The sequence below is a fragment of the Pantherophis guttatus genome, chromosome 5 (assembly GCF_059756535.1).
Source record: "Pantherophis guttatus breed Tessera chromosome 5, ASM5975653v1, whole genome shotgun sequence".
Classification (NCBI taxonomy): Eukaryota; Metazoa; Chordata; class Lepidosauria; order Squamata; family Colubridae; genus Pantherophis; species Pantherophis guttatus.
In genome coordinates this window covers 95672578-95725021 of record NC_142067.1, presented here as the reverse complement: position 1 = coordinate 95725021, position 52444 = coordinate 95672578, and the positions used below count along the sequence as shown (strand labels likewise).

Here is a 52444-nt window from a genome sequence, read left to right as displayed (position 1 = left end):
TCACTTGCAGTAAATATGATCTGGAAAGAAACGGGAAGATGTAGAAAAAAAGAAAAGATGTGAGTACGGATTTACGTTTTTGAGGGTTCCAGACAGAGGTGGGTTTCAGCAGGTGGGTTTTTACCAGTTCTGGAGAACCGATAGTGGAAATTTTGATTAGTTTGGAGAACCAGTAGTAAAAATTGAGACTGGCCCCACCCCCATCTATTCTCTGCCTCCCAAGTCCCAGCTGATCGGGAAGAAAAGGGGATTTTGTAGTAACCTTCCCCTGGAGTGGGGTGGGAATGGAGATTTTACAGTATCCTTCCCCTGCCACGCCCACCAAGCCACACCCACCAAGCCATGCCACGCTCACCAAGCCACACCCACAGAACTGGTAGTAAACATTTTTGAAACCCACCACTAGTTCCAGATCACACAGAGAATCATACTCGCACTCCAGAGAACAATATGTTCTAGGAACCAAGCATGATTATGGCAATCAAGCTCGTCTGCTGTACATGTTGCTGATGAGCAAGAGAAAAAATGGGCTCACAGATCCATTCCTTTTCCAACTACATGCACTCAGCCTGGATTAGTTAACAGCCCAGAGTCTCTTGACAGCATGATGTATGGCATATAAATTTTATAAATAAATAAAAAGTACAGCAACACAGTGGCAACTAGTAATATTATTTTCTTCTTGAGTGCTTGGTTCGTTTGGGTAATTTGTGGTAAAACCACTGGAAGCAGCCATGTTTGCGTTAAAAAAACACAACCTTTAAATGGTTGAGGACTTTGGCAGCTTTTATTTTCTTTTTTTTTTACATTTTTTTAATTGCTTTTTAATTGATAACCAAAAAAGAAAAGAAAAGAAGCAGAACACAAAAATAATAATGATGGAATTATATACTTTGCCAAATAAAGAAAGGGAAAAAGAACATTTCTTTGTGAAATAAATACAACAAAAAATTCTATCATATATTTCATTATAACTATAAACAGTTACAATTCTATATATAATTATCAAATGAAAATATTAAACTATGTATAGATTTTAATACATTTACATAACTACTAATCTACTGTATTTTGTAGAGTTCATATTTCATTACATTTATCCTTACAAGTCTGTATCTCTAGGCAATCTTCTCATAAATGGAAAATACTATCAGGCCTTCAATCGACCCGTGCGCTCCCACAGAGAGGGCCTCCTCAGAGTGCCATCAGCCAAACAATGTAGGCTGGTGGCCCCCAGGGGGAGGGCCTTCTCTGTGGGGGCTCCCACCCTCTGGAATCAGTTGCCCCCGGAGATAAGGAGAACCCATGACCTCAATGCCTTCCGTCGTTCCCTGAAAACCCATCTTTTCCAGCAAGCCGGGTTGGCTTAAGAAGAAATTTTTAAATTCTTTTAATTAGTCTGTGATTTTTTAACTTTCGGGCCAAAATTTATATATATTTTTAAATGTTTTAATATTTGTATTCTATGTTTTTTATCTTGGCTGTACACCGCCCTGAGTCCTCAGGGAGAAGGGCTGTATATAAATTGGAAATTAAATTAAATTAAATTAAATTAAATTAAATTAAATCCACTGAATAAATGGGCCATACAATAATCTTTCCAGTACTCCAGTATTAAGTTTTTGAGCATTATAAGGATACAGAGAATCCATTTACTTAGTACTGACAAATTCCATGTAGCACGTATGTGATTCAAGACAATATTATCCTCTGAAAATTATGAAATATTTCTTTAAACACTTGTCAAAGTTTTGGTACCAAAGTATCTATAAATTTAACATTATCTTTTGCACTACTCAAGGACGAACCCATCTTACTCTGGTGTTTTATCACTTAACCATTTTAAAATTTATTTTTTTAATCATCTCAGTGAAGTGAATAAAGTTTTTTTAATGCAATATCTAAATATGGTAAATTTTATTTTTAAAAGCCTCTATATCAGGGGTCTTCAACCTTGGTAACTTTAAGACTTGTGGACTTCAACTTCTGGGAGTTGAAGTCCACAAATCTTAAAGTTACCAAGGTTGAAGACCCCTGTTCTATATGGTCCTTCAGGTTGTCCTCTTTTAATGACTATTCATTTTACAATGGGTGCTTTGCAGCCTATAAAGCAACCCCAGCCATCATAAATGGTCATACTATCCCACTATGGTCATGTGAATATATATTGAGTGGGATAGTTATTACCTCATGCAGCATTCCACAACTGTGATTGACTGCGATTTGCAATGTTTTTGCCAGTTTCTGGCTGACAAAAGAAAAAGCCAATTCAAATGAATGGGTTTGCTTAATGACTTGGGCATTTGTTTAAAACTGCAGTGTTGACTTAACAATTGTGGTGTTTGCTTAACTGCCATGAAAAAGATTCTAGTCACTGCAGATGCCTTGACTTACAACATAAAGACTTATGTAATTCAGGGCTCAATTATAGTTTTGATTTTAGGTTTAATTATATACATTCCTGAATTTCTTTTTTAAATTGACACTTTATATCCATTGAAATTTTCAAAGATGTAAAATAGAATGTTTTTGTAAGCTTTAATACCTGATACATTATTTGTAAATATTAGATATCTTACCTTTGAATTTAAAAATGAATGCTGATAATGAAATAACGTTTTAATATTTTCAGTTTCTTCTGGTGAACTCATTGTGTTTTTAGGAAGTTCTACAGTAACTCTTTTCATATTAAATTAAATATCTCCAGTTCTTCAGATATTTATGGGTTGCTTCCAGGATCAGAAAGTCAAAGTCGCAGAAATAACTAAAGTCCTAAAGCAATTGTTTCAAATAGCATAAGAAAAGAAAAGAAAAGAGGGTAGTGAAATTTCATTAAATACAGGGTAATGAGAATTACCACTATTCACAGAAGCACAAGTACAGGAAATATATTTGGAATATTCTCATTGATTCTAAAAATTTTCTTTAAAATCAAATTTCTTTAAGGAGAAAATGAATCATGAATTTTTTGAAAATTAGAAGAATTTTTGTCATAGAAATTTAGAAAAAGATCACTTTCTTCCTTTAGAGAGAGATTAGAATATTATTTCATTTAAAATATTTAGACTTGTTTTTATTGTGAGAGAACATGTCATTTAACTATTTAAAATGCAGTATTATTTTCAAATGAAATCAAATATCTCCAGTTGCAAGCGCAGCTGTTGTCTTTTCCTTCTCCAAGAACAGCAATAATTAATGTAGCAAAAAAAATCAAATAAAATTATTAATCAGAAAGAAGTCAGTGTGAACACTTAATTATTGTATTCTTCAGAGTCTTTTGAGATCCTACTTAAAAAAGTAAAGACATGAGTCGACTTTGACTTCTTCAGGGTCCATGAACATCTCCTGGACACAGTATTGTGCTATTACTACCAAAAAAATAATATTTTACAAGCATTTAGACAACATTGTGTTTCTCCTATGATTTCCTAATCTGCTTCAGCTTTGTCCCTACTAGAAAGAAAAATAAGTTAAGAAAGAAAAGAGAGATTAGAGTAGCTGGTCAACCCCTATTTTTTTATACTGCCCAGACTGTTTCTTCCAAATAAAAATGAACAATTCATTCCATCCAGGTTTATCTGGCTCCATTTAAATTATATCACATACTGGTAAATTATACTCACCTCAGGGGATTGTTGTTGTGCAGAACATAGGAGAATGGTATATCATGTATGCTCATGATCTTGACTTCCTTGTAATATAGGCAGGATAAAAATCTAATGAATAAATAAAATCAGAGATATCAGAGAAGCAATTTAATGCACTAAAGAAAGATCTGGCAACATAATCTTTCCATAACAGTGTGAGTTTCCTTTTTAAAGTTCTGACAACCATGCTTATTTCTTCATATTGTTAGTTTTCTACTTCATCTCCCCTCAAGACAGCATAGACAGCACTTTCTCTCCCTGGATCTCCCCTCAATAACTCTATGAATCTGAGTCTCCTCAGTCATATTATTATGTGTTCATCTCCGAACACTTTGTTAGCCTTCGTCAGATCCTTTTCATTTCTTCTCATCCGCAAAGATATGCTGCCATATTTTATTTTATATTGGTTTATTTTTGATGGCCTCCATTCCTTTTTACCTGCCCTTTAGGATCACGAATCCCAAAGGATTCTTCTCTGGAGACAATGCTTTTATACCTTCTGCAATCTTGATAAGCCACAAGTAAAGTATGCAAACGCCATGTCTTCAGAAGAGGCTGGAGTGCATTTTTAAAACATTTTTGTGGCAAGGGGCTCTCCCACAATGTAGTTAACTACGTTGCCAATACACATAACTGGACCTTCATGTCAAGTAACCTTTTGCAAAATACTTTATCTTCTTATCTGAAGCCTTCTGAACTTATCAACTGCATTATGACCTTCAACCTTCTAAGTGGAAAAAAAGCTAGAAATTTATTACTTATCAACACCATCAGTTGGCACCAAGACTGTGCAAATAAAGCTGTCAATCTACTAACCCAGTGCCTTAAGGCCTTGCATCTGGATGGGAAGAAAAGACCAATTCAATGCAAGCAAAACTGAGTGGCTATTTGCCCCCTCCCCAATTTACTATATTTCCAGCATTGGCTACAATATTCAAGCCCCTCAATTCCACAGTTTCCTATTCAGGACTGATACGCAATATGGGAGTACTCATGCATTTGCTGCTACTGCTCAATTAGGAGATAGCAGCTGTTGCAGGAGAACCTTTTCCGAGGTTTATCTTATGTACCAGTTACATCCTTAATGGAAGACCCTTCAGGTGGTCACTCATACCTTGATCTCCTCACAAGGATGTTTACCAAGTATATTTGATAAAATCAGTGGGTAGGTCCCAGTCCTGGGAATTGAGGGACTTGAATATGGGGATGGAGTTACTCTTTGGGAAATGGAGGCTACCCAAAGTATTATGTGCTGACTGCAGATTAACAGTGGACTTTCCTTGACCTATAGTTTTAGAGTATTTTAATCTGCCTTCTCTAGAAATAGAATCTGAGGTGGTTCAGAAGTTCATGGCTTCCATGATAGCCATGAGCCTCCTCTATATCATCCATAACCTGACTTCTATATCTTCCTAAACCTGCAGTGGTCACACTGCAGGTTTAGTATTCCTGTCAGAGCAGTGATGATGTGATCTGAAATTGGAAGAGCTCGTCTAGCTTCCTTTGTCATGGTTTGATCATGCTCTGATTTCTTTTGTATTCTCTAATGCCACAACCCGCTACAGGGAGACTGGACCCATTACATTGATCCGTGCCCAGAGACTGATGGCTTCAGAACAGTTTCAGAAGGAGCTGTGGCTTATCCCTGTTGATCTTCTGCATGGTTGATCCATAGGAGTGGAGACATCTAGATCAAGGCTGTCAAGCTCCCAGCCCATGGGCTGGATGCATCATGCGCTGGCCATGCCCATGCCGAGTTTAGCAAAGGGGGAAAGTCCTGATATTTATTTATTAGTCGCATATGTCACGTGATGCCGCCGTGAAATGTGAATTTAACACCCCTGATCTAGATTGTTGCTGGTGGTCAATAAGGGATGAACTCTACTGGACAGGGTGAGCTGCTATTCAGGCCTACTGTCAGGGTTCCAAGTCAGCCTCCAAGGCTGACACCTACATTGTGGCTGTAAGAGTGGCAAACCCTTACTACATCTGTGGAATGGATATCTCATTATTCTAATAAGTTATCACCGATATGCAAGCTGTACTGGCTGCCAGATAGCTTCCAGGTGTAATTCAATGAAGTTTCTGTGCTATCAATTTCCTGTGTAATCAGGAATATTAATGGCTTGTATGGCAAGTAGATACCTTGGTCCTTGAAGACATTAGTTTTTTTCCTATGATTATTGAATTCTATTTATTGTTGTTGTTGTTGTTGTTATCATCATCATCATCATCATCATTTTATCTCAAAGTTTGCACATTTACATGAAACTCTTAGTAGCTTTTAGTGGATTAAAACATTAAAATAGATAGAATAGTAGCATGAAACATGGCTGCACTAAGAAGGAAATCAGGATTAACTATCAAATTCAGCAGTATCAGTTCCACCATGTATATATGGTCCTTTTGGGACTGATTTTTCCAGACAAAGATAATCAAATTCTGACTATTATAGAAGGCCACTTCCTAAGGATTCTAGCAAGGTCTTTCTAACATTGTACTTTACTAAAAATATGAGATACACAGCACATGTAACCGAGCACACAGAGACCAAAAATTATACACACATACATTCTGAGTGTTCCAAAGGTGCTTTTTCAGCAGGCAACTGGACTTTGTTTTTTCTTTTGAAGACTTTTCACTTCTCATTCAAGAAGCTTCTTCAGTTCTAACAGGGTAGTGGGGAATGGAAGGATTTATATTCCTTGCAGATAGCTGATAATTTGCATCCTTTTAGAGCTTCGTTGAAGCACTTGGAGGTTTATGTGTCCTCAGGGTCACCTAAGTAGTGCTCTTGGTTCTGATAGTCTGCAATTTTTCCTCTGGAAATCCATTCCTACTCCCACACCATTCAAAGAGATGAACACAATACATTCTGAGTAATTTGTTATTCCTGTAGAAGCTCACGGTTAAGTTCACCTACAGGTAAGCAGACCCTCAAAATTTTAATATATTTTCATTTTTATACTTGGATTATCTGTGAATGGCATGTTTTTTGCAGTATTTGATTTAAATATTTTAAAATGAAAGATAAAAGTTTCCCTGTCCAATCGTGTCCAACTCTAGGGGGCGGTATTTATCTCCATTTCTTAGTAGAGGAAGCCACCATTTTCTGAAGACATTTCCATAGTCATATGATCAGCATAATTATATACCAAAGGGCACAGAATGCTGTTACCTTTCCACCAAAGTGGTACTATTTATCTACTCACATTTGTTTGCTTTCAAATTACTAGGTGGGCAGCACCTGGGGCAAGTAACAGGAGCTCATCCTGTCATGCCGCACTCAGGTCTCGAATCCGGACTGTCAATTTCCCGTTTGATAAGCTTAGCATCTTTAACTCCTGACCCATCGTGGCCTAGAGAAATATTTTAGGGTCTTTTTCCCATGGATGGATTTATCCATGAATATAAATGAGATATTTAGATACTTCTTAAAAAGCTGAGACGAAACTATTGAATATACTCATAGACACAGTAACACAAAGAAATAAATGCAGAAATCACATGGATCTGTAGGTCATTTTATTGTGGACTTAATGAATATTTATATTACAAGTCTGTTGTCTGTCCATTCACACAACTACTTGAAAATATAAGGGGGGGGGAAGCTAAATAGGAGCCTTGGTAGTACAGTGGTTTAAAGCACCCTGTTATTAAGACCAGCTGCCTGCAATTACTGCAGGTTCGAATCTCATCAGGCTCAAGGTTCCATCCTTTCTAAGGTAGGTAAATTGAGGACCCAGTTGTGGGGGCAATAAGCTGAGTTTGTATAAATATACAAAAGGATGAAGGCTATTGCTTAGCACATTGTAAGCCGCCCTGAGTCTCCGGAGAAGGGCGGCATATAAATCAAATTAAAAAAATAAAATAAATAAAATAAAATTCCAAGAACTCCTGAGGATCAAGAGAAGTGAAAGCAATTGTAGAAAGTAATTGTGCTCCAATGGCATTAAAAAAAATCATCCATTCATAGCACATGTAAGCATAGCAGGGTAGACATAATAGTACCTCATATTAGCATGCAGTGGATGATTCCATTAAACTACCCGTCACACCAAGATCAATTAAACCCTGTAGCTGTATTGGGGTGAAGATGGAAATTATAACTAAAAGAAATCCCTAAATATCATTCTGTTGTTCTAGCCTTTGATTTGTGATAGCCACAGCCTTGGAACGAACCTTGGGGAATTGTGACTATCTTGTATTGAATTTGCAAGCAAAATCTGGGGCATTATAGAGAGCTGTGGAGATGGTCTTGAAAAGAATACAGGCAGTCCTCGATTTACAACCACAATTGAGCCCAAGATTTCTGTTGCTAAGCAAAACAGTTGTTAAGTGAGTTTTGTCTCATTCTACAATCTTTCTTCCCATAGTTGTAGGTGAATCACTGCAGTTGTTAAGTAACATGGTTGTTCAGTGAATCTAGCTTCCCTACAGACTTTGCTTCTCAGAAGGTTGCAAAAGGTTATCACATGACCACAGGACACTGCAACAGTCATAAATGAAGAGAAGGGAAGGGAAGGGAAGGGAAGGGAAGGGAAGGGAAGAGAAGAGAAGAGAAGAGAAGAGAAGAGAAGAGAAGAGAAGAGAAGAGAAGAGAAGAGAAGAGAAGAGAAGAGAAGAGAAGAGAAGAGAAGAGAAGAGAAGATTTGGAAGGGATCTTGGAGGTCTTCTAGTCCAACCCCCTGCTCAGGCAGGAAATCCTATACCATTTCAGTCAAATGGTTGTCCAAACTTTTCTTTAAAACTTCCAGTATTAGAGCATTCCACAAGTTGTTCCACTGATTAATTGTTCTAACTGTTCTTAGTTCTAAATTGCTTCTCTCCTTGATTAGTTTCCAGCCATTGCTTCTTGTCCTGCCCTGAGGCGCTTTGGAGAATAGCTTGACTCCCTCTTCTTTGTGGCAGCCGCTGAGATATTGGAACACTGCTATCATGTCTCCTCTAGTCCTTCTTTTCATTAACTAGAGATACCCAATTCCAGCAACCGTTCTTTATATGTTTTAACCTCCAATTCCTTAATCATCTTTGTTGCTGTTCTCTGCACTTTTTCTAGAGTCTCAACATCTTTTTTACAACCAAAAAAGTGGCAACCAAAACTGGATGCAATATTCCAAGTGTGGTCATATGAATCAGTTGTCAAACAATTCATGTGAATTTTGATTACATGACTGGGAATGCTGTCGTAAGTGCAAAAAACTGTCGTAAGTCATTTTTTTCAGTGGTGTTGTAACTTCAAACGGTGACAAAATGAATGGTTGCAAGTTGAGGCCTACCTGTATTCATCTGTTACAAAAACATCAAGAACAGAAGCATCCCTTCAGCCTTGGGAAATGAGACTTGGTCTGATTTCTCCTTGATGAAATGGGGCATTAGAGCAGGGGTCTCCAACCCTGGCAACTTTAAGCCTGGCGGACTTCAAAGCTGGCTGGGGAATTCTGAGAGTTGAAGTCCGTCAGGCTTAAAGTTGCCAAGGTTGGAGACCCCTGCATTAGAGAGAGAAGGCAAAACACCAACAGTCTTGTAAGATTCTTTTACTGTAATAAAAAGTAATTCTCATGTGCCTATGGAATCAGTTTTCTGATCTGGTCTACCTTGTAGGTCTGACAAACATACATGGAATCTGCTGTGAAATTCCTACCTTCCTTCAAAGTACATACAAAGTAGGGCTAGTAGGTAGATAATAGGGTTACTATAGTAAATTGATACATCTATAGACTCGCAGGTTAGAATCAATAGTAAAAGCAATTTTATTATTGGAATTTTATTTTAACCCTTAGTAGGAATAAAGCAAGCTGAATATTATTTTCTGGCCAAAATGACATCAAAGACATTTCCTTTCTTGAACTGAAAATCTTTAAAGACAGCTGTGTTGAAGAGCGTATGATGCTCTGATGCTTTCCTAGTTTTTCTTTCAGAATGAAGCAACATTAAAACGGAGAACAAATGAGCAGAAAGAGGCCCCAATATTTCTTCATCAATAGTTGGTTCCACCACTAAAACTCCACTACCTTTTGCAAAAGTAATTTGGTTAATTCAGGAAGAAGTTGCCTAGAAAAGGAGTGCTTTTCTTACCACCTCATTTTCATTGCTGAGACTGTGACCTTTCTCCCACAACTTTGCCCCTCTTTTAACAACATTGTTTTCGGCTCTTTTTTCCTAGGCTAAGTCCATGGTCTATTTTAGCCTCTTTGGATCCTGAAAGATATTGCAATGTTTTACCAAGCCGCAGCTCCTTCACCATTGTCCAACCCATAACACATACTATTTTAGCCCACTTAACTCAGGATTGCTTCTGACACTCTGCTTATACTGCATCATGGAAATTCTAAGCAATCTTTTCTCAATTGGACTTGGCATACATTCAATGATAAATGGCCTCTCACTGCCTTAAAAGGGTAAGAAATTAATAGATTTCATAATATATAGGGCCGTGATGGTGAACCTATGGCACGCATGCCACAGGTGGCACATGGAGCCATATTAGTGGGCATGCCAGCTCAGCTCTGGGGTGCATGCACGCGCAGGCCAGCTGATTTTCAGGCCTTCTGGGCCCACCAGAAGTAGGGAAACAGGCTGTTTCCTGCCTCTGGAGGGCCTGGGGGCGGGGTGGGGAAGGCCCGTTTTTCTTTCTTACCTGGCTCCAGATCCTCTCTGTGTATCTGGGAAGGGTGAAAACAGCCTTTCCCACTCCCTTGGAGGCCTTACGGAGGCTGAAAGGGCCCATTTCCCAACTCCCGGTGGGACAGGGACGTTTTTTCCTGTCCCCAGCCTCCAGAGTCTCCTAGAGAGGCTCCTACAGACTCCTAGAGAGGTTCTGGAGGCTGGGGACACCAAAAAAATGTCACTTCCTGTCCCACCGAGAGTTGGGAAATGGGCCCTTTCAGCCTCGGTAGGGCCTCCAAGGGAGTGGGAAAGGCTGTTTTCGCCCTTCCCAGATACACAGAGAGGATCTGGAGCCAGGTAAAGAAAGAAAAACGGGCCTACCAGGCCATCATGTGCCAGGAGCAGGGGGGGATGGGGGAGGGGGTTGCGCACACATGCGTGTGGGCACATGCATGCGCGACCCTCCCCCACCCCCCCTCTCCTGGCACGCAATGGCAAAAAGGTTAGCCATCACTGATATAGGGGGTTTAGGCACCTATGGGATGAAGTGGTTTCCACAGTATACTGGTTCATGATTCAGTATTGGTTAGAGAATGTGACCCAAAATGTAATTATAAAATTTCTTTTCAGAGTTCAGATTTAATAGCTAAGAAATATTGTTTGTGCTTTAAGTTTGCCTCCAGGAGATTATAAATTTAGAAAAGTGTTATAGCACATATTGTATGTGCAGTAACACAGTAACAGTAACAGAGTTGGAAGGACCTTGAAGGTCATCTAGTCCGACCCCCTGCTCACGCAGGAGACCTGTACTAGGAACTCAAACCACCAAACTGCCGACCTTTCTGATCGACAAGGTCAGTGTCTGAGCCACTGAGCCACCTAGCGCAAATGGATTCATTTCTAATTTATTAGGTAGAAAACTTCCACCTTTCTATCTCCAAATCTGCTACCACCTATTTTGGCAACAGACCCTAGAATCAACATTATTTCTTCCCCACTATTAGTATTCCTCAATTTATGACCAGCATATTCAGTGACTGTCCAAAGCTACAATGGTGCTAAACAAAGGGAATTATGTTTAATAATCAATTTAACAATAAAGGGATCATGTTACCTAGTCTGGTAACAAAACGTTCAGAAACTAAATTAAAACAACCTAACCCTAACCTAGTCCTCCAGCACATACAAAGCTGCCATGGCCCGGGAGGCCCCAGCCTACCTCTCCCCATTGCATCATATCCAGAAAGCCCAGGCCTTCTCCCTGCCCCACATGCCCTCACTTATTACAATTGCTTTTTTTTGTGCAGCTACTGATAGCTATCCCAAGCCATTGCCAGGTAGAGCTGAACAGCTAACAATCATGATGTTTTCTTCCCATTCAAAAATGGCAATTTTTCTCTTTCTAGAAATGTAAATATGCCTACCTGGCTTACCGGCCATGAATAATTTTGTTAGAAGCTGGATGCACATTTCATCACTCCAATTATACATGACTTTTGGTAATAGGTATAGATCTGCTTCAGGAATTGGATCTTTAAAACAATCCCCTGTAAAAAGAATAATCCTTTTAACAAAGTAGGACTCTGTCAAAGCCTGTTATCATTTTATTTATTTGTTTCTTTCTTCGTTTGTTTGTTTTATTTGTCAAGCATATATGCGGATCTGGATGGGGAGGAACAGGCTCAGGCTCAACCCATCCAAGACTGAGTGGCTGTGGTTTCCGGCATCCTAATATAGTCAGTTGACTCCATCACTGACTATTAGAGGCGAGTCGTTGGCCTCCACGGAGAGGGCTCGCAACTTGGGCATCCTTCTGGATTCATAGCTGTCCTTGGAGGAAAATCTGATGGCTGTGGCCAAGGGGACTTTTTATCAGGTTCGCCTGATCCGCCAGTTGCGGCCCTTCCTAGATCGGGATTCCTTGTGCACAGTCACTCATGCCCTCGTCACCTCTCGCCTGGACTACAGCAACGCTCTCTACATGGGGCTCCCCTTGAAGAGCATCCGGAGACTACAGCTGGTCCAGAATGCAGCCGCACAGGTAGTGACGGGAGCTGCATGGCGCTCCCACATAACATCTCTCCTGCGTGAGCTGCACTGGTTCCCAGTGGTCTTCCAGGTGCGCTTCAAGGTGTTGGTTATCACCTTTAAAGCGCTCCATGGCATAGGACCTGGATACCTTCGAGACCGTCTGCTGCCACCAACGACCTCCCACCGACCGGTGCGCTCCCACAGAGAAGGCCTCCTCAGGGTGCCATTAGCTAAGCCATGTAGACTGGCGGCCCCCAGGGGGAGGGCCTTCTCTGTGGGGGCACCTGCTCTCTGGAATCAACTGCCCCCAGAGATACGAAGAATTCAAGACCTCGTTGCCTTCCGCCGTGCCCTGAAGACCTTCCTTTTTCAGCAAGCCGGGCTGGCTTAATGCTTTTTAAATGTTTTTAATATGTTTTGTTACTGTTTTTTAACTTTGGGGCCAAATTTATATATATCTTTTTAAATTGTTTTTAATGTTTGTATCTTATGTTTTTTACTCTGGCTGTATACCGCCCTGAGTCCTTCGGGAGAAGGGCGGTCTATAAATATGATAATAAATAAATTATATATATATATATATATATATATATATATATATATATATATATATATATATATATATATATATATATATATATATATATATATATATATATGAAACAGGTAAAAGTATAAACATAATCTGAATACATGAAAAGAGTAAGAATAAAAAGGAACATTAGGACAGGGACAGTAGGGATGCTGGTGCACTTATGCACGACCTTTACAGGCCTCTTAGGAATAGGGTGAGATCAACAGTAGACAGTTTAAGGTTAAACTGGGGGGTTTGGGGAAGAAACCACAGAGTCAGGTAGTGCATTCCAGGTAGTGCATTCCATTGACCACTCTGTTACTGAAGTCATATTTTCTGCAATTGAGTTTGGCGCAGTTTACCTTGAGTTTGTATTTATTATTTGCTCATGTATTGTTGTGGTTGAAGCTGAAGCTAGTCGTTGACAGGTTGGACATTGACATTGACAGGTAGGACAGGTAGGACATCTTGGAAAAAGAATTGATTTTCCCTTTCATAAGGGAAAAGTCCCTACAATACTTATCCCTTATCAATAAGTATTGATAAGGTCTCTTGTGTCCCTACAATACTACTAGCTTCTTTCAGTAGTGCTTTTTAAAATTGCAGAGATATTGATTCAAAACACATATTACCTTCATGGAAAGAGATCTGGGAATCATCTGAAAATGCATTATATTTTTTTGATTTTTCCACAATTTCAGGAACATCAAAAACTTTCACAGTACAATTTGGGTACTTTGAAATTAATTCCTTGGCTAAGCTACCACTGTATCCTTGAAGAAGACCAAAATGCAAGAAAAGGAACTAAGAAAAACATCTTGTATGTCAACATTTGTAATGACATTTGTAATTACTATAACATTTATTAAGATTTCTTCGTTATCTCTATCACTTTAGATTTTAGTAGCTGGGCTAAGCAGGTACATAATATTGTGATTTAAACAAATATATTCATTAAAATATGTTGTCTGATTAATTGTCCTACACTGTTACATTTTTGTCACTACCTTTTTACTATTTCTAAGGAGTTCATTTATTTTAGAATATATCCTACTAGATATTATTTTTCATTCTATTCCTATCCAGTGATTCTTTACATCACTTCTTCTCTGATTACTTTGCTGTATCAAAACTAAAGATCTTACTTTTATTCTGTGTCTGTAATAAAATCTAAACAGAAAATAATCCAATCTTCTCTATTGCTTACAGTTCTATGCAAGGTATCCATTTTATAAATTGTTTTTTTCCATTCCATTCTGACTATGGAAACATTTTCCAAACTTAATACGAACTATTCAAGGATCTTTTCTACTAAAAACTCTACTACAGTAAATGTAGATCTTTGCTACATTCTATTATGTTTTACATTTTTTTTTTCTCTGTTTGTGCCTTCAACTAAGTTTTGAATCCTGGCAACTGCCTGGACAAGTTCCTCCTGTTTTCTTGTCAAGATTTCAGAACTGATTTGCCATAGTCTCCTCCTAGAGCTGAGAAAATAACTGGCCCAAGGTCACCCAGATGGGTTTCTGCCTGAGGCAGGACCACAACTCTTGGTCTTCCAGTTTCTAGCCTGCTCCCTTTAACACCAACACGAAGCTCTTTCATGGATCATGATAATACTGATAAAATAATTCATTTTAAAATTGATATTTACAATCAATGTTTAAATTCTAGGAAGGGAAGACACAGGATAGAATCCTTCTCTCTACTTTTTACAATCAGGAAATTACATGTTTTCATAGAACCTGACTACCATATCACATTAAATTGCAAATAAGGAGCATAATGAAGACCTTCTAGTACTTACCATCCAGATTATAAATGAGCTGAAAACCAGAAAGATCAAATGAAGATAAAACTTATTTTCCATACAGAGTCCAAGTCTCATTCATAAACTTGAAAATGCTTTCAGCACCTTCATTTGATCTAGAATTAAAATTTGCACTAGCAGATGACCAACAGACATACAATTAAATGAAATACAATTTGATTAACATCTCACAATAAAGCTGGAATTATTATTTTCATTATGTGGCCATGGTTTCTGCAGTCTTTTGTGTTGATTATCTGGTTTTTAAAAAGCAGGTTATTAAATATCTGAACTGAATGTGATGGCATTAGTAGTCCATATGCACCTAGATGAATTATTCCCAATTATTCTCTATATGATCAGTTTATACATTGAGCATTCCGAACTGAATGGCTAAATATGTCAATATGTGCTTTAGGATCAGCTGTTCTGGAAGGATCTCAAAAATAGTCCAACATTCTAGATCCTTGGTGGTGAACCTAGAACACAGGTGGCACACAGAGCCCTCTCTGCGGGCATGCCAATCGTCGCCCCAGCCCACCTCCACTGCGCATGTGCATGTGCCTCCCGCCAGCCAGCTGGTCTTTGGGTCTCTGCCACGCATGCCGGGGGGGCTCATGCAGGGGATGCATGTGCATGTGCGGGGGTGGGACGCATGCATGGGGACAGGGGCATGTATGGGGAGGCGGGGCGCATGCACAGAGGTGCATACACCCCCCATTAGATATGGTTTTTTTCTTAAATGAGATAGGAAAATATGATATATTTTCCCTAAAAATTAAGAAAAACAAAGAAAAACTGCCCAATCTTTATATAGGAAAATCATAAAAATGCTAGTTTTACCTGAGCAGAGGTTCATAATAATCTTTTGGAGAAATGCCGTGTTTGGACAGAATCTCAATGTTTCCATCCTTATAGCAGAATTTTTTGTTTGTTTTTTAAAAGAATTGAAAGTAAAATATATGACATTAGTGATTATATTGTTCTATGTTCTTCTATTATATTCTGCATCAAATAGTGCTTGTATTCAAATAGCTAATAATATTACTTGCAGTTACTCCAAAAATACCACAGGCTCTAAACAGTAATGGAAAGCTAGAAAGAGAGTAAATTGAACTGAGATCTTGATGTCCATCTTGTTTCACTTGTGTTTTTATTATTATTAAATAGTATGATGACCAAATAAATTCCTTTAACCAAGAGAGCAGATTGTTACCATATCTTCTGAAGGATTTTTTTTCACATTGATCATTAAACTCTGAATTTTGGTTTTGATCAAATGGGGTTTGTTTTCATATTCAAAGTATTTTTCTAAATAGAAATGTTGAAACAATTTAAAGTTTTTAATCACATTAAAAGTTTTGATGCACCCTTTTACAAGTTAGCTTGTATGTGTGTGCAGGCATGCTTGTGCATGTGTGGAGACATATTTTCCAGAAACATTTCTCAAGAATTCAATTTTCATTAAAGGAATTTGCAACATGCCGCACTGGAAAGTCCAAATGGAAATGAGTGTGGGAAGTGGTGGGATTCAAATAATTTAACAACCGGTTCTCTGCCCTAATGATTTCTTCCAACAACCAATTCACTAAACTGCTCAGAAAGTTAACAACCGGTTCTCCCAAAGGGGTGCGAACTGGCTGAATTCCACTACCGGGTGTGGGTAATCAGCTCACTACCATGTGTTGAAACGTCATCTCTTGTACAGCATGGAATAGTACCTCAGAAAATCTATTTATGCAGGGATTATTAGTTCCTTGATCACAAGAGAGACAACTGAGAAAACAGGCAAATGTCAACTCGCAAAGCGATGTTGTATTGAGCGAAGATGATTCTAGAATATATGAGTGAATAATCAGGAAAATATAACAGCAATCCCTGAGTGAGGACTCAACTTCCCAATCCTTGTGAGAAAGAAAGACTGGTCACTAAACTGCCCTTGGTGAAAAGATTTTTACTCAACCAATAGTCTCTCCTTACCTCACAATTTCAGGTAAGTATTAAAATACTTGATATGTGTGTCCAGAACAGAACTTCATGGAATAATACTGAGACTTTGGACTTGATTTAGTCAGAAAGAGATCAGCAAACTCTGTATTTCCATAAAGGTCTGAAAATGAAAGCTTATTATAAATTGCTTCAAAACACCATTTCTGAATTCCTTATACTTTTGAGATGAGCAAAGCATAAAGTTCATTGTAAGTGAACTGTAGTTTCAGTTTATTCCAGTTTATTTCAGTCATGAAACCAGTGGTGAAATCCAAATTTTTTTACTACCGGTTCTGTGGCCGTGGCTTGGTAGGCGTGGTGTGGCTTGGTTGGCATGGCAGGGGAAGGATACTGCAAAATCTCCATTCCCAACCCACTCTGGGGCCAGCCAAAGGTGGTATTTGCCAATTCTCTAAACTGCTCAAAATTTCTGCTACCGGTTCTCCAGAACCTGTCAGAACCTGATGGATTTCACCCATGCACGAATCCCAAAACATTTGATCTGGCATTCCAAGAAGGGCTGCTGACAATGTTGAAATAAGTCACAGGCTGGCAGACTGGCTGAGTTCTCTACATATAGCATTTATAAGAAAATAAATTAGTAAGCAAAACTCATTAGCTATGTATAATTACTTTACAATGACTAAATCAAAACAGAAGAATGAGGAAAAAATGACCGGAAAATGCTAACTTTTTAGAAAAGTATGCTATGTGATCATTTTAAAACAACTATAACTGCTTCCTCCTATTAACAGGATCACCTTTGCCATCCTTCCATTCCACTTTCAGGACCTTTCAGCGTCTGCATCCCAGTGAGACTGGTCTTCAAGCGTTCTGCCACAGTCAAACATGATAGCAGTTCTTCCGACTCCCTCAGCAGATCGAAGACGCCCAACTCGGTTGCAGTAAATATGATCTGGAAAGAAATACACAACATTTACAAAAGGAGAAGGTGTAATACAGATTTAAGCTTTTTAATATGCCAGATTATACAGAGAATCATATTTGGACTCCAGAGAACTATGTGCTTTGGAGCATGATTGTGTATGACAACTAATAATTGTATCCTTCTTGATGAGGAATAGAAGTACAACCACATGTTGTACTGTTGTAATGTTTCCTGAGATCAAGATGGATGGCGGATATAATTTAATAAATAAATAAATATTACAACACAGATGGTAGCTAGTAAAATTACATCCCTCTAGATCGCTTGGTTTGTTTAGTGCAGCGGTCACCAACTGGTGGTCCGTGAACCACTGGTGGTCCGCGAGAAAATTTTGGTGATCCACAGAAAAATTATTTGCATTTTTTATATTGCACTGAATCAGGGGTCCTAAAACTATAGACCCTGGGACAGATATGTGCAATGAATGTTTGTGTTGCTGCAGAAAGTCTCCCCCTTCAGGGTCTTTTTGTGTGGGTCAGAGGGGGGCGGAATTCTGACTTGTGGTCTGCTTCAGCTTCCTGGTGTGGGGCTTTGGCAAAGGCTGGAGGGAACTGCCACTGGTGGCAAAGAGAAGAGGGCCTTGTTCCAGTGGGACTGCATCATGGCCTGGAATTGGCTGACCATCTCAGCCCGCTGAGACTCCAGGCACCTGTACCAGGCCTTGCACCCCGCAGGTCTTCCCTCTGCTTGGAAAGCCCAGGCTCGTAGTCCTCAGTGAGGTGCTTCTGCTGAGCCTCCTTCTTGGCCAGATCCAATTTGAACTGAGCTAGCTGTTTTGCCAACTCTTTCTCATGGTGGCTACTTAGCTCCAACAACTGCTTCCTGTTGGAGCCCTAAGGAGCCCAGATGGGCAGGCAAGGAGTGGCTGGGAGGGGAGGGGCAAGTAGAGGCTGGCGAGGTGCCCCTTGACATGAGTGACATCGAGTTGGCCATCCACCCAGTCACATGATCACCTAACCACGCCCACCCAGCCGGTCATTAGGCAGATCATATTAGTGGTTCACGAGATTTAAAATTATGAATTTAGTGGTCCCTGAGGTCTGAAAGGTTGGTGACCCCGGTTTAGTCTATTTGTTGGGGGAAACAGCTGAAAGGAGCCACATTTGTATTTTTTTAAAAAAGAACCCTTTCAGGAGTTGTCTTTTTTATTTATTATTTATTGCTTTCTAATTAATAACAAAAAAAAGAGGAAGAAAAGGAGCAAAACACAAAGACAATTATGGAGAAACAGAAGTATGACCCCAAAAAATTGTATGGTTTATTTCATTAAAATAGTAAACAGTTACATTTCTATACATACTTATCTAATGCAAATAATATGCAATTATGTATATACTTCTTATACATTTATAGGACTACCATTTTATCATATTTCCTATAAATGAGTACCATATTTCATTACAGTTCTCCATGCAAAGTCTACATATATAGGTAATTTTAGTCTACATATATAGGTAATTTTCTCATGAGTGGCAAATATTATCAGTTCTACAATCCATTGAATAAATGGGCTCATGAGTACTATTTGTGATGCTCTTTCCAATTTCAGGTAAAATAATACCCATTCATTTGAATTGGTTTGTTCAATTTTTAGGACATTTACTTAATTGCAGCATTGACTTAATGACTGTGGCATTTGCTTAACAACTGCCATGGAAAAGGTTGGGAATTTACTACCAGTCACAAGAATGCCTTGATTTACAACCATAATGACTTACAACCCTAATTCAAGGCTCAATCCATTGAAATGTTACACAGAGAAAGGATATTTTTTTAAAGATTGAATACTCAATATATATATTTGTAAGTATTACATATCTTACCTTTGAAATTAAAAATGAATTCGTGTAATGAAAAAATGTTTTAATATTTTCAGTTTCTTCAGCTGAATTCATTGTGTCCTTAGGAAGTTCTACAGTTCTCCTTTTCATATTAAATCAAATGTCTTTGCAAGGCTAGCACTTCAGATATTTATGGCTTGATGTCACAATCAGACAGAGTTGCAAAAATAAATAAAGCCGTAAAGAAATTATTTTAAATAATACAAGAAATCAAAGGGAAAAAGGAAAAGGAGATTTCATTAAATATATAGTAATAAGAACTATTCACAAAAACACAAGTACAAGAAATATATTTGGCATGTTCAAAGTGATTTTAAGAACTTTTTTTCAAATTCAAATTACTTGAAGAAGGAAATTAATCACATATTTCTGAAAATTAGGAAGCGCTATCTATTTATACTGCCTAGAATGTTTCATAATCAAAAATCCTCCAAAATGTATTTTGTAAATATAAATGAACAGCTCATTCCATCTAACCCCTTTTAAAATAAACCACATGTATTACCTGATCCTATTTATATCAGCACTTAGTAGCCCACTATAAAGCAGTTATGTGATATATTCTCTCTTTCAGCACAATTTACCTCAGAGAACTGTTGTGTAGAACATAGGAGAAAGGTGCATTATGTATATTCTCTATTTACTTATAATGCAATAATGCTACTTATAATGCAATAAAGAAAGGATAAAAACAAATAAATAAATACAATCGGGAATGCCAGAGAAGCAATTAGCTGCACTAATGCAGAATTTCCTCCATAAAGCTCTGAGAGTCACATATTTGTTCATATTGTTAGATTTGTACTCCCTTCAAGACAGCATAGATAACATTTTCTCCCTCCTGGCTCCTCTCACAGCAACCCCATGTACCAGAGTCTCTTAATTGTATTATTATGTCTTCATCTCCAAACACTTTTGTAGCCTCCCTCAGGACTTTTTCATTTTTTCCCATCCCAGGTGAGACGCTGCCATTCTCTTGGATAGTCACTGTTCCTTTTTACCTGTCCTTTGGATTCCGAGGAAGAATCACAAAGGAGTCTTCTTTGAAGGCAATGCTTTTATAGTTTCCACAGTCTTCATAAACACAGCTAAACTATGCAAATGCCACATCTTCAGAAGAGGCTGGGGGGCATTTTTAAAATATTTTTTGGCAATGGGCTCTTCCCCAATGAAGTTTGTATATCTTTTGTTAAAAATATGAGTTCAAAAGTGCAGATAGAAATCTTTCCAGAATTCATTTCTTCCTTAAACTTGCTCAATAATGCATATAGACAAACATTCATTTTGACTAATTGTTGGGACTCAAATTGTGCAATAGAAACTCTTCTACTAAGGAAGTAGAAATACCTATTTTGCTAACTATAGTAAATCACGTTCCAAGGGCAGCTGGATAGAAACTGTGTCCTGATCTTTCATTTCATTTCAAAGCTTTTCTCCCCATTGCATAGCTCAGGGGTCGGCAACCTTAAACGAGGTCCAAAGAGCCATTTGGACCCGTTCAAAGAGCCATTTAGACCCGTTTCCCACAGAAAAGAAAACACCGGGAGCCACAAAACCCTTTTGACATCTAAAATGAAGATAACACTGCATATATCATTTTTTACCTTTATGTTATCTATAAAAAAACGATAGCGTATTACATTTATGAAATCAATGAACTGCTATAGAGAGAACAAATTTTTATTTCTGCATGCAACAAAAACATTTCGGAAAAAAAGATGGGCCGAAAAGCTCAATAAATCACATGCTGGCGGGTGTCACACATTGGTGGTTGTGACACATATTTTGAGTCCAGGGAGCCGCAGCAGAGGGATGAAAGAGCCACATGAGGATCCAGAGCCGCGGGTTGCATATCCCTGGCATAGCTGAAGAAACTGAGTTCAAGAGTTTGTTGGTTGACTTTTTACTGATGTCTCTGCCTTCTCCTAATCAACACAAATATTTATAGTAGTACATGTTGCTGTGTGTGACACATTGAGGGCATGCAGAGCAATATACCCAGAATACTGTATCTTCTTACATGAAGCCTTCTGGTCTTATCAACTACATTTTGACCTTGTAGCCTTTGAAGTAGAAAAACCAACTAGATTTTCTGTTATCAGTATGCAAAATGATACCCAGCTCTACATCTCAACTCTGTGCAGATGAAACTGTCAATCTACTAACCCAGTACCTCAAGATTGTTTGCATCTAGATGGGGAGGAAGTGACCAATTCAATGTAAGCAAGAGTGAGTGACTTTGGCTGTTTGACCCCCCAGATTGACAATATTTCCTCCATTGGTCTTGGATGGGGGTGCAGTTCCCTATTCATGAATGGTGCACAACATGGGGGTTCTCCTAGACTTGCAGCTACTGTTCAATCAGAAGGAGACACTGTAACCAGGAGGGCCCCTGCCCAAATTGATCTGGTGTGCCAGTTGCATCTCTTCCTTGACAGGAGGCTCTTGAGATGGTCATTCATGCCATGGTCACCCCACCCTCCAGGATGTTAGTAAGGACAATGGGTGGGACTCAGTCCTGGGAATGAGGGGCACAAATACGGAGATGGAATTACTGTTTGGGGGTTGAAGGTGGACTAATCAGATATGTGCATACGGGTTTGGGAAGATTCAATTCCTTGAGAAGGTTACATGATGTTATTGATGACAACAGCATGCAAATTCCAGGGTTTCAGATACATAGAGCAGACAGGACTGCAGACTCGTCAGGTAAAAAGAAGGGAGGAGACTTATAGATCAACAACAGCTGATCTCAGGATATAACTATAATATATAAATTCTGTGATGAAAACTTAAGAGTCTTTCCTTATCAACTGTAAACCATTATACTGTCCAAGCGAGTTCTCCTCATTTCTACTAATTGCTGTTTATGTTCCCCCACAAGCCTGTGTAAACAAGGCATTACGAATTCTAGCTGACCAGGTTATGGAGGCTGAAGCCAAATACCCCAATTCACTGGCCATTATTTTGGGATATCTAAACAAAGCAAACTTAAAGAAAGAGCTACCAAAATATTTTCAGCATGTCAATTATCCCACTAGAGGCAAGAATACTTTAAACCATTGCTACACAACACTAAAAGATGCTATCGGTCCTTACCACAAGCAGCTGTGGGGCACTCTGATCATTGCTTGATTCACCTTGTACTTGCTTACAGGCAAAGACTTAAAACCACAAAACCAACAATTAAATCAGTCCTGGACGGATTGAATTGAAGACCTGGATGGAGGAGGCAAAGTTAAAGCTACAGGCCTGCCTTGATTGCACTGATTGGAATGTTTTTGAAAGTACCTCTGCAGACTTAGATGAACTTACAAATACTGTAACATCATATGTCAGTTTCTGTGAAGACCTATGTGTACTGACCAGGAACTTGCGAATATACAGTAACAACAAACCTTGGTTCACAGCTAAACTTAAGCAGCTACGTCATTCCAAAGAGGAAACCTACAGAAAAGGTGAAAAATGCTGTACAATCAGGCCAGAAATGTATTAACAAGGGAGATCAGAGCAGCGAAAAGAAGCTACTCTGAAAAGCTAAAGAATCAGTTCTCAACAAATGAACCAGCAAACATATGGAAAACTCTTAAAAATATCACCAGTTATGGCAAGCCTCTTTCCCAGGCTAAAGGAAATCAACAACTGGCAGATGACCTGAACATGTTTTACTGCAGGTTTGAAAGGAAACTACAGCCACCTATCTCCACAACCCCCATCTCAGACACATTAACAACAGCCAAACCTCCTACAACTGACCCCATCCCATTAAGTTCACAACCCCTAGTGATCACAGAAAAGGAAGTGCGAGACCTAATTTCACAGACAAAAACCAGGAAAAGCTCCACGCCCAGACAAGATAACTCCTTCTTGCTTAAAAGTCTGTGCTGACCAATTGGCCCCCATCTTCACCCGTATCTTCAATAAATCGCTAGAGATGTGCTATGTTCCTTCTTGCTTCAAACGCTCTACTATCATCCCAGTGCCAAAGAAGCCCACCATCAAGGAACTGAACGACTACAGACCAGTTGCTCTAACATCTGTAGTTATGAAAACCTTTGAAAGGCTAGTGCTGTCTCACTTGAAAGCCATCACAGATCCACTGTTAGACCCCCTGCAATTTGCATACTGAGCAAATAGATCAACAGATGATATTGTTAATATGGCTCTGCACTACATCCTACAACATCTTGAATCTACAAAGACCTACACAAGGGTCCTCTTTGTAGACTTTAGTTCAGCATTAAACACCATCATTCCAGACATTCTTCTAACTAAACTAAACCAACTAGCGGTACCTGAACACACTTGTAAATGGATCATAAGCTTCCTAACAGACAGGAAGCAGCAGATGAAGCTAAGCAGAATCACATCAGATACCTGTACAATTAGCACAGCCCCACCCCCAAGGCTATGTGCTCTCTCCATTTCTCTTCTCTCTATACACCAACGACTGCATCTCAAAAGATCCCTCTGTTAAAGTACTGAAGTTTGCAGATGATGCAACAGTGATTGGTCTCATTCGAGACAATGATGAATCCACATACAGATGGGAGGTTGAACTACTAGCCTTGTGGTGCAACCGGAACAATCTGTAACTGAACACATTCAAAACCATAGAAATGGTGATGGACTTTAGGAGAAACCCTCCCATACTACCTGGGTTTCCCTGAAAATAAGACCCTGTCTTATATTTTTTTGAACTCCGAAATAAGCACTTGGCCTTATTTTCAGGGACGTCTTATTATTTTGGGGCAAGTGGAGCAAGATGGGGCTTCTCTTGCCATCTTACCTGATTTCCAGCTCTGCATTTAAATATTTTCAGGGAGGGCTTATTTTCAGGGGGAGGCTTATTTTAGCACATGCGCTCAAAAGCCCGATTGGGCTTATTATCAGGGGGTGTCTTATTTTCGGGGAAACAGGGTACAACTGCTTACAATACTAGACAACACAGGAGCAACAGTAGAGACCTTCAAATTTCTAGGTTCTACCATATCTCACGACCTAAAATGGACACCCAACATCAAAAATGTCATCAAAAAAGCACAACAAAGAATGTTCTTTCGGCACCAACTCAGAAAGCTCAAACTGCCAAAGAGCTGCTGATACAGTTCTACAGAGGAATTATTGAGTCTGTCATCTGCACCTCTATAACTGTCTGGTTTGGCTTTGCAACCCAACAAGACAGACACAGACTTCAGAGGATAATTAGAACTGCAGAAAAAACAATTACTACCAACCTGACTTCCATTGAGGACTTGTACACTGCACGAGTCAAAAAGAGGGCTGTGAAAATAATTACAGACCTCTCGCATTCTGGACATAAACTGTTTCAACTCCTACCCTCAAAATGACGCTATAGAGCACTGCACACCAGAACAACCTGACACAAGAACAGTTTTTTCCCCGAACGCCATCACTATGCTAAACAAATAATTCCCTCAACACTGTCAAACTAGTTACTAAGTTTGCATTACTATTAATCTTCTCATCGTTCCTATCACCCATCTCCTCCCACTTATGACTGTATGACTGTAACCTTGTTGCTGGTATCCTTAAGATTTATATTGACTGTTTCCCTATGACTATGATTAAGTGTTGTACCTTATAATTCTTGACAAATGTATCTTTTCTTTTATGTACTCCAAGAGTGTATGCACCAAGACAAATTCCTTGTGTGTCCAATCACGCTTGGCCAATAAAGAATTCTATTCTATTCTATTCTATTCTATTCTATTCTATTCTATTCTATTCTATTCTATTCTATTCTATTCTATTCTATTCTATTCTATTCTATTGTTTGGGGGAATGAAGGTGGACTAATCAGATATGTGCATACCGGTTTGGGAAGATGGGGGTCTAGCTATTGTTATCAGGAAATCCCTTGTGGCTTTCAGGGATCCTGCCCAACAGGTTCCCAATTGTGAGAACCTGTTCATCAAGTTGGGGTCTAGAGATCAGCTGGGGCTGTTGCTATTTTACCTACATCACTGCTATACTACAACTTCCTTGCCTGACTTCCTTGTAGAATGGAATCTGAGGTGGCTCAAGAGTTCAAAACTTCCATGACAATCATGTGCATCTCCCAGGTTATCTGGAGCCTGAATTCTGAGTTAGTGTACCTGTCAGAGAACTGGCAGTGTGATCTGAAATTGGGAGAAGTTATGCTGTCTCCTTTTCACGGTCAGATCACACCCTGATTTCCTAGGGATTTTCCAATGCCATGACCCACCACAGGGACTGGACACAGTAGATTGGTCTGCTACAACTGACTGATTGCTGAGCAGCTTCAAAGGGAGCTAGGGACTATCCATATTGGTCTGCTGCATGGAGAAAAGCATCTAAAGCAGGGGTGCCAAACTCACATCGTCACGGCAGTGTCACGGGATGTATCAAGACTTTTTTCCTTTTGCTAAACCAGGTGTAGGCGTGGCCAGCACGTGACGCATCCGTCCATGGGCCGGGAGTTTGACAGCCCTGATCTAAAGCATGTTCAATAAGGTGAGAGCCACTGTTAAAGCCTATACTGTGCCTTTAAGAGTGGTAAATTTTTGATATTTCTCCACTCTTATTGTATTTGCAGAATCCATTTCTTGTTATTGTAATGACTCATCACTACTATGCAAGCTGTGCTAACACTTTTCTGTGTAATTGCACACTTTCACTAAGAAATAAGGATCAACTATCAATTCAGCAATATCATTTCCACTACCTATATATGATCCCTTTGGGACTGAGGTTCCCAAGCAAAGATCATCAAACTCTGGCTGTTATAGAGGAAGGCCACTTCTTAAAGATGCAGGGAAAGCATTTTTATGCACTAATGGAAGGTGGACAAAAAGGCCTTATAAAATTAACCTGGAAGCATTCAAGTTGCCTCTATAAGGCTCAGACAGGAACAGATTTGCTGTTTGCTTATTTGTTTTATTAGATTTCTATGACTTAAGGTGGCATACATAGCAGTTTTCGCTGTAATAGCTCAGTGAAAAGAGGAATTGTTCTCTCTCTTTCTTCCCAACTTTCTTCATAAGGTTTTTAGTAGCTTCTTCTGCTGAAGGAAACTTGAATTTGCAATATCTTGTACTATATAAATCCATCATAATGCAGTGTTGTATTGTACATAATACTCCTGTATGTATTCATAAGGTCCATTTAATTTTTTCCACTCCTATAGTAGTTATTGTATTCCTATGAAGTCAGTTTTCTGATCTAATCAACCTCTTGGGCAACAAGTTGTTCCCTCAGAATGGGAAAATCTCAAGAGTTATTCAGCCTAAATTACTTTCTTCCAGTGATAAAAATCAAAGTAATGTCAATAGATAGACAATAAGATTAATATGGTAAATATATACATCTGTACCAGGGGTGAAATGCTCCCGGTTCGGACCAGCTCGGGCGAGTAAGTAGCGATGGCGGCGGGCAGTTCAGAGAACCAGTAGCAAAACTCCCTGCCCCCGCCCCCCGTGCCCAGCTGAGCCCCGCGATCATCAAAGCCTTTTTTTTCTTTTAAATGGCTCTGACCAGCCAATCTCTGACATCCCAGCTGAGTTGCCTGCTAATCAGGCAACTCAGCTTGGATCACCAGAGCCATGTAAAAGAAAAAAAGTTTCTTTTTTTCTCCCCCCCCCCCCCACCCAGCCTCCAGCTTGCTTACCTTAGCTGCTGATCGCATGACGATCGCAATCCATGCATCAGCAAGCAACTGGATCTCCCTACCTGCAATCAAGCTAATCGGTGAGCAGCTCTATCTACAACTTTAAGACTTGTGGACTTCAACTCCCAGCAAAGCTTGTTGAGGAATTCTGGGAGTTGAAGTCCACAAGTCTTAAAGTTGCCAAGGTTGGAGACCCCTGTTCTATTGGGTAAGTTTTTTCCCCCTTTGGGAGCTTTAAAAAAATAGTTAATTGGGGTTTTTTTTAGTTGTTCTTTTTTTAGACTTAGACATTTAAAGTTTAGGAAGTTTTAAATTTAGCTGTTTATATAAAAATAAAAATAAAATAAAATGTTTGTGCAGCTTTCTGAGATTTAGTGTGTCACTCTAACTACACAAACACACAAAATCTCACAAAGCTGTATGTGGAATTTTGTGTGTGTGAAGTGTGAAAGTTGGTTTTTTGGGCTTTTTGTGGCTGTGTGAGGTTCCTGCTTATTGCAGGGGCCATTTTGGGTCTAACACAGCAGCTTGTACATTGTGGGTGAGTCAGTTGTGTTGTGGTGTTTTGTAGGTTAAAAAAGGGCAAAGAAGTGACATTGACTTGGCCACGCCCACCCAGTCACCTTACCACCAAGCCTCGCCTGTTATGGAATGATGAGACCAAACAACATTCCTGGTCAGCCAGAGACACTTTATTGCGCAGTTTCAGAATCAGATTTGTATCTGCAATTCTGAACCAAGAAGAGCTCTGATACAACTGCTTTTATACATATCCAAGACAAAGGATTTTGTGAGCACAGCAGTTTTCCATATATGGTTAACATACATTTGTTACATAATTGATACTTTCTAAATTATTAAATTCCTACATTATTTTCTAGTTCATAAGATTATCTTAGCTAAACAACCTTCCTCAGTTCTGTGATTGCTGATGCGTAGATTCATGGCTGCTTTGGATAATAAGTAACTTTTGTTTCATATGGATGTCCTTGCATCCTTGACAACTAGGCCCCTCAGAAGATATATATTACCAAGAATGGAATTTAGCCGACTTAGTGTAATCTCTAAACAAGCACATTTCTTTCTTATAATAATGTGAATAAAGAGGGTCCTTCAGTGTTCATATAGCTGACCCTGTACTATTCCTACATCATTCACATTATGCCCACTAATTAAGCCACGCCCACAGAACTGGTAGCAAAAAAATTTAATTTCACCCTTGATCTGTACACTCACAGGTTAGAATCAATACAGTAGAAAAAGCATTTTTATTATTTGAATTATTTAACATTCAGCTGGAATGAAGCATGTTGAATATTATTTTCTGGCCAAAATGACATCATAAACATTTCCTTTCTTAAACTGAATATCTTTAAAGCCAGCAGTTTGGAAGAGCATTCGATGTTCTGATTCTTTCCGTGCTTTTCCTTCAGATATAAGCAACATTATGATGCAGTAGAAATGACCAGGAAGCGACCCGGATATTTTGTCATCAATAATTGGTTCCATTGCTAAGACTCCACCACCTGTTGCAAAAATAATTTATTAAATCAGTAATATCTTACCTACAAATGAAGTAATGCCCTTGCATCACATTTTCATTTTTATGACTGTGACCTTTCTCCCAACACTTTCTCCCTCTTCTAAAAGTATTATTTTAGCAAATTGGCCTTTTTTTGCCAATGCTAAGTCTATGGTCCATTTTAGTCTCCCGAGGGTCCTAAAAGATATAAAAATGTTATGCAAACCCTGGATCCTTCATTATTGTTTAATTCAAAACATATGCCACATTAGCCTATTTCCTACAGGATTGCTTCTCATGCTCTGCTTCTTCTACTTCTATTTCATGACTGAAGCATCATGGAAGTTCTAAGGAATCTTTCCTCAACCAGACTTTGCTTAAATTCAATGATAAGTGGCAGTCTCAACTGAAAGACCCAGGATTATGGTCATTGAGCAATGTGGTCACATGCTTTACAGGTAGTCCTTGATTTACAACCCAATTAGGCCCAAAATTCCTGATGTTAAGCAAGATAGTTGTTAAGTGAGTTTTGCTCCATTTTACAATTCTTTTTGTCACTGTTGTTAAATGAATCACTGCAGTTGTTAAGTTAGTAACACAGTTTTAAAGTGAATCTGGCTTCCCCGTTGACTTTGCTTGTCAGAAGGTTGCAAAAGGTGATTACATGACCCCAGAATACCCCAACCATCATAAATATGAAACCAATTGCCAAGCATCTGAATTTTGATCATGTGCCCATGGGGATGCTGCAACAGTCGTAAGTGTGAAAAACAGTCACAAGTCACATTTTTTTCAGTGCCGTTGCAATTTCAAACAGTCATTAAACAAATAGTTATAAGTCGAGGACTACCTGTATCACTTAATGACTGCAAAGACCTACAACCAAACTTCTGAGCCAAGTGAGATAGTGCTCACTTGTTAAAATTTGTTGCAAATACATAAAACAGCTATGGATCGCTCTGGTTGGCTTGCTTGTCTTCCCATTCACAAATGGCAATTTTTCTCTTTCTAGCAATGCCTACCTGGCTTACAGGCTGTAAATACTTTTGTTAGCAGCTGGATGCATTTTTCATCACTCCAGTTATACAAGACTCTTGATAAGATGTAAAGATCTGCTTCGGGAATTGGATCTTTAAAAAAATCCCCTGTAATAAAAATAAATTTATTTATTTATTTTTGCTAAATATTTTTATTTTTTCCAAACACAAACATAAAATATATCTTTCAAGAACGAAGTCTTAATCCGGTCATAGGTAGGTAATCTCGCTTACATTTTCATAAAAAAAATTTCACCATTACATCTTTTTTAAAAAAAAAGAAAAAAAATTCCAAATAAAGACAAATGTTTATAACATAAATTCTAGCATCTTAACCATTCCATTCTTAACCATCTAAACCATTCTATTATATCAAAAATCAATCCGATTCTTTCCAAATTATTCTCCATTGCTTTTTTTAACAACAATATCAAAATACAAATTTTTAAAAATAATCTAACCTCTTCATCTAAATGTTTACCTTACTACTTTATCACCACCAATCTTAATTCCAAATATATACAACTTAATTTTTATTTCCATTTATTAATCAAAAGTCTTACTGTGCTTTTTAATATCTAGACCCATTCCATCCAATCTTCAAATCTTAAATTTTTACACAGAGATCTCAAAATTTTTCATTTCATTTTAGTTATTTTCCAACATTTTCTTTTTCACCCTTTATATATATCTCCAACTATTGTTTAGCTAATTTCCAAACATAGTTCAGTTTGGCTGATTTCCAGCATTTTATCCTCCGTAGCTCCACCTATTATTTGGCTGATTCCCAGCATATCTTGTTTTGGCTGAATTTCAGCATATTCTCCTCTATAACTCCAACTATTATTTGGCATCTCTTAATATGGTAGGAATTTGGAGAAACAATTTACTCTCCTGTTCATAAAGCTTGCTTTACAATGAAACTGGCTTTTTCTCAACTACTGCTTTGAAATGGCAGAGATGTTAATTCAAAGCACATATTACCTTCATGGAAAGAGATCTGGGATTCATCTGAAAACTCATTATATTTTTTTGATATTTCCACAACTCCAGGAAGATCAAAAAGTTTCACGGTACAATTTGGGTACACTGAAACTAATTCCTTAGCTAAGCCACCACTACTTCCTTGGGGAAAAAAACACAATGCAAAAAAGGAACTAGGTAAGAAAGATATCCTGTATATCAACAATTTACTAGTACATTTATTATGATTTTTAGCTTACCCGATTCTTTTATTTTTCAAATAGCTGTGCTAAACAGATGTACAATATTGTCATTTAAAGAAGTGTATTCATTAACATATATTTGTTTATTTATATATCAAACTTATTAAATGTGCATCTCCCTCACTGAGAGGCTCTGGGCAATATACAATTTAATCAATAAATAAAACAATCCTGTAATCCCTTTTATCTGGATGGAGTCAGGGCAACTGAATGGATCTGAGTGTTTATTGGCTGATGCCCTTCCTGATGCCTACATGGAGTTTGCAGCAGATATTTTCTCTTTGAGCCCTAGATAGAGAAACATATGTTGCTGCCTAGAATTGAACTCTCAACCTTTTGAGTGGGAGGCAAGCATCTTTATCTCTAGGCCACCACGTCACTCAATATAATAAAACATTAAAAATGAATAATTTAAGATTGAAAATGTAAAACAACATTATAAAATTCTAAGAGATGCAGAAATGGGGAGACAAAAAGTTAATTACAGGTGGGAGGTGGGGAATCTCATGAATTCTCTCCTATGGATATGTGGGACCTAATGTCCTCTACACATGCAAGTACAGCCAAATTTTGACACCATTACAGAAGGCCAGAAGATTGGGGGCTTTCCTAATTTCTGGGGGCAAGATGTTCTGCAAATCAGGAACAGCAGCAGAAAAGGCCCCTTCCTTGATCCTGCCAGTCAGAATTCTCTGACTGACAAGTTCTGTAGCACACATACAGCACAACAAAGGAGAGGTCCTTCTCTTCAAGCCCAGTGATTGGAAGTTGCCAGCTCAGATGCAGATAAAAGTCCCCAAGCTTGGAGGGGCGGGGAGGGTATGTATGTGTGCTCACACAGCATACTGAAGGAGAGGTCTTTCCCTCCAAAACCGGGGCATAATTGACCCGGTCTTAAATAATTAAATAATGGTGCATGCATCTTTGTATCTGGGTCTCTATGTCTATGGGTGTGTTCACCTCTCTCAAGCCAGGCCAAGCCAGGAAACCAGAGTGGAAGGCCCAGGCTCATAACAAGTTGTCCCCACGGCAAGCTGCCTAGGGCAAGTTATCCTGCAACCAATTGGCAGTAGCGAGTTATCTCATTCAAGCCTGGATAAACCCTTGCAGGGGTGGGGTGGGGATGGGGGTTTTGGTTGTTTGTTTGTTTTTGTTTTTATTTTGGCAAGGCTTCAGTACAGGTTTCCCATTGCCTGTTTCATTGGGCTGAGAAAAAAATGACTGGCCCTAAGTCACCCAGCTGGACTAAAACTCCTGGTTTCCAAGTTTCTAACCTGAATGTCTTAACCACCACATGAGCTGGCTCTTTTTTCATTCAATGCATCATGACACTATTATCCCAGGCATGGGATGGAAAAGGAAGGAGTGCTTTCATCTTCAAAAATGTGCCCATCTCTTTCCAAACAGTTTCAGTATTGTTGGTACTTACTGTGAGCCATTGACTAATTCTGATAAGCTAAAGTTTAAAATTGGGTATTTACAAATAAGGTTCAAAACTCTAAAACAAAGAATTCTACAAGCCTACATTTACAATCAGGGAATTACAGTCATGAAAGACTTTCAATCCAGTTTCTTCAAAATATCACATCATATCAAATTGATAGTAAGGGGCATGATGAAAACCTTCAGGTACTTACCACCCAGATCATAAATGAGATGAAATTCAGAAAGATCAAAGGCAGAGACCATTTCTTTTCCATACAGACTCCAAGCCTCACTCATGAAACTGAAAAAGCTTTCAACACCTTCCTTTGAACTAGAATTGAAATTTGCATTGGCAGATGATTAACAACTACATTAAATACCATATGATTAACATCTGATCATAAATCTAAAACTATATTTTTCATTATGTAGCCATGGTTTCTGCAGGCTTTTGTGCTAATTATCTAGTTTTAAAGAACAGATTATTTAATATGTGTCTTGAAGTTTGATGGCATTAGTAATCCATATGACCTAGATAAATTATTCTCATTTCCCTCCAAATTTGTACCCTGAGTAATTCCTGGCCAAAATTGTTGAATATGCCAATATTTGCCTCAGGATCACATGCCCTGAAAGGATCTCAAAAGTAGTTCAACATTCTTGTGGACTAGCACTTGAGCAACAGAAAATATATTACAAGCGTTTTGGAGAATCTCTGGGTAATGAATGAAAGCATCTTTGTTTCTGTACTGGACCATACTGCACATTCTAGCAATTGAGGTGTAGATGACCTAGTTCTACTTGTAAATTCCAGTTCTCCCTTTTGAAAATTAATTCTTGATCAGTGAGGCAGGTTGTAAGAATATCCCAATGCCCGAAAAGAAAGATTGAAGGCTAGAACAAAAAAATATCATAAGACATAAGGGCATGGGAAAGTTTGTATATTATTCATGCTTCACTAAGATCCAAACATAGCTACTTTTCATACTATTTCTTTACAGGGTATCAAACTTATGCAAAGACCAGGAAATAATGAAAAGATGAGTTGGGAAGTAGAAGATAACAAGAAACACACACGCAGATCAAAATTATGAAAACAATATTCAGCACATCTCTCCATACCTTCTTCTCCTTGCAAACCATCCAGTGGTGATAAATTGGCTGATGGACTGGTTTGCAACCTAGGCTCCAAATTTGTGATTGTAGTATGGATGGAATAGTGTGAGGATCATTAGAATAAAGCTGGGCTTTGGTTCTCTTGGTGGCAGATTGCTCAAAATCAATGTTGGTGGGTAATGTTGCTAGTCTAGGCTTATTTAGGAAAAAAAAAACTTCCATGAAAATGTTTGCAGAGTTGCAAATTGAGATTTGATAAGGAAAATAAAAGCAAAACAGCTATTTACTATCCAATCTGTACAAACCAAAGTCATAAAAATGCTACTTTACCTGTACTGAGGTCCATAAAATTCCTTTGAAGGAACACCATATATTGATAGAATCTGAGATTTCCCATTCCTGTAGTAGATTTTTTTTTGTTTTAATTGAAAACAACAAAAATACATTTAGCTATTATATTTTTCTACTTCCCCAGCATCAAAATAGTGCTTCTATTCAAATAGCATAATAATATTGCTTGCAAAAGTTACTCTAAAAATATCACAGGCTCTAAACAGTCCTGAAAACCTGGGAAGTGAGTGAATCTGACAGAAACTGAATCTTTATGTCCGTCTTGTTTCACTAAGTGGTTTTTTAAAATTATTAAATACGTAGTTATTAAATTCATTTAGCCAATCCTTTTGCAGGATTTTTTTCTTTGTCATTTTGATTATTAGACTTCTGATATTTGATGAACTGAGTTTTGCTTCAATCATCAAAGTGTCTTTCTAAATTAAAATGCTAAAACAATGTTTTTAATCAGATTAAAAATCTTAACCCTAATTTTTATAAATTTCTTTGTGTCTCTGCAGGCATGCATGCCTGTGGGTTGCAAAGGCATCTTTTCCAAAGACATTGAGCAACAATTAAATTTTGATTGTGAATAAATAACACCACTGGAAAATCCAAAAGAAAATGGGTGTGTGTAATCAGTTCACTATCATTGCATCTGCTAAAACTCCATGTCTTAAATTAAACAGACCTAGAGGTAATTACTTCTTCAAACTCAATTGAGAAAATGGGCAATAGAGAAAATCTATCGAGTGATGATGATTCTACAGTAATTTAGTGAATAAACATGTAAATGATACAGCAAACAAAACTCCCACATGGTAAGGACACTAATCCCTGTTACTTGCCGGAAAGGAAGCCTACCAGTCCTGATCCCTAATATTGTCTTTGAGAAAAAGTTTTACTTTACCGATACTCCCTTCTTACCTCACAGCTTCAGTCAAATATTGCATTGCTGGATATATAGTTTCTGAATAGAACTTCATGGAATAATACTGAGATTTTGAGCTTGATTTAGCAAGAAAGAGGTCCGCAAACTCTGTGTTTCCATAAAAACCTGAAAATGAAAGCATATATGAAAGCATAAGACAATTACTTCAAAACCCTTTGCATCAGTGGTAGGTTGCCCCCGGTTCACACCGGTTCTATAGAACCGGTAGTAAAACTGACGGGAGGCTCCATCCACCGACCCTGACGTCATCAGAATGCTTCTGTGCATGCACAGAAGAGCGTGCATGGCCCCGTTGTGAACCGGTAGTAAAGGTAAGTAGAACCCACCCCTGCTTTGCATCCATATAGCTCTGAAATGAGATGAGCAAAGCATAAGGTCCAATATACATGATTGCACTTCACTTCATTTCAGTCATGAAACCCAAAACATTTGATCTGGCACTCCAAAAAGAATTGCTGACAATCCTGAAGCAGCTATAACTGCTTCTTCCTGCTAACAGGATCACCTTTGCCCTCCTTCCATTCCACTTTCAGGACCTTTAACCCCACACAGGTCTCCAGCAGCATCTGCATCCCAGTGAGACTGGTCTTCAAGCGCTCAGCCACAGTGTCAGAGGGCAGCAGTTCCCCCGACTTCCTCAGCAAATCGAAGACACCCAGCTCACTTGCAGTAAATATGATCTGGAAAGACATGGGCAAATGTACAAAAAGGAGCGTTACTGCATCACTTTAAACGTGAGGACAGATTTGTACTTTTTCTAGAGCTTACTCAGAGCTCTCAAGACAACCATGAAAGCCATTGGTCAGTCACTTCCTCTCAACACAACTCACCTCACAGGACTGTTATGGGGAAAATACTAAATGGAAGTTTGATGGATATGTTTGCTACATTGAGTTATTTGTAAAAAATAATAAATGTGGGATAAATAAACAACTATTGCTCTAGGACCAAGCATGATTATCTTTGGCAACTATTCCTGCCCACTGCACCAGTGGTGAGTTGCTACCAGTTTGCCCCGGTTTGTGATGCAGAAGCATTACATGTGCGCTTGCGCGCGCGCACATCCATAACCAAACCAGTAGCGACAAAATTTAAACCCTAGTACTTTACTGCACCTGTTGCTGATGAGCAAGAGAAGAAATGGTCTGTACAGGGATCTGCTCCTTTGTTCAACAACATCCACACAGTCTGGAATGATTAAGTGCAGTAACACTCATGACAAATGGTAAGATTACTTCTCTCTTGAGTGCTTGAATTGTTTAACATTAATGGGAAAAAACAACTGGAAAGAGCCAAAGAAAGATTTCAATTGTTGGGAATTATGGGACCATGTCAGGTGATGAGATAAATCAATAGGAAAGCAAAATAAAGGAGACAGATTTTTTGTAATACATCTGCAATTCATCTTCTGAAGCTCACTCAAAGCTTGTAGCAAAAAACCTTGTGGCATTTATACAACTTATGTGGAAGTTTTCATTATAGCAAAGTGTTCAGCATTCAGTGATTTTCATGAAGACAAAAAAAGCTAGTTTGCAGTCGTGGTTAAGGTACCTGGCTATAAAATAGGAGAGCTGAGTTTCCATCCTACCTTAGGCCTGAAACCATCTCAGTGATCTTGGGCCAGTCATTCTCTCTCAGGTCAAGGAAGAAGGCAATTGCAAACTATTTCTAAACATGTTGCCCAAAAATTCCACAGACATGTGTCCAGGGAGTTATAAAGAGTCACACCACAAAAAGAAAGAAGTGAAAGAATTTTGCTTTGTAAGTTTTACTACCGTATTTTCCGGCGTATAAGACGACTTTTTAACACATGAAAATCTTCTCAAAAGTCGGGGGTCGTCTTATACGCCGGGTGTCGTTCTCCTGTAACCAGGCAGACCAGTCCAAAAGACTGACGAGCCTTAAATGGCTCTGGCGATCCAAGCTCTGACGATCCCAGCTGAGTTGCCTGCTAATCAGGCAACTCAGCTGGGATCGCCAGAGCCATGTAAAAGAAAAAAACTTTTCCCCCTCCAGCTTGCTTACCTTAGCTGCTAATCGCAACGCTTGCCTTGCTTCGCTTGCCTGAATCCATTCCATCAGCAAGCCACTCCCTGCCTGCAATCAAGCAGGCAGGAGTTGTGGACTTCAACTCCCAGAATTCCTCAGCCAGCAAAACAAAGCTGGCTGAGGAATTCTGGGAGTTGAAGTCTACAAGTCTTAAAGTTGCCAAGGTTGGAGACCCCTGTTCTATTGGGTGAGCTAGTTGATGTTTGATGATTTTTATTTGGTGTGCGTTGGAAGAGGGGTAGTCTTATATGGTGAGTATAGCCCAAACCCTATATTTTAACAGGAAAAGTCGGGGGTCGTCTTATACGCCCAGTCGTCTTATACGCTGGAAAATACGGTACTTAATATACTATTTGTAAGTATTACATGTCTTACCTTTGAGATTGTAAATGATTATAAATTTTCCCCTTTGGGAGCTTTAAAAAAAATAGTTAATTGGGGTTTTTTTTAGTTGTTCTTTTTTAGACCTAGCCATTTAAAGTTTAGGAAGTTTTAAATTTAGTTTTCATATAAAAAAAATAATAATAATATTTGTGCAGCTTTCTGAGATTTAGTGTGTTTCTGTAGTGTTTCACTCTAACTACACAAACACACAAAATCTCACAAAGCTGCATGTGGAATTTTGTGTATGTAAAGTGTGAAAGTTGTTTTTTTTGGGCTTTTTGTGGCTGTGTGAGGTTCCTGCTTGTTGCAGGGGCCATTTTGGGTCTAGCACAGCTGCTTTTACATTGTGGGTGAGCCAGTTGATGTTTTTTAATTTTTATTTGGTGTGCATTGGAAGAGGGGTAGTCTTATACGGTGAGTATAGCCCAAACCCTATATTTTAACAGGAAAAGTCGGGGGTCGTCTTATACGCCCAGTCGTCTTATACGCCGGAAAATACGGTACTTAATATACTATTTGTAAGTATTACATGTCTTACCTTTGAGATTATAAATGAATGTTGATGATGAAAGAACATTTTAATATTTTCAGCTTCTTCAGGTGAACTCATTGTGACCCCAGGAAGTTGTACAGTAGTCCTTTCCATATTAAATCAAATGTCTCCAGGTCACAAGGCCAGTTGTTACCTTTCTCCTTCTCCTAGATGCCTAGACTGAAACGATAAGTGTAAAGGGACAAAGACGAAAAAGAGCTAATAAAATTATTAACCAGAAAGAAGCCAGGGTGAATGCTCTAATAATTATTATCATCTTCCAATTCTTATGTATTCTGTTTAAAAAAGTAAAGCCATGAGTTGACCTTGACTACTTCTGACTCTATAGACATTTATGTTGTCTTCCTAAACACAGTATTGTGCAATTACCACTGAAAACAATACTTTGCAAGTATTTAGACAGCATTGTGTTTCCTCTCTATTTTTCCAAAATCTGCTTCAGCTGTGTCCTTACTAGAAATGAAAAATCTGTTAAGAAGGAAAAGAAAGAACAGGGTAACTACTCAATTCCTTACCATTTATACTGCCTAGAATGTTTCATGTTCAAAAAACCTCTAAAATATATTTTATTAGCATAAATTACAAACTCTTCCACATGTACATCTGATCCTCTTTATATTAATATTTAGTTGTCCGCCATAGGACTTTTAAGTGGGATATCCACTCTCTCTTAGCTAAACTCACCTCAGAGGGATTTTGGGTGGAAAATAGAAGGAGGAAGATATAATATATATATTCACCACCTAGGACTACTTATAATGTAATAAAGGCAAGATAAAAATCTAGTAAACTAATAAAATCAAGGATGCCAGAGAATCAATTTGCTACAATAATGGAAGATCTGGCAAAGTAATCTTTCCATCATTTCCTTCATAAAACTCTGACAGTCATATATTTGTTTGTTCATATTGTTAGTTTTCTACTTCATCTCCCCTCAAAGCAGCAAAGATAGCCCAGCTTTCCCCACAAGAGCACCATCAACCTGAGTCCTCTTCCTCAGGTCTTTTTCATCTCTTCCAATCCCAGTCAGACACGGCCGTTTTCTTTTATTGTCCCGGTTTCTTCTTACCTGTCTTTGGATTCCAAAGAAGAATCACAAAAGTATCCTCTCGAGACAGTGCTTTTAAGTTTCCACAAATGTAGCAAACTACAGATAAAATATGCAAATTCCACATCTCCAGAAGAGGCTGGGGTGATAGGGTGTATTTTAAAATATTGTTAGAGTTGATTGCCTGAAGTTTGTTGGTTGATTCTTTAGTGATGTCTCTGCCTTGGTCAACACAAATATTTAGGTGTAATAAATGTTGATATGTAACACATTAAAAGCAGAACAGCAAACTCACATATCTGAACCCTGCATATCAAATGTTCACCCAGAATACTTTATCTTCTTACCTACAATCTTCTGGTCTTATCTTATCAATTACTTTCTGACCTTGTAGCCTTTTAAGTGGGAAAAGCAGCTAGATTTTCTGTTATCAGTAGGTGAAATATACCAGTCAATACCTCAAGACTGGTTTGTATCTGGATGTGGAGGAAGAGTCAGTCCAGTTCAATGCAAGCAAGACTGAGTGGCCTTGGATGTTTCACTCTCCTAGATTTATGATATTTATTTATTTATTTATTTATTTATTTATTTATTTATTTATTTATTTAGTATTAGATAATATATATAAGTATAAGCATGAATTGAATACATAAAATGAATACAATTAAAGGGAACATTAGGACAGGGATGGTAGGCACATTGGTGCTTTTATTGCATACCCCTTACAGACTTCTTAGGAAGGAAGTGAGGTCAACAGTAGCCAGTCTTGGGTTAAAATTTTGGGGAATCCTTATCATAGAATCCCTTGTCCCACAAGTTCCTGGTTCTGACAACTTGCTCATTACATTGGGCTCTAGGGATCGATTGGGATTGTTGCTATTGTACCTACCTATTTCCTACACTGCAACCTCCTTACCTGATCTCCTTTACTCTGGATTGGCAGTGGAATTCCTCCCACATCTTTCTCTGGGAATGCAGTCTGAGGTAGCTTAGGAGCTCAGGGCTTCCATTACAGCCATGAGTGTCTACCAGGTCATTAAGAGCTTGATTTCAGATTTAGTATTCTGTCAGAGCAGTGGTAATGTGATCTGAAAGTGAGAGCTTATGCTGTCCCCTTGTCATGGTCAAATCAAACCCTGATTTCCTAGAGATTCTCCATCATCATGACCCTCCCGGGGAAACTGAATCCAATAATTGGTCTGCTCCAGCAACTACTTGCTGAGCAGTTTCAGGGGATGCTGGGGACTATCCCTGTTGGTCTGCTGCATGGTCCATGCAAGGTCTTGGTGTTGCTTGGAACAAGGTGGCTGATGAAACCTTGGATCTCTCCTTTTTGTCACTCTCCGTGCTTTTCAGAAGAGTTGAGAGATCAAATAGGAGAAGAGACATTTAGAGTATTGCTGGTGTTCAGCAGGTATGAACTCTACTGAAAATCAGGTGAAAACCACTATTAAGAACTTGATTGTGGTTGTAACAGTAGCAAAGTGTCAGTACTTCTCCACCCTTACTGTATCTGCAGAATGCTATCCCACACTCCTATTTTGTGAGACATCAACCCTCTTCGGAAGGGAGGACTTGGAAAATTTCTTTCATGGGTATATTGAGGTATTTGTGTGGCATCTGTTGGATTATGCTGCAGAGGTGTCAGCAGTAATATGCGTTTCTCATTTCTCCCATGAGGCATCATTAGTACGCAAGCTGTCCTGACTGCTAGATGATTTCAAGGTACAATTCAAGATGCTGTTTCTGTGCTTAAACTTTTCTGTATAATCAGGAATGTTAATGCTGCCTGATGGCTTGGCTCTTGTTTTTTTCTTTAATTGCTGAATTCTTTTCATTTTTGTGATTATCATTATTTATCTCAAGGGTTGCACAATTACATACAACTCTTGGTACTTTTTAATGGATTAAAGTATCAAAATAGCATGAAATGTGGCTGCACAAAGAAATCTTGAGAATGTTATCTGGGAGGAGTTTGACCCTGTGGCTCCCGAGGATGTGGACAGGATTCTGGGACGGCTGAACGCAACCGCATGTTTATTGGACCCGTGTCCCTCCTGGTTGGTGCTGGCCTCCCGGGAGGTTACGCGAGGCTGGCTCCAGGGGATTATTAACACTTCTTTGAGTGAGGGTGTCTTGTCTTCTGCCTTGAAAGAGGCGGTGGTGAGGCCCCTCCTCAAGAAGCCTTCTCTGGATCCGGCTGTTTTGGCTAACTACTGTCCAGTCTCCAACCTTCGCTTTGTGGCAAAGGTTTATTTATTTTATTTATTAATTTAATTTCTATACCACCCTCCTCCTGAAGGACTCGGGGTGGTGTACAGCCAATTAAAACATAATATATATACATTGATTTAAAAACCAATTAAAAGTAATAAATAATTTTGGCTCAGAATTAAAACCTAATTAAAACACCCAATTTAAAATCATTCACAAAGATAGCCCAGCCTGGCGGAACAGTAGGGTTTTAAGAGCTCAGCGAAATACACGAAGATCAGAAATCTTACGTATTTCCAGGGGCAGTTTGTTCCAAAGGGCAGGAGCACCCACAGAGAAGGCCCTCCCCCTGGGTGTCACCAGCCGACATAACTTAGCCGATGGCACTCTGAGGAGCCCCTCTGTGTGGGAGCGAACTGGCCGGCGGGAGGCTACTGGCGGCAGAAGTCAGTCTCGGAAGTACCCAGGCCATAAGCCATGGAGCACTTTAAAGGTGGTAACCAACACCTTGAATCGCACCCGGAAGACCACTGGGAGCCAGTGCAGCTTGCGCAGGAGAGATGTTATATGGGCGTAATGGGTCGCGTCCATAACTACCTGCGCGGCCACATTCTGCACCAGTTGGAGCCTCTGAGTGCTCTTCAAGGGGAGCCCCATGTAGAGAGCATTACAGTAGTCCAACCGGGAGGTGACAAGGGCATGAGTGACCATGCGCAAGGCGTCGCGATCCAGAAAGGGTCGCAACTGGCGGAGCAGGTGAACCTGATAAAAAGCCCCCCTGGCCACGGCCATCATATGCTCTTCTAAAGACAGCAGTGCATCCAGGAGGACACTCAGATTGCGAGCCCTCTCTGTGGAGGGCAGAGATTCACTCCCAATAGCCAGCAATGGCGCCAGCTGACTATATCGGGGCACTGGAAGCCACAGCCACTCAGTCTTGGAAGGGTTGAGTCGGAGCCTATTTCTCCCCATCCAGACCCGCACGGCCTCCAGGCAGTGGGACATCACATCAAGGGCATTGTTGGGGTGGTCTGGGGTGGAGATGTACAGCTGAGTGTCATCAGCGTACTGAGGGACTGTCACCCCAAAACCGCAGATGATCTCACCCAGCGGCTTCACATAAATGTTGAACAGAAGAGGCGAGAGGACCGATCCTTGCGGCAGCCCCCAATCGAGGCATCTCAAGGTCGACCTCTGCCCCCCTGTCAACACAAACTGCGAGCGGTTGGAGAGGAAGGAGGAGAACCACTGTAGCATGGTGCCTCCTATTTCCAACCCCCTCAACCGCTGCAGCATGATACCATGGTTGATGGTATCAAAAGCCGCTGAGAGATCTAATAGGACCAGGACAGAGGAGCAGCCCCTGTCCTGAGCGCTCCAGAGATCATCCACCAATGCGACCAATGCCGTTTCCGTGCTGTACCTCTGCCTGAAGCCCGACTGGTACTGGTCCAAATAAATAGCTTCATCCAGGTTCCAGGGAAGTTGTCCTGCCACAACACTCTCAACAACCTTCGCCACAAAGCAAGTATTTAGACAGTATTGTGTTTAGGGAGTGGGTCACCCTAAACAGAGCAGCTGGGCGATTCTCTGCAGATGTGATAAGAGCGGAAAAATAGTTAGATTTTGCTGCTTTTATCGCCACTAGGTAGGTCTTGATATACGCCCTCACCAGTGTCAGAATCGGATTGACTAGTCTTCCAAATGCTCTCTAGGCGTCTTTTCCGACACGTGGCAGGGAGCCAGGTACGCAGTCAGCAAACCCATCTGTACCCCACGACCCCACTTCACAAATAGGGACTCACACCCAGCTATCTGAGGAAAAGTGGTCTCCCTCGGACAAAGACTTTCCCTAATAATCACCGCCACTCCCCTGCCCCTCCCCTGAGCCCTCAGCTGATGAAATGCATGGAAACCTGGTGGACACATTTCTACGAGGGGGACCCCCCTCCTGGCCCAACCAGGTCTCCGTAATTCCTGCCAGGTCTGCACCCCCCTCCAAAATAAGATCACAAATGAGGGGGGCTTTATTAACTACCGACCTGGCATTACACATCATCAGCCGAGGGCCCCAGGCCTGAGACTCTGTGCAACCTAGTGCCCGAGTTGCGCATTGGGGGCCGGAGTGCGCAATCACTTGAATGCAGCACGTGCGCACCCCCGGGACATGATATGGCCCCCTGCGCCAGTCATATCTGCCCCTCCCACTTATTGTTTCAATTTCACTGCCCTTCCTGTAAGCCCCCGGCTCTCCGTTCCAACTACCATTTTCATCCCCTCCGCTGCGCCCACCCAACCTACAGTGGCTATATGGACTTCCCCAGGTCCATCTCTACAACCCCCTCCCCACTCCCAGATCCCCTTAAAAACTTCCCTGCTACCCTTATTTAAAAAACCCTCAACCCCTAGTTTTCACATGCCACCTCTCTAGGTCCCAAAGCCCGTCATTGAGGTAGGCCCTCGATAGTGAGGAGGGCCACATCTGTGAGAGGGGGGAATCTTGCAGCACAAGAAGATCCAGTGTGGTATACATCCCCAAGTGCAATGATAGAGGCAAAGAGCATAATCAGGGCTCCATATGATAGTTCCAAAGAAAGATGTAACATGCAGCCATTGTTCAGTGAGACTCCACTGGTATCTCCACTGTCCTCTCACGATAGTAGGAGGGGTCCTGACGATTGTATCCAAACGGGAATGACATCCAACCCACCCTCTCACGGCGGGGGGCCCTGAAATGGCCATAGATCGAAAAAATGCTCCTCCTGATGGCACGATCATGGTGTAGCAAAAGACCCCCTCAGCAGTTGCTTCACTGGCTGTGAAGGTTGTTGAGAGTGTGGTGGCGCGACAGCTTCCGCAGTACCTGGATGAAGCTGTCTATCTAGATCTGCTCCAGTCCGGCTTCAGGCCTGGGCACAGCACAGAAACGGCATTGGTCGCATTAGTAGATGATCTCTCTGGAGGGCTCGGGATAGGGGTTGTTCTATCCTAGTACTGTTAGACCTCACAGCGGCTTTTGATACCATCGACCATGGTATCATGCTGTGCTGGTTGGAGGGGTTGGGCGTGGGGGGCACCATTTTACGGTGGTTCTCCTCCTATCTCTCTGACCGGTCGCAGTTGGTGTTGGCAGGGGGGCAGAGGTCGATCCCGAGGCACCTTGTTTGTGGGGTGCCGCAGGGGTCGGTCCTCTCACCCCTCCTGTTCAACATTTATGTGAAGCCACTGGGCGAGATCATCCATGGTTTTGGGGTGGAGTTCCATCAGTACTCAGCTCAGTACTCCACCCCAGGCCATCCCAACGATGCCCTTGAAGTGATGTCCCGGTGCCTAGAGGCCATGCGGGTCTGGATGAGGAGAAACAGGCTCCGACTCAACCCTTCCAAGACTGAGTGGCTGTGGCTTCCATCATCCTGATATTGCCAGCTGGTGTCATCGCTGGCTATTTTGGGCGAGTTACTGGCCCCCACAGAGAGGGCTCGCAACTTGGGCGTCCTCCTGGATGCACGGCTGTCTTTAGAAGAGCATATGACAGCCATGGCCAGGGGGGCTTTCTATCAGGTCCACCTGATTCACCAATTGTGTCCCTTTCTGGATCGGGACTCCTTACGCACGGTCACTCAGGCACTCATCACCTCCCGCCTGGACTACTGTAATGCTCTCTACATGGGGCTCCCCTTGAGGAGCACCCAAAGGCTCCAACTGGTGCAGAATGTGGCCACGTGGGGGATTATGGGAGCCATGGGGTGCTCCCATGTGACGCCTCTCCTGCTCAAGCTGCATTGGTTCCCGGTGGTCTTCCAGGTGCGCTTCAAGGTGTTGGTTACCACCTTTAAAGCGCTCCATGGCTTAGGGCCTGGGTACTTACGGGACCGCCTTCTGCCACCGATAGCCTCCCACCGGCCAGTACGCTCCCATTGAGAGGGACTCCTCAGGGTGTCGTCGGCCAGACAATGTCGGCCGGCGACCCCCAGGGGGAGGGCCTTCTCTGTGGCAGCACCTGTCCTCTGGAACGACCTGCCCCCGGAGATACGTAGGATCCCAGATCTCCGTGCTTTTTGCCGTGCCCTTAAAAAAATTTTATTTTATCAAGCCGGGCTGGCTTAAAACCCACCCCCCTAGATATTTTTAATTGTAAATTGATTTTAGTTGGGGTGTTTTAAACTTATTGGGCCAAAATTTGTTTAATTCTTTTTAAAATTTTAAATTTTGTATGTGATGTTTTTATTCTTGGCTGTTCACCGCCCTGAGTCCTGTGGTAGAAGGGCGGTATAAAAATCTAATAAAATAAATAAATAAATAAATAAATCAGGATCAATTATCAAATTCTGCAGCATCAGTTCTGCCATCTATATATTTGGGAACTTTGGAACTGGTTTCTCCAAAGATCAGCAAACTCTGACTGTTATAAAGGAAGTCCATTTCTTAAGGATGAAGGGAAGCATTTTCATGCATTAATGGAAGGTGGCATTTCTAATTCTGTGATTGAGTTACCTTCTTCAGGATTAGACAGCAACATATTTGCACTGCCATTTTCATGGATAGTTACTGTCTCTTTTTACTTGTCTTTTGGATTCCAAAGAGGAATCACAAAGTATCTTCTCTGGAGACAGTGCTTTTATAGTTTCCACAAACCTGGTAGTTTACAAATAATCCATATCTCCAGAAGAGGCTAGAGGGATGACTGCATTTTCAAATATTGTTATGGCAAGAGGCTCTTCCTCAAAGTACTTTACTCTTTTTTTTAATAAAGTTTTTTATTTTTATTTCTCATAAACACATTTACATGTACAGTCAATTCCATCATTCTTCATTCATCTTTTCTTTCAACTTTCATTTTTAATTTTTACTTTTTCGGGGCTGCTCTTTTACCCTTTACCTTATTCCAACCTTTCTTCTTCTCCTCCCCTTCTCTTCCTTCCTCTCTCTTCTCCTACTTCCTTTGTTCTTTCTCTCCTTCTCTTTCCTACTTCCCCTTCTCTTCCCTCACTCCTCTCTTCTTCCCCCTTCTAACCTTCCCCTCTACTCCTCTTTCCTTTTCCTTTTCTTTCTCTCCTTTTCCCTTTCTTCTTTCTCCTCTTCTCTCCTCTCTCCTCCCTTCCTCTCTCTCTAATCCTTCCCCTCTCTCCTGTTGTTTCCCTTTTCAGTTCAATCAAGTGGTATTCGAGCAGCCCCGATTTTCTAATTATCTTTATTCTCATTTCAATTTCTTATTCAATTATTATTTATTTTTATTTCATCATTTGCATACATTTTTATTATATCTCACTTTTTTCCCTCCCCCACCCCCTTTCTCCTTTTACTTGACATCATCTGGGTATCTATTTTTCTAATTGCTTTCTCCCATCTATTCTCTATCTATTTTATTTCTATATTCTTATTCATATTTCTTTTCTAACCAATCATAAAATTTATCCCATGTTTTGAAATATATCGATTTCTCTTTATCTTTTATTCTCAATGTTAATCTATTCATTTCTGTACATTCTAAAATTTTCTTTATAATTTCTCCTTCCAACGGGATTTTATCTGCTTTATTGATGTGTAATACATTGAAGGCAGAACAGCAAACTCACATATCTAAACCCTGCAAGTCAAATATTCACCCAGAATACTTTATCTTCTTATCTGCAACTTTCTGTTCTTATCTTATTAACTATATTCTGACCTTGTGGCCTTTTAAGTGGAAAAAACAGATAGATTTTCTGTTATCAGTATGTGAAATATACCTAGTTCTATATCCCAACCCAAGGCTATGCAGAAGAAGCTGTCAATCTACTAGCCAGTACCTCAAGACCTTTGTATCTGGATGGGGAGGAAGAGACCAGTTCAATGAAAACTGAGTTGCCTTGGATATTTCACTCTCCTAGTTTTACGATATCATAGAATCTCTTCTGGCTTTCAGGGACCTTGCCTCACAAGTTCCTGGTTGTGACAACCTGATCATTACATTGGGCTCTAGGGATCGATTGGGCTGTTGCTATTGTACCCACTGTTAGGATATGGTGTAAGTCTAACAAGTTGTCCAGGCAATATATGTGTACTATCACTTTAAATGTATTCTGCAACTTTATGTAATACTGTAACAGATGTAATGCTGAGTAATTGTACTGATGAGTCATTGCATTGCTGACTTCACTTATCTTAAGTGGATAATTACTAGTGTAAACTGTATATAAGGAGGAAGCCTTAAGAAGCTATAGTCATTTTTGGACCTGCTCTCATCATTGCTTGACTTGCTGCTTGACTTGCTGGTTGAAACTGTTACTGTTGTGTGTGAAGAAGTGGATGGATCTGTTACCATCGTGATTTGTTACCAGTGTTGAATTGCTGTTTATTACCAACTGCTGTTTGTCTGGTAAGAAGATATCTGTAACTTCGGATTGATTTGAATGGCTAAAGACTTGGATTGACTAAAAGACTCTGCAACTGTTTTTCACTACAAAGTAAAAGCTTTGTTAAACCAGTTTGTATGTATTGTATTCATTGGTCTCAGTACCGTTTCTCTATGCACTTACTCTGCTGGTTGGTAACACAACAATATCCTTAATACCTACCTACCTCCTACACTGCAACCTCCTTACCTGATCTCCTTGACTCCAGATTGGCAGTGGACGTCCTTCTCTGGGAATGCAGTCTGAGGTGGCTCAGGAGCTGAGGGCTTCCATCACAGCCATGAATGTCCACCAGGTCATCAAGAGCCTGACTTCACATTTAGTATTCTGTCAGAGCAGCAGCAATGTGATTTGAAATTGAGAGAGCTTATGCTGTCCCCTTGTCATGATCAAAACACAGCCTGATTTCCTAGGGATTCTCCAATATCATGACCCCACAGGGAAACTGAGTACAATTCTGTAAATTGGTCTGCTTTAGCGACTACTTGCTGAGCAGTTTCAGGGGATGCTGGGGACTATCACTGTTGGTCTGCTGCATGAGCCATGCATGTTGGTTGCTTGGAACAAGGTGGCTGCTGAGGCCTTGGATTGGATTACACCTATCTCTCTCTTTTTTGTCACTCTCCATGCTTTACAGAAGAGTTGAGAGATCAATAGAAGAGACACTTAGACTATTGCTGGTGTTCAGTAGGGATGAACTCTACTGAACACAGGTGAAAACCATGTCAGAGTTTGTAGCAATCCAGCCAGCACACAAGTAAATAATTCAGCAGGATTCAATTATAGAAGAAACTTCTTTACATACAATAATATAGAACATGATGCATGTATACAATACCCATGCAGCTCTTGCAATGTGGGAGCAAGTACAAGCACAAGAAGTAGAAGCAAGGATCAGAACTAGAAGCAAGCTTATATACACAGAATAGTTAAACTAAGCCACGCCCAGGCTCCGAGCTGTTCAACATGGCTCTCAGTCACCAAACAAGTTCCTATTGGCTGACTTGTTGTTATAGCTATTCCAGTTTATATATACTGCTATATATACCGCTATTAAATACTTGGTTGTGGCTATGAGGGTGGCAAAGAGTCAGTACTTCTCCACCCTTACTGTATCTGCAGAATGCTATCCCACACCCCTATTTTGTGTGACAAGGACCCTCCTAGGTAGGGAGGACTTGGAGAACTTCTTTCATGGATATATTGAGGTATGTGTATGGCATGTGTTGGATTAAATCACAAAGGTCTCAGCAGTATTTCGTTACTCCTATGAGTCATCAGTACTATGCAAGCTGTCCTGGCTGCTACATGGTTTCCAGCAGTGGTGAAATCCAAATTTTTTTACTACCAGTTCTGTGAGTGTGGCTTGGTGGGCATGGTGTGGCTTGGTTGGTGTGGTTTGGTGGGCATGGCAGGAGAAGGATACAGCAAAATCTCCATTCCTTCCCCACTCCAGGGGAAGGATACTGAAAATCCCCATTCCCTCCCCACTCCTTGGGGAAGGATATTGGAAAATCTCCATTCCCACCCCACTCTGGGGCCAGCCAGAAGTGGTATTTGCCAGTTCTCCAAACTACTCAAAATTTCCACTACTGGTTCTCCAGAACCTGTCAGAACCTGCTGGATTTCACCGCTGATTTCCAGGTGCAATTCAAGGTACTATTTCTGTGCTTACACTTTCCTATGTAATCAGGAATGTTAATGGCTGCATGAGGGCTTGGTTCTTGAAGGCATTGTTTTTTCTATAATTACTGAATTCTTTTCATTTTACTGATTATCATTTATTTAAAGGGTCGCACAATTACATACAACTCTTGGTAGCTTTTAGTGGATTAAAATATCAAAATAGATGGAATAAAGCATGAAATATGGCTGCATTAAGAAATCAGGATCAAGTATCAAATTCAGCAGCAAGTTCCACCATTTATATATAGTCCCTTTGGGACTGATTTTCCCAAAGATCAACAAACTCTGACTGTTATAAAGTCCATTTCTTAAGGATGCAGGAGAAGCATTTTCATGCATAAATGGAATGTGGACAAAACAGTATTTTGAATTCTATGATTCAGTGAGTTGCCTCCTTCAGGCTCAACATATTTGCTGTTTGTTTATTTGTTTTATTAAATTTCTATAACTTAAGGTGGCATATATGGCAGTCAATTTGCTCCATAATGACCCAATGAAAAGGGGAATTGTTCTCGCTCACTCTGTCTAACCTTCTTCATAAGTATTTTAAGAGCTTCCTTTGCTAGGTAGACTTGAACCTACAGCATCTTGTACAACATATGAACCTCTAAATCCATCACCATGCAGTGTTGCATTACATAATACCGTAGTACTTTAGTATTCTTCCTCAAGCCTTTTTCATTTCTTCCCACCACACCTTTTTATCTGTCCTTAAATGAACCAGGAAAGCTTCTTCTCATAGACAATGCTTTAATCATCTCTGCCGTCTTGGCAAACCAGTCAAAATATGTAAACTCATAATGGTGATACATTTTAATTTTCAAAATTGGCTTATCTTTTGGTGGCACATTTTTCATGTACAGGATTAAATATTTGAGGGTCTATTATCCACAGATAGTCTTATTCATGAGCATATATAGAATATATGGATACTTTTTTAAAAGCTGAAGAAAAAACTACTGAATATATTCATGGGCCCAATATCACAGACCAGATAAAGGCAGAAATCACAGGGACTTGTAGTTGATCTTATTATGATCTCAGTGAAAATGTGCTTTACAAGTCTGTTGCCTGCCCATGCACACAACTACTTGAAAGTATAAGGGAGAAGCTAAATAAAATTCTAGGAACTCCTCAGGGTCAAGATGAATGAAAACAGTAATAGGAATAATTTGTGTTCCAATGGCATCAATAGTCATCCATTCATAGTATACATGAAAAAAGCAGGATAAACATAATAGCATGTCATATTATTATGCAGTGGATGGTTTCATAAAATTGCTATTATGCTAAGATCAATTATCCAAGGTCTACAAAATATCTAGGGATTTGGCTAATGGCCAAATGTTCTTCAATTAAGGAAGATAATTATGACAAAATATTACAACAAATAAAAAAAGATTTAGAAAGTTGGCAAAATTTACAATTGTCACTTATGGGGAGGATTGCATCTATCAAAAATGAACATATTACCAAGAGTATTATTCTTATTCCAAGTTATACCAATAAAACCAGGGAAAACATGTTTTGAAGACCTAAATAAATTAACCACAAAATATATTTGGCAAGGGAAAAAAACTTACGATCAAATTAAAACTATTGCAGGACACCAAAGACAAAGGAGGCTTTGCATTACCAGAGTGGGAAATATATTATCAGGCAGCAGCATTAATTTTGCTTAAAGATTGGATTGAACTAAAAAATAAAAGGATCTTGGCCATAGAAGGACATGATCTACAATTGGGATGGCATGTGTTTCTATGGGATAAAAAACATAAATCACACAGTTATTTCCAAAGACATATAATTAGGAAGGCCTTATTACAGACCTGGCAAAAAAATTTTAAAAAATCACTATACAAAAATTCCAAATTGGTTGTCCACAATGGAAGCACTGAAATATCCAAATTTAACAGACATAGATAAAGTACCGTATTTTCCGGCGTATAAGACGACTGGGCGTATAAGACAACCCCCTACTTTTCCTGTTAAAATATAGGGTTTGGGCTATACTCGCCGTATAAGACTACCCCTCTTCCAACACACACCAAATAAAAATTAAAAAACATCAGATTTGATTTCAATATGGTAATTTTAATTCAAATGCTTATGCCTTTCCAAGAATCTAGTACACCAGGATACAGTGGCCTTAAATCTGTTGCTGTGATCTGGGTTAGATTTGGCCCACTGAAGTGCAAACAAACGTATTTTATTTCGTGTCACTACATAACCGTTTTGGCAATGCTCATTCACCATGTCTGCTACATGTTTTTCGAGTTCTGGCCAATGTGGGGTGCCTCTTCTTAATGCACACTTACCCCTTGGCATACTCTTTAACGCTTTTACATTTGCTTTCCAGTCCCGAACCATCTTTTCTGTTACTCCATATTGTCTTGCAGCAGCACAGTTATTATGTTCCATGGCAAAGTTTACAACTTTAAGTTTAAAACTGGCTTCATATTTCTTTCTTCTTGCTGGTGGAGCCATGATGGGGTCTTGACTGTTATATTTGTATACTATACTGTATGTACTGTTGCTGTACTGTATGTATTGTTGCTGTACTGTAGAGAAAGGTAATGGGCTATGCTAGGTGTAGTGGCAAGAGGGCTATTTTGTACCAGGTTTTTTTCCTTCACCCATGCAGCCTTGTCGAGATCCGCACACTTCATGAATCTGAGTTGCTGGCACTGACTGATGACATTGACAGAAAGCTGTGCCAATCTAGTCAAGGCTGCATGCTGCTGAATGCTGGAACCAGCTGGCTGCTGAGCGGAGCTTCTCCCAGGCATCTAGGGCGGTATTACCAACGCTCCGACTTCCCCAGCTGACCCCCACTGATGGCGAGCTCCACCGGTCTGGGGAAGTCAGAGCGTCGGTAATATCTCCCTGGATGCCTGGGGGAAGCTCCGCGCAGCAACCAGCTGGTTCCAGCATTCCAAGGAGGTCCACGGTGAAAGCGGCGCCGCGGTCGACCTGGGCCAGCACCTTGCACACCTGGCTCTGCGTCTCCATTATGAGAAGCTCCATGCGACTTCGCATGTCTCCGCCCCAGTCGCACAGCTCTCGCAATCCACTCACCGGAGGAGCCATGAAGTGCTCGCACCGCCTTGCCAGATCTTCCTCATCCTCCTTTCCCCATGGCTTTTCCGGTTGTAATTGCTGCTGCTGCTGCCACCGAGGCTGCTCCTTCATCTCCGCCCACCGTACCAGACCCAGCCCAGCCAGCACCGCCGTGGCTCCCGCAGTCCAAGCAGATCGGCACCCGGGCTCGCAGGCGAAGGGTGGGAGTGCGCAGCGCACTTTCCTGGCTTGGCGCCAATCCGGACGGCTGCAGTAATGGTGAGAGTGGGCAACCTCGGGAGAGCCATTTCGGGACTCCGTTTTGCACGTGTAGCGGATCCCAGTT

The 52444-nt window shown here is 40.1% G+C and overlaps 2 protein-coding genes across 2 annotated transcripts; both read right to left on the bottom strand.

The window, feature by feature from the left end:
* Nucleotides 1–6534: 6534 nt before the first annotated feature.
* LOC117673710 (acetylserotonin O-methyltransferase-like) lies at nt 6535–19504 on the bottom strand. The gene is made up of 7 exons (XM_087871567.1): nt 19433–19504; nt 17453–17576; nt 16681–16781; nt 14669–14687; nt 13494–13634; nt 11690–11803; nt 6535–6566 (listed from the first exon to the last, which is right to left on the bottom strand). Exons 1-7 carry the CDS (start codon nt 19502–19504, stop codon nt 6535–6537), a joined length of 603 nt encoding a protein of 200 aa, XP_087727693.1.
* An 8279-nt stretch (nt 19505–27783) lies between these two features.
* Nucleotides 27784–37788, bottom strand: LOC117673715 (acetylserotonin O-methyltransferase-like). Its single transcript, XM_034431270.3, has 8 exons — nt 37681–37788; nt 35215–35389; nt 34685–34814; nt 33758–33826; nt 32524–32642; nt 30645–30785; nt 29646–29768; nt 27784–28627 (listed from the first exon to the last, which is right to left on the bottom strand). The coding sequence occupies exons 1-8, from the start codon at nt 37786–37788 to the stop codon at nt 28419–28421; spliced, it is 1074 nt and encodes a 357-aa protein (XP_034287161.2). The 3' UTR covers nt 27784–28418.
* Nucleotides 37789–52444: the final 14656 nt, after the last annotated feature.

Bases quoted from the DNA above. Each gene is read 5' to 3' on its own strand.
- LOC117673710 (XM_087871567.1), bottom strand. From the start codon at position 19,504: ATGAATTCAGCTGAAGAAACTGAAAATATTAAAACATTTTTTCATTAC. The intron at 17,577-19,432 runs GTAAGATATGTA...ATTTCTTTCCAG, and splicing joins ATTCATTTTTAATTTCAAAG to ATCATATTTACTGCAACCGA. The intron at 6,567-11,689 runs GTAAGCCAGGTA...GCTTACCTGTAG, and splicing joins AACAAAATTATTCATGGCCG to GTGAACTTAACCGTGAGCTT.
- LOC117673715 (XM_034431270.3), bottom strand. From the start codon at position 37,788: ATGGAAAGGACTACTGTACAACTTCCTGGGGTCACAATGAGTTCACCT. The intron at 34,815-35,214 runs GTGATCCTGTTA...TTTCATTTTCAG, and splicing joins GGAATGGAAGGAGGGCAAAG to GTTTTTATGGAAACACAGAG. The intron at 32,643-33,757 runs GTAAAGTAGCAT...TTTCAATTCTAG, and splicing joins TTTTATGGACCTCAGTACAG to TTCAAAGGAAGGTGTTGAAA.